General features: G+C 35.4%; 2 protein-coding genes and 1 long non-coding RNA gene across 3 annotated transcripts; all 3 read right to left on the bottom strand.

The window, feature by feature from the left end:
- Nucleotides 1–20,948: 20,948 nt before the first annotated feature.
- Nucleotides 20,949–42,343, bottom strand: LOC125673919 (organic cation transporter protein-like). Its single transcript, XM_048910879.2, has 10 exons — nucleotides 42,195–42,343; nucleotides 37,677–37,941; nucleotides 37,054–37,157; nucleotides 36,627–36,781; nucleotides 34,903–35,071; nucleotides 34,221–34,439; nucleotides 29,768–29,994; nucleotides 28,631–28,812; nucleotides 26,271–26,422; nucleotides 20,949–21,851 (listed from the first exon to the last, which is right to left on the bottom strand). Exons 1-10 carry the CDS (start codon nucleotides 42,335–42,337, stop codon nucleotides 21,761–21,763), a joined length of 1,707 nt encoding a protein of 568 aa, XP_048766836.2. The 5' UTR covers nucleotides 42,338–42,343; the 3' UTR covers nucleotides 20,949–21,760.
- On the bottom strand, nucleotides 39,570–41,490 carry LOC125673926 (uncharacterized). The gene is made up of 2 exons (XR_007369842.2): nucleotides 41,322–41,490; nucleotides 39,570–40,438 (listed from the first exon to the last, which is right to left on the bottom strand). It is a non-coding gene; the product is annotated as an uncharacterized LOC125673926 (long non-coding RNA).
- A 19,739-nt stretch (nucleotides 42,344–62,082) lies between the features above and the next one.
- On the bottom strand, nucleotides 62,083–64,012 carry LOC125673920 (uncharacterized). The gene is made up of 2 exons (XM_048910880.2): nucleotides 63,194–64,012; nucleotides 62,083–62,827 (listed from the first exon to the last, which is right to left on the bottom strand). The coding sequence occupies exons 1-2, from the start codon at nucleotides 63,909–63,911 to the stop codon at nucleotides 62,622–62,624; spliced, it is 924 nt and encodes a 307-aa protein (XP_048766837.1). The 5' UTR covers nucleotides 63,912–64,012; the 3' UTR covers nucleotides 62,083–62,621.
- Between the last annotated feature and the right edge of the window lie 1,217 nt (nucleotides 64,013–65,229).

The following is a 65,229-nucleotide window of genomic DNA, read 5'->3' as shown; positions in this document are numbered from 1 at the left end:
TATTCACTGGATATGATTAAAACTATGGTAAACTATTTGATACCAAAACTTTTACATTTTCTATAAAAATCCATAAAAGGTTATCAAAAGCAACAACTCTTGTGCTGGTATTTTCCCTATTGCATGCCTTTTATACAATATTTTCACTAATATCCATTAATTTATCTATATTCATGAAGTAGCAGTTTTTGACTCTGTTGAGGTTAAAGTTTTGTCATTTTGACAAGGTTTATGTCTATATTTATTATGCCGTTTAATGAAAATGTGCGATTTTCTAATATGTTTTAACCTGATTATGTATGATATTTTTAAAAGGATGGCGAAATGTATATATTTTTTTAGGTCACTGACATTTGTCGGAAACCTGCGGTTAGCCGCACATCTCATTCCTCGAGGTCGGAAACTCACGGTCGGGCGCTCGTCTTTTACCTCGAGGTGAGAGGAGTGCGACCGACCACGGGCTTCCGACGATGGCTATTGATTAAATTGAACTATATTAAATGGAAATGAAAATAGTTTTTCTACTTTGAATCGTTGGTACTGATAAGTCACATGAGGATGGAGCTGCCTTAATTAAGAATGCCGAGCGAAATAAATTCTACATTTTTATGTCAGGCAACTTCTTTGTTTAAGTTCCAATCAATCGAAAGCTGAAATGTAAGTTTATCAATGTTAATCCAAACTAATAGATTATAACCAAAGAATGTAATTTTTCCAAATAACAAAAAAACTTGTTTTCACAATTAAAACTGCGATAAAAACAAAGGACGTATACCTAAAAGTAAACTGCGAAACAAAACGAAACCCCAAAAGGAAACGAAACCTAAAAAAGGAACATAACGAAACCAACCAAGACAAAGACAGCTTAAATTGTTTGTTAAACTGAACATATCTTTACGATAAACACGAAAAATTAGAGGAATGTGTACGAGAACGGTACTCCTCATAAAGTAGAACAAATGTCATTAGTGATTTTAACAAATCAGTTTGTTTTTCAAGTCTTCTTCACGATGTTAGAGTTTAAGGGAGTGAATTTTTTTTTTAAATGATTCAAATTTCCTAACCGCGTTGTCAGCCAGTCGTCCGGTTTGATTCAAGTGATCAATTACTGAGCGACAAGTTTTCCTGTTTGAAAACCGACACGGAATTTGTTAATATGTATAAAATATCTCGGTTTAGGTGATAGTTACATCTCTCTCTCTCTCTCTCTCTCTCTCTCTCTCTCTCTCTTTAATCGTATTTTATTGAATGACCTATGGAAATCTCTTTACACTGCGTATACAAATTCGATGATAGCTTTATGACCTAAGAAGATAAGGTTTTTAGTTTATTAGATGGTTCATGAACTGTCAAAATAATCTTGACCGGTCTAACTGATTACACTTCAGGTATGCAGAGTGACGGAGTCAGTCCCCTAAAGATGTTCTTTCAGGTTTTCTCCAAGTTTTGAAATCCCAAAGCCTATAACTTGAATCCCCTTTACCCAAGGATTGATTTGATGAGTTGTACCAAGTTGGATTGAAATTGGCCCAATTAATGGTTCTGGAGAAGATGAAAATATGAAAAGTTAACGCCGACGACAACTACAGGCACCGGACAAAATTTGATCAGAAAAGGTCATTCGAGTCCTCAGTCCAGGCGAGCTAAAAAGCTTTCAAAACATGATTTTCATATTTTATACTAAGGTAGCTGATGGTTAAAGAAAGACGCGTACAGATTTAGGGGTCACGAGGTGTCGGTCACTGACTTTATCGTCTAAGTTCAGTACATTACCATTCAGACACAAAGAAGGTTTTCAATTTACAGATTTCATACTCTACAGAAAAGTAGGATTATCTAAGAATATAAATTTCATTTTTCAAAACTGAAATTTGTTTCTTTTAGCTCACCTGAGATGAAAGCTCAAGTGAGCTAACCTGATCACCGATTGTCTGTCCGTCTGTCTGTAAACTTTTCACATTTTTACTTTCTTCTCTAGAACCACTGGGTCACTTTCAGTCAAACTTGGTATACACCATCCATTGGAGATTCCAGTTATTTCAAAGGGGAGATAATAACGAAAATGAAAAATACAGTGGGGATCTTTTAAAAACCTTCTCACCCATGGTTAACATCAACACTATGTAGACTAATTGTGACGATTCTTAATTCATTGTGACGTTGCACTGATTATGACGTCATCTCATATGACATTTCCGGCAACAAGAAACCTACAACAAAATAAAGAAATACCCTCCCCCCCTAGTGAAAGCCTGGAAAAATAAGTAGCGAGGGTTCTTTGCAGAAACTACATTAATCCGAAGTCGTGGAGGGGTTGGGGTGGGGGTGGGTCGTCCTTCACTAGAGAGGTTTTGAAACTACATGTAACAAAAAGTTTGGGCGAGGGAGAGATAAATCTAATTTACTTTGCTTTGCATGTTTTAGAACAATGGAGAATAAAGGGGAAGAAATCAGAGTTTTCATTCCTTATTGCAGGCAGTAAATAAACACTCGTGAACGTGAAACAGTCGGATGTTCAAATTTCGTACAAATTATTTTTCATTTAAAGGTGCATTAGCTGTGAAAGTGATGGCAACCCTTTTTTTTTTTTTTTAAATCTCTCAATGACATAGAATATAAATCAAATTCAATGATTAATAAAAACATTTATTTTGTACAAAAGAAGGGAAACCTAATAAAACTACATTAATTAACCATTTTAAGTATAAAGAAATATATAAGAAGGAAGAATTATTGCCTTACAAGACAATAATCATTCAATCACCAAAATCACATATTCATGTGTCTGTTTTGAGGGTAAAAATAACTTAATGTTTGAAATCATTTTAAAACACTGGTGTTATTACTGAAATATAAAAGATGAGACAATTTTCATTGAATTAGATTTTTGGTAACAAAATGACATCTTATGCCCATTTAAGGATATATTTTTAAAATTAGATACTCTGCGACATTTGTACATGGATTTTCTTCAATTATAAAGCATGTGGTACAGGAGCCACACTTACAGTGTAACATTGAACGCTAAAATGGGGTATGGGGAACTTCTCCGGTGAATCGTAGTGAAATATCATTTTATTCTACCGCCTTTTGTCTCTAAAAGAAGAAAATGAAATCAGGGTTTCTTATTTATTTATCTAATTTTTATAAACATTTGGAGTAAGTCGTAACTTATTACATAGTAACAGCGTATTGAACTTGTTGTCCTTCTGGGCGCAGTTATAAATGTCATACAAGAGAGAGAGAGAGAGAGAGAGAGAGAGAGAGAGAGAGAGAGAGAGAGAGAGAGAGAGCACCATTACCTCTCTTTTATATGGTTCGATACCCCTACTTTATTTATACAAAGAAGATGCCAGAAAAACACGTTAGGAGATTAGTGGCCTTGGAATGCAACAAGAATTTGTGGGATGTATATAAATCTTATCTGAATAAATCAACACAAATGCAACAACAACCAATGCGTTCAAAGCTGACCACCCTGGGTAACCTCGGATGATTACATATACAATGCAATTAATAAGGTATGTTAAAATAACCCGATAATTTCTTCAAGGAGTCGTGATGAATTAAGATCAATTTCACAACAGTTACGAAACTGCAGTCATAATTGTTTTTATGCCTCCTCCTTACCAAAACGTAAGAACATTCCAATGTTGTTGAAAGTGTATTTATTGATCAAATACCTTTGATCAAGAATTCAACATGTATAATAGAGAGAAAAAAAATCAGATCACGTGACTTCAAATTTAACGTGTATAATAGAGACAAAATAGCAGATCACGTGACTACGAAAAATGCCACTAACTAATACCAAGTGTACTTTGGTCAACAATTCAATGGCAGGCCTGCTACTTCATAATTGTTTAAAATTACACTGAACAGTGACACATTCTCTGTCAACACATCAGCACTAGTGTACACTGACTACCCCCCCCCCCCCCTTCCCCAGAGCAAAGTAAGTATGGTTTTGTCACAAGGAATGCACATGTGAAATCACTAACCATTCATAACAGCCCAAACAAATTATAATTTAGTCAACCTCGGTTGTAATTTTTTGTACGACCAACGACGATTTTTTGCAGCAGCATTACATTTACGACTCAATGCAAAAAATCGCTTGGGTTCGAACTTGTAAATTCGCCATGTGATATCATTGTCAGTGGTTCGCTCCGAAGTAGGCAAAATAAAAACCAACCCTATTTTTCATGCAACATTGTAGCTATTGAGAGTTATGTTTATTTTTTTCGAAACATTTGAGCCCTAAATCTCGATGTTTCATCAATAAACTTTAGGACAGTTTCAATTTTTGATTTAGGATGAGATGACTTCTGTTTTCATACATACTTCAGTGGATTGCACAACTTTTTAAAATTTGTTTTAATTATTCATCTTTGGTACAAAAATTAGAGCTCAAGTAGTTTTTAGTTTGGTGTAGAGTTACATTAACATAAAATAGTTCTACATCTGGTATACATGTACATTACCTACACGTGTAAAAGTCTTAGTGTCATATACCTGTACATTACATACACGTGTAAAAGTCATAATGTCACATGTACATTACATACACGTGTAAAAGTCTTAATGTCACATGTACATCATATACACGTGTAAAAGTCTGAATGTCATATACATGTACATTACATACACGTGTAAAATTCTGAATGTCACATGTACATTACATACACGTGTAAAAGTCTTAATTTTATATACCTGTACATCACATACACGTGTAAAAGTCTTAATGTCACATGTACATCATATACACGTGTAAAAGTCTTAGTGTCATATACATGTACATTACATACACGTGTAAAAGTCTGAATGTCAAATACATGTACATTACATACACGTGTAAAAGTCTGAATGTCACATGTACATTACATACACGTGTAAAAGTCTGAATGTCACATGTACATTACATACACATGTAAAAGTCTGAATGTCATATACATGTACATTACATACGCGTGTAAAAGTCTGAATGTCACATACCTGTACATTACATAAACGTGTAAAAGTCTAAATGTCATATACATGTACATTACATACACGTGTAAAAGTCTGAATGTCACATACCTGTACATTACATACACGTGTAAAAGTCTGAATGTCATATACATGTACATTACATACACGTGTAAAAGTCTAAATGTCATATACATGGACATTACATACACGTGTAAAAGTCTGAAAGTCATATACATGTACATGTACATTACATACACGTGTAAAAGTCTGAATGTCACATACCTGTACATTACATACACGTGTCAAAGTCTGAATGTCACATGTACATTATATACACGTGTAAAAGTCTGAATGTCATATACCTGTACATTACCTACACGTGTAAAAGTCTTAGTGTCATATACATGCACATTACGCACACGTGTAAAAGTCTGAATGTCACAGATTGATAAATAGATACAGTATACAATATAGATATGTATAGAATTCACGAATTTACAGGAAACATTTAATTTCTTACTAAGTTTGTTTATCATATTAAAATGGGAAGGGGGCACGATGTAATACCTAAATTGTTCTAGGGCGGCATGGTAAGTATTTTTCTTCGATCGGAGACTCAACAAAATGGTCCATAATTAAATCATTTAAGCAAAGAATTTTTCGTAATCAAGATAAATAATTGGAGAAAATTCGGGCACATCTATGTACATGTAATTAAGACACTCAATTTGATTTGCGTCAAAATTCATGAAAACTGAATTAACATACATATATCGCTACTGTTTAGTTGCTAGAATTATACTTTTATCATGTTCCGGCCACTATTAATTAAAAATACCATGGCCAGTGTCTATTGAATTATGTATAAGTTCTCGGTATATGGATAAATATACATTTATCATTAAACCCTCAACGCATCGATTGTTGATTCTATCTTCCTTTTGATAAAGTTTACTTTGATTTTAGGCCTATCATCGTTAGTCATTATTGTACTTTACATTGATCTGTGTCGTTCGGTAAAATAAGTACTGTACCAGTGACCGTATTGTATTGTTTAGTACCAAGAATCATACAGTTCATAGGTTTAACGTTTATACATAGAATAAATAAACACGGATATAAACAAACACTATACATGAAGTGAATATAATACGGGATAGGTAAATGTAGCAATAAAAACAGCCAAGTGCGTGGAAGAATTGGCAGGGTCACACGTACCACGGCCGCTAATTGATGCCCTCATTCCACCCATAACACGCACTTGCTTTTCCATGAAAACAGCCTCTACATTACTTTTAAACAATTTTAGGTCCACAAAAAAACGAAGTAATGAAAATTTTGTCAAAGATAACTTTTTTCTAAGCCCCACCAAACTCCAGCTTTGAAGAGTTTCTGAAGTAGAAAACTTTCTACTATTTTATCAATTATCAAAATAATTTTGTCATTTTCGATTCCTGTATATAGCTTTCATTTTGATTTCTTTAATTTTGATCTGACTCTTAATGGCACCTTTCGTAGACCGGGGATGTTTGGTTGAACATTATTTTGTGGAGTTACAATATTAATTAAATGAGTCACGTGGTTATTGCTCTTTGTGCTGATTGTTACATGTTTTAAATTTACCTGAAAACCCATCGAAAAGTATCCCCAAATCGAGTCAAGTTTCCTGCAAAATATCTGTGCATGGAGCATGTAATAGATTATGTTATTTCTTTAGATAAGATTTGTTTGTTTTTCTAAGGAACATCTATGATCATCCTTTGGGTGAAATACGTATTGTACCGTGTAGCGGTCACCTAGCCAAGTGCTGATCACGATCGCCGTTGCTTAACTTGGGTGATCAAGAGAGACACTCTTTTTTTTCTCTCTCTCTTTTATTATCAAGAGAGAGATTCTCTACCACATCACCAGAAAAGCTAGCTCACTAGTGACGTAGTGTAAGTTCCCTCTTACACTGTCCGCTACAGTATATATACCGTCTCCATTATAAATGTCTTCGGACCGTGCCAAGCGAATGAATGGTGGAAACAAAACAAAACCATTCCAAGCTGCGAGTTGGGACTGTTTGAAGGTGTGTATGGACGCAAGTAGGCATATAGTGAGAAAACAAAGGTGAGTCCAGAAGAGCCCCCCACCCCCCTTTGCGGACCCCAAAATTATCTATGAGAAAACAACAATAGAGTTTATTTAAAAAAAATAGTTCTGAATGGAAAGTCTAAAGGATGAAAGATAATTAAAATTCTGATAAGTGAAGGGGTTCACCGGGAAAGGTCAGCATTATGTACATGTGTACGTGTACGTTTTTGTCTACAGTGGCTCTTTAAAAGGTGCTCCCTGTTATGTTAAAAGATAAAAGTGACCATAAATATTGTAAAGTTTTACTTTCTTATTAAGAGTTATTCAATTCTAACAAGATTTTGAGTCAAAATGATATGAATGGGGAATTTTTTCATCATTAAAATCTATGAACACCGGTAGGGCAGGTATACAATGTATCTTTAAGTATAAGACAAATAAGACGACATACTGATATATATTTTTAACGATATGTTCAACAGATCTAGATACAAGTATGGGGATTAAGTCGACTGGAACTTTGAAAGCAAATAGTAAATGGCTATATTGATAGATTACGTCAGAGACTCACGGGGCCCGGAACGAGTCTCCGTCTGGTCTATTACTAACTCGCACCCTGCATTAGGCATGTAATTATGACAAGCACAGTCTAATATCTAAAGTATACCCTTTATGCGCATTTGTTCTGTGGTATTTAAAAAAAATGACTATTCAGTCTACTTTATTAACATTCTAGAGAAAATATTCGTTGTTATCCATTTACTGCAGACTGAAGTATACACTGGGGCTAAGCCTGTTATAGGCCCGAACTCTGTGATACCAGAAATTAATGATAGAGTTCGGACCCAAAACTGTGAAATTATGTTGAAATCTGTGTCAGTTGGACGCGTCTTAGCTACACGTACATTTCATCTCAGGTTTGTACAAAGACTTATGAACACAGCTGCAAAATGACAGCAACAATCTATATTTAGTGCATCATTATATCATAAAGGTTTTGAAAGATATGCACTCCCCCAACATTTGTAAGAAGACTTGCGAAGAAATGAAACTGACCAGGTGTCAGAGCCAGTGGTGGTTTCGGGGGTCGGACCCCCACCTTGAAAACCAAAATTAATGCCCCCCCCCCCCCCCCGCCTTTCAAAAATTCCTGGACCCGCCCCTGGTCATAGCTACTATATCCTTCAAATGTCCCTTCCAGTCTAAAACCGATGCTGGTGGAGGTGATAATGCCTACGAAACTCGTCATGTATTATCAATATTAACTTCACAACTGGTAAGATTCAATTGCTGTTAGGAAGAGTTAATATCACTCATTATTAAATGTTACACGAACCATTATGTCATCTTCTGTCCTCTTTATATTTACATTGAAACTTCAATATTTCGTAGGGGAAAAAAAAAGATTATTTAAACTAAGCATTCTCAATTATAAACAGTCTCCAGATCTCCCTAAGATGTTCTGTACACAAGCATAGGGGGTGTAAATGGGGTGTGGTGGATATTGTGAAAAATACTTAAAAATCATCAAGTGCCAAACACACACACACACACACACCCTTTCACAAATTCCTGGATCCACCCATGGAAAATATGCTCTGAGTGTTTATATTAAATTTTTAAGACAGCAAAGCCAGAATATCGCGACCTCGCACAGTTATAGGGAGTGGATCTGCAGCTTTCTGGTCTGTCCCGACACTTTCACACCGATCATAGAAATCCGGCTTTCGGTGCAACCGGGCTCGGGATGAAAGAATTCTGCGGATTTTCTGCTGCATTGTGAAAGTGAAGGAATTCTCGGCGGGGAAAAACGTTTAAAAAGCAAGAAGTAATTATTTCAAATGATAAACACTTATAGCGAATCAAAACTGGGTCTAAACAAAATAAGTATGTTAAGGTTTTGGATCCGCCTTAAAAATCCATTTTCATGATCTTATCAATTAAATCTACCAATATTGGAAAACAGTTTTCTAACCACAGTCCCCATGCTTTATAATGTTCTATACTTTGTAACTACATCTCTGTATTATATCACTTGTAGAATCAATCGTCAACTGAATGGCGAAATTTTACCAACACTAATTCAAGTACATACATTTTAATTGATAATGGTTCGTTTTTCATCGGGTGAAATATATAGCAAAACAATTTTTTTTTAAATTATGTTTATAATCTACAGTCTTGAATAAAACCACTCTAGATTGTTTCTGTCCCGTTAACACAGAATGCCTTGACCGTGAATGGATTTGGCAGACGACAAGAGGATTCTTCCGGTAGTTCTAAAGTTTCTATATCATCCTCAGAATATTCTGTCACCAGTGGTGACGGGAATTTCATACTTCGCGAGTTTTTCAGAACTGCATCATAACCGGAAGAGCAGGCCGCGGTACTGCCAGTAGGGTAGGTACTTTTATTTTTCTGTGGTGGATCTTGCTGTTCACGGCGAATAGAGGGGTGCGATGAGACCGTTTGTTTCTCTCTGGTCCGCGTTTCCTCCTCTTTTACATGTACATTTAGATTCTGTGGTTGTACCGATGGACTGGTCACCAAAAACATATCAACCCCCGTGACAAGCCCCGCCTTCTTAAGCCGAGCTCTTTCTTCGGTTTGTATCCAATTCTGGTTGTGAATTTCCTGAATATTGATGGCGTGCAGGTTTAAAGCGGATTCTATATTTTCATGACTGACGTCATATCGCGGAGTGATATGATTTACATACTGTGATATCACTTCGTAAATCACGGTATATCTGCCCCTGTCTAATTCTTTGAGTTGTTCATACATCCTTTGTAGAGTCTTCTTTTTACTATTACTTAAAGACTGTAACTTTGCCTCGTCTTTCATACATGCCGCAGATGTTGTTTCAATACGTTCTCGAAGATTAGAAATTTGTGTATTTATGGACTCTAATTTGCTCGCGCCCCTAGCGGATCGTTTTCCATCGATAATTCTGCTCCTTTTGGAAACCTTTCCTTCCAACTCAATCAAAAGTGCCTTCATGTTGTCCAACGACAACTTATGATTTTTTACACCGTCTTCTAAATCACCCCTCTGTGAGTTGTACGACAGAAATTCTTCCTCTATCTCTTTTAACCGCGTCCCATCTTCCTGCCGGGTGTGTTGTAGGAATTTCTGATATGGACCATTCTTAGCCATTAGTTTATCATAGATACTTCTATGAATGTCTGCCAAGCGGTCTGTATCCCCGGACAGGGCTGAATGGAAGAAATGTAGGATCTGTCTGCCGCCAACTTCTTTGGGTATTTCATTTTGATAGCTTTCTCTCCAATTTTCAATTTCTTGAACATACGTCAACTCTGTGTGCGCACAGTTCCAAATCATTCGACCTACAGCCTCCTGAAGACGAATAGAGTCTTTGTTTTGCTTTATGCCTTCTTCTACCAAATAGAAATCTATGGTATCACCCATGGCTAACATCAACACTAGTTACACTAGCCTAGTTACTGTGACGATTCAGAACATTATGACGTTGAACCATCTATGACGTCAATGTCAGACATTTGATGTATATTCTAAATCATCAATAGAAATGAGTCTAAAAATAGCCAGAAATAAATAGATTAAAAAAAAAGAGAATTGAAGAATTCTCTAAAAACAACTTCAATGGTTTTGTGTCATGAATATGATTACGTGTCTTGAGTCAAGTTTTGCGAGGCCAGAATGGTCATATATAGTGTTAATAAAGCCCAATTAATATTACAGACTGCATGTTCATAAAGATTCGGGAAGCTTCAACCAAAATTGCTTTGTTGCCTCCCAGAGCAGGAGCTTAGACCTCAAGACAATAAACGGAGAATAGACTTAAATCAAAATAGATTAATTATTACATCTTTAGATTTAACTAGGCCTAGCATACGTTGTAAAAAAAAACAAAAAACTCCTGCTTTATATAAAAAATCTGCTAAAAACTTATTTGTATATGAAAATTATTTTAAAGTTAGCTAGATTTGAAATTAGATGCTAGTCTATTTTCAGTTTATAATCCCGGTGTTCTAGCATAGAACCCCCCCCCCCCCCCTGCATAGACTTTCCCTCCGGAAAAACGGGCCTGGTATAGACACCCCCCCCCCCCCCGGAAAGATGGATGGGCCTGGCATAAAATTTCCCCCTAGGAAGAATTAACCCGGTCCCAACCCCCAAACCCCCTAGGAAAAACCGCCCCAGTATAGAATTTCCCTCTAAATGACAGTACGCTTTTTTTTTCCTTCTTACATTTTAGCTATGTATCCGTTTCCAGTTCTATTACTAGAATTTTCTTGCTTATCTAGACCCAGGAATTCTTATATTTTTTAATTTTGAGCAGGGTCTTGTGTATCACTTTACGAAAAACCCTAATGGTATTGACCATCGTTAAAGTCTTTTGGGAAGCATATTGTATTTACTATACGCAATTAAGTTTTCAGCGTGTAAACCCAACTTCAACATCTCAAAACAAATTCCTTTATTTTATGAACATCGTAATATTAATGAGCGCATATCTATTTCATTAAACTATAATAACAATCCAACAACACATATTTGTTTCTTTTTGTAACTTTTTTTTTATAACATGTACCTCTTTATAGCGAGCGCAGCGAGCCAGCGCGCTGGCTCGTACTGCGAGCTCTAATGACTAGAGCGCGGGAAATAATCCGAGCTAAATCTCAACCTCTAACAAGAATTTTTTTTGACGCCAATCCCAGAAGTCCCTCGTACAAAATGGCGGATGGTTCGATTCGTAAAATAATAATAAAAAAAATCTTTGAAGTATTACAAACTTTTCTTATTTGAAAGGAAAGGATGACAATCATATTCTTCCCCCTTTCTTTTTATTTTTAAAATATTGTCTAAAGAAATGTAAACAGTCACGTCACAACTACCAAGCTACGTCACGACATGCAACACGCTCGTTGCATTTCCCGCTAAACTGGTTCCTACATTGGCGAGAAGAGCAATTAAGACAGTAATCCTACGTGTTGACAGTGAACCAGATCAGTTTTCCTTATTTTCAATATAAATTTTTTGAAAATGTATTCAGATATGCTGCGCTCGCCCCAACGGTCACACCGTAATCATATTAGCAATAATAACAAATATCATTGATTATCATCTTCAGTTGTATGGGTTTGCTTCATTCTAGATATATTTATTCAAAAGCTTCTACATGAGAAGAAAAAAGATTCCGGTCGATGAAATCCGGAAACAGGAGGGGGAAAATTCTATACCAGGGCGGTTTTTCCGCCATGGGGGAAATTCTATACTGACTTTGTACATATGGGGAAATTATATGCTGGGGTGCTTTTCCCCCTATGGGGGAAGATCTATCCCGGGCCCGTTTTTTCCGGGGGGGGGGGGGGGGGGGGGGGGGGGGGTTCTATGCTACAATACCGGCAATCTCTACCCAGAGTTATCGTTCCCGCTACGCTCCACTAATATGTTGTACGGTGTGACCGTTGAGACGAGCGAAGTTCATTAACATTTTGCAACACGACTTTTATCCGCCTCATCATTTAACGCGGGAAATATAACGCGCTTGGTGTAAACAGTTACAAATTGTGACGTCATATTAGCTGCAATGTTTTTTTCTTCTCTCAAACCAAAAAAAAAAAAAAAAAACAACAAAACGTTTGAAGCTTGAGAAAGTTTGTCTGTAATTTAAAAACGTTAATTATACTTTCTAAACAATCTAATTATTTTAATCACGGGATTGTTAATGAAGTATACCGCACTGACGGCGACATTTTTCCGGAGGCATTATGGGTAGTCCCCATCTATTTTTCAGCTGATGAAGAGCAAACCACGTGACTCAATTGCGTAATCATTGGAGCGAGCTCATCGCGTCGCTTCGCAACGCGAGCTTCGCTCGCTAATACCTGTCAACGTCTAAAAATTAGTCCAGAAAACAGAGACACGTGTCCTTTGTCACATGTTGTTCAAAATGGCTTACAAGCAGATCACCTTTATGTTTCTCTATGTGGGTCAAAGCTGCAACTTGTTTTTCTTTAAGAACCAAACCCTGTTGATATCTGTCGGCGATTCTTTTTAATTTTTCCGCGTCCTCCATATTTATTTACATTAGTAAGGCAATATTCTAATTTTCACATATAAACTATTTTGCAAGTTTTAAAGCTTAAAAATAAAACTGATAAATGATTTATTCATGATCCATTATGTAAATGTAAGTTTTGCCAAGAATCTTGTCATTTAGATGTTGACAGAGGTGTTGTAGCGCAGCGTAATACGCCCTCTGGTGAGAGATTGCAATACCAGATCCAGACCCCAGACCGCGGCCATATTTGTCATATACTGCCCATACTTAATATGTATACGGTGTGACCGTTGGACCGAGCGAAGCATGTATAATGGTCATTGGAGTGTCCCAAGTGGTAATCATAATTCTGTTAAGTACGGTAGATTATGATTCATTTAAAATTATATATTTTTGATGAAATTTTCCTTGCGCTAAAAACCCAGTAAGATCTCAATATTCAAGGGGTTTATATGGAGAGAACAGTTTTACAGGATCCGCCTATTCATTTAACGCGGGAAATAAAACGCAGGCGACTTCAACTGTGCATTGTGACGTCACATTTAGCCTCGACTTTTTTCTCTTTTTCAAAGCAAACAATTATAAACAACAATAATACATTCCGTATGCAATGAAAAAGGCCGTTATAAAACTAAACAAAATTAACCAATAAATTCAAAATGGTAAAAAAGTAACCGTAATTTTATCGTATATTCTTATTCAAAGAAACTCATGAACTCGTTCATCTATTTAGTCGTATTACGGTGTTATTGTTGCAGGGGTGGTGGTTTGTAATGAAGAAATAATCAACTCCTGGCTTAGGGTTCACAATACAGTCATTTATTGCATGGTAAAACGAATAAGGATGATGACGATGATTACATAATGTTGATTACAAAAATATAGCCCTAAAAGACAAAATAGTAACAATGAATATCACAGCGATTTACAATCAATAGAGAGTACATTTCAACCTTAAGAGTTATCTCCCTTAACTCAAATATAGTAAAATATACTTTACTCAAATATTTACAGTTGCATTACAAATAATGTAACACTATGAAATTACATGTTTTAAATATAATAAAAGGTAATATCTTATAATTACCTATCTATGGTACAACGCCCAATGCATGCAAACATCAAAATGCTGCCTGGATGCTTCTAATCTATTTATAACAAATATATCATTACAGTATTATATACACTATAATAACTATAGATATAATATAAGCATATACTGAGAGGAAATAACTTTAAATTGATATTTACTGTTCTTCATAATATTTAAACTTTCACTCTTCTCTCAAACAGTGATATTAGTTATATATACATATTATGAAGATAAATGTTAATAAAATTAGTACTTACTGTCAGGTCTGGATTTGAAGGTCTAATAATGTCTTTGTCAAAACCAAAATGCCAAATCAGCACAAAGATACCAAAACTGCTTAAAGCAAGCCACGACCAACCTGACCAAAAACTCTCTAGATTCTAACTGAATAAAACTCAGTTCTACAGCCAATGAAATAGCAAGACCTGTGAACCTTTTCACTCACCTATTACACTAAGTAAATAAAGGGGTGGATCTGGGAATTTGACTTAAATCATAAAATGCGCTTTTAATTCATATGCACTATTCATGTTTATTAAAATATGGTATCATATAATATATACAAGGTAAAACACACTGCTACATTACTTGTAATTATTTGCTAAAACCTGTTATAATGATAATTATACCGAGCGAAGCTCGGACGGTCCGAAGGCCCGTCCGCGAAGCAAGGCTCTAAAGGTAACACGTATGTAAAAGAAAAAAGTCAAAATCAGCAAAAGAAAAAGAGATAATCTCTATATACGTTCACTGAAATTTTCGTGATCCATATGGGCGCCGCCATTAATTTTTTCATTACCTGCTTCAACAGTTATTCGTGTTTTATTTTGAATGCCAATAATAGAAAACTCTAATGTGCAATTCGTAATTTAAACACTCAGTTTGTTTCAAAGTGAATAGTATAATTATCATTGTAACAGGTTTTAGCAAATAAATACATATAAAACCGTAATACGACTGAATAGATGAACGAGTTCATGAGTTTCTTTGAATAAGAATATACGATAAAAATACGGTTACTTTTTTAACATTTTGAAGTTATTGGTTAATTTTGCTTAGTTTTAACGGCCTTTTTCATTGCATACGGAATGTATTATTGTTGTTTATAATTGTTTGCTTTGAAAAGAGAAAAACAATCGAGACTAAATATGACGTCACAATGCACAATTTACGTCGCCTTGCGTTTTATTTCCCGCGTTCAATGAATAGGCGGCTCGTGTAAAACTGTTGTCCCCATATAAACTCCTTTAATATTGAGATGTTACGGGGGTTTAGCGCAAGCAAATTTCATTCAATATATATATTTTTAAATGAATAATATTCTACCGTACTTAACGGAAATATGATTACCACTCGGGACACGGAGTTACGTGTATGCTTCGCTCGGCCCAACGGTCACACCGTATACATATTACTATTCATTTTGAACAAATTGGGTGTTTAAATTACGAATTGCACGTCAGAGTCTTCTATTATTGACATTCAAAATAAAACACGAATAACTGTTGAAGCAGGTAATGAAAAAATAAATGGCGGCGCCCATATGGATCACGAAAATTTAAGTGAACGTATATAGAGATTATCTCTTTTTCTTTTGCTGAATTTGACTTTTTTTTTCTTTTACATACGTGTTACCTTTAGAGCCTTGCTTCGCGGACGGGCCTTGGGCCCGTCCGAGCTTCGCTTGGTATTACTTACATGTTTATAAATCGTCTTTACTTCGTCTAATTTTTACTACTGAATGTAAACTGGGTGCATTTTTGAAAAAAGATCATAGAGCTTCTTTTGACATTTCAGGGGTCAAAATAGTCAGTAATATTGCCAATGCCTGAAATATTTTCTTTCAACCTAATTAGAATTAGATTCTTTTTTAATTAGATTCTTTTTAAATTAGATTCTTTGGTCCCCTCACGCACTGTCGCTGATTGATATTCTTTAATACATGTACTTCTAGTACTGAATTACATTCACAGTTAGACCAATCATCAACCAAATACCATACATGAATAAAGCATGAGCTGGGAGGAATCTTTACTCGGACTCGGGGTTCGGTTTTGCGGTCTCATCCGAAGACTGCTCTATATAGTCGACTCTTACGACAAGCCGGATCCCAACGGAACTGTGTCACGTGGTCCCGCCATAGATAATCTATACTCAAATTCCGGATATAGTTACATGTAATAGGCTAGGACAAACTTCGAGTTTAAGATCAGAAGGTCAAAGGTCATGATATGAATATAAGAGGTTTTGTCATAAGAAATCAAGATAAGAGAGATCTACATTCAGAAGGTCAGATTTTCATTAAAAGTAGATCAAACTTTCAGGTCAAGGTCACAAGATCACACATATACAGTACAACTGTCATGACAGGTCTTGCCGTAAAACAAATGTATATACAAAATATGAAAGCTTTAGTTCTAGAGATATTCTAGAAGATTTTTTTATATATGTATCAGCATATAAATCCTTGATCTCCACTGTGGCCCAACCTTACCCCCAGGGACCATGATGTGAACAAACTTATATCTACTCAATGTCAGGAATTTCTTATATCTGACCCAGTAGTTATTTGGAAGAATATTGTTTAATTTTCTCCCAATATATCTGAATTTAAGAATATTATCCCCTATTGTGGCCTCACTCTATCCCGGGTACCATGATTTGCACAAACTTGGATCTACTCTACATCCCCTATTGCGGCCCCATCCTACTCCCAGGGCATGATTTTAACAAACTTGAATTTGCAGCATGTCAAAAAGCTTTCCTGTAAATTTTAACTTTTCTGTCCCGGTGGTTCTCGAGAAGATTTTTTATTTTTTTTATTTTCGTGATTATCTCCCCTTTTAAGGGGACCCCTTCATTTGAATAAACTTTGATTTCCTTCAATCAGGAATAATTTGTACCAAGTTTGATTGAAATTAGCTTAGTGGTTCTGGAGAAGAATATGAAAATGGGAAAAGTTTACAGAAAGATGGACGGACAGACAAAAGGTGATCAGATTAGTTCACTTGAGCTTTCAGTTCAGGTGAGCTAAAAAGGACGGAGAGAGAGAGAGAGAGAGAGAGAGAGAGAGAGAGAGAGAGAGAGACTGAAGGTCTGGTTTTAATAAGACTTTAAGAATGTCATGAAACGGTTTCTTCTCACCTTGCACGATTTGTTAACAAAATGTGTATTTCGACGTGGGAAATTCGACATACAAGTGATATAAAAGTAGTTATTGGTTTTGTACTGATTTGAATGGGTATTTAATGGGTATTAAATGGAAATATATTTACTACTCAAATGATTCTCGTTTTCTCTTCAACCGCTACGATCAACGCAAATTGCGTCACGATGGCGAATTTGTTAGCATCTTTCAACTGATATTTTAACCCCTCTTCCATCGTCGCCCGGGATGAAACTAAGAAGAATTGTATGTTATTTAGTAAATTTTTAATCCATATAAAAATTATTCCGGGTGACGAGGGAAGGTGTTCAATTTCACAAGTTTATCAACACAAAAACCATGAAAACACCACAAATAGCCTGAAAGCCCTTACTTTATTTGATTATGTACTACGCATGCGCGTAGATGAGTTGATTTCATATGCTTTTGAGAGTTACTATAAGTTACTCTTTTAGGAATTTGACAGGAAAATATCTGCAACACAAAATAATTTTCCTCCATAAACGCCGGGCAGAATTTGGCCAAAACCGTACCTACTCCTTAGTAAAAATCTAATTCCAAAAAACTTCTAAAATCCGCGCCGTATATTCTTATACACAGTATAAAGCGCGGTTCTAAGAATATTCTTGCATAAATTCCACAACGTGGTTCTAAGAATATTTTCGTGCACATTAGATGGTTTCAAGAATAATTCAACGCAGATTATATGGCTCGGTTCAAAGAATACTCTTGCGCAGAGTATATGACATGGTTCTAAGAATATTCTTACACAGAGTATATGGTACGGTTTTAAAGATATTCTTACACAGAATACACGGCATTGTTCTAAGAATATTTTCATGCAATGTATTTGGCGCAGTTTTAAGGATATTCTTACGCTGAGCATACGATCCGGTTCTAAGAATATTCTTACGCAAAGTATTCTGCGTGATTCTGGGAAGTCTCATTCTTACTAGATTGTAAATTTGTACACACTACGTCCGGAGGTCCGTCTTTAGTAGGGTAGTTCACGGGTCATTTGTTGTAGTCTTTAAATTGGAGCAGATTATAACCCTAAGATTACCAGAGTCTGATATCGTATTTACGTTTTTTATTGTTGGTGTTAATTTCATGACATTTTAATAAGTGTGTTAAAAACCATCACTGCATATAATAAGTGATTTGAATACAAAAATTTGTTAATAATAAAGGAAATCATGTATAAAAAGGTGAAGATAACGAATATGGACTATGGAGTAATTAATCTCAAATCCTGCAAAGAATATGAAATTAAGAGTAGGGTAAACATGGAGCCCCGGAAATACTAGAGGATGGATCTGGTGCCTAGGAGTGAGCATTCACAATTGACCGGTCACACCCGCCGTTAGCCAGGTAAACGGAGTAATCCGTAGTCAAAATCAGTGTGTACAAAACGGACTAACAATTGGTATAAACACTTAAAAAAGAATTCAACTTAATGACAGATTGTATATCTATTTGCAAATTATATCATTATAACGACCATAGGATTTGCGAAATACTAAATTTAAACCAGTTTGATTAATCCCATGTAACAAACACTTATTTATAAGTAGCCTGCCTCGGTTTGAAAATTCATCACACGCAGAACATGTTGTCCAATATTGAATCAGTTAAGATACAAAAAACCCAAACACTATACAGTCTCTGTATGCAGGTGATGATGGAATATTGCTACATACACATGTAATTGTGGGAAGTTCAAGATGAAGAATCTGAAGTCATTCTGTTTGTCCCGAAGTTCAATAGATAGTTTGTCGTTAACTTTTATGTTCAATAATGTATCCAAATATGAAACAGACGGAGAAGACTCTGTGGTGTCTTTTAATTCGAGTTCACTTGGATATTGCGAATCGTCCTATGAATGTAAATGATTATTGTTAATAGATAAAACGTCGTCATTAGTTCTGAATGTCAGGTTGAAGGCCTCAGCATAACAAAGGATTTGTTTCTGATGTGGAAGCTTTTGAATGGTATAGATTTATCTTCACACCCTGCGAGATGTTGTAGGGAATGTGACAGATAACACATGAAGTTTGTCAGGGCCCCATCCCTAGCAGGTGCCCTGTTGAGAAATAGTTTTGTTACAGGATCTTGCGGGATGAAATGACCTCATCTTTAACGCAAGTCATTACAACAATGTACTAGTAATACGTTTGTAAAGATATAATTGCTATCGGGTTCAATTATCCTTGGCGGACAGGTTTAATTCAAGATACGAAAAAAAGTCTGTATAGGCAGTGCCTGCTCCTTCGATATTTCATTAGAAACAAAATCTTAAATATGACGAGACCTAAAGTCTAAGATCTCATATCACAAAGAACTTTCACTGTGTCAGCCTCTAGCGTCATGTGGCTGTCAAAAATTGCGTTGCATGAAAAGTTGCAGTTCATGATATCTTCAGACAACTGAGGGGGGGGGGGGGGGGGGTCTCAGACGGACGTAAAGCAACAAATCAACACAAAATCGACGAACAACACATCTTCTTGGCACACTGATTTTGACTACGGATAGCTCCATTTACCTGATCAAGATATAGGGTTCACGGTGGGTGTGACCAGTCGACAGGGGATGTTTACTCCTCCTACGCACCTGATCCCACCCCTGGTGTGTCCAGGGTCCGTGTTTGCCCAACTCCCTATTTTTTATTGCTTATAGGAGTTATGAGATTGATCACTGTCCGTTATCTTCACCTTTATAGGAGTTATGAGATTGATCTCTGTTCGTGATCTTCACCTTGATAGGAGTTATGAGATTGATCTCTGTTCGTTATCTTCACCTTTATAGGAATTATGAGATTGATCTCTGTTCGTTATCTTCACCTTTATAGGAGTTATGAGATTGATCACTGTTCGTTATCTTCACCTTTATAGGAGTTATGAGATTGATCACTGTTCGTTATCTTCACCTTTATAGGAGTTATGAGATTGATCACTGTTCGTTACCTTCACCTTTATAAGAGTTATGAGATTGATCACTGTTCGTTACCTTCACCTTTATAAGAGTTATGAGATTGATCACTGTTCGTTACCTTCACCTTTATAAGAGTTATGAGATTGATCACTGTTCGTTACCTTCACCTTTATAAGAGTTATGAGATTGATCACTGTTCGTTACCTTCACCTTTATAAGAGTTATGAGATTGATCACTGTTCGTTACCTTCACCTTTATAAGAGTTATGAGATTGATCACTGTTCGTTACCTTCACCTTTATAAGAGTTATGAGATTGATCACTGTTCGTTACCTTCACCTTTATAGGAGTTATGAGATTGATCACTGTTCGTTACCTTCACCTTTATAGGAGTTATGAGATTGATCACTGTTCGTTACCTTCACCTTTCATCTATTGATCACAACAATCACCTGCACCCTACTGGCAACAGGCTTTAAACTCAAAGCTTAGATCCTTTGATCCGCTCACGTATATTGCTACATATTACCACTTGAGCGGATCTAATGTTTGTTAGATTGAACTCAATTTAGACTCTACGTAAACTCAATGTAAACCGAAGCTGGGATTGCTACGAGTTCATCAGGGTTATAATCCCGGTGTACTATCACACACTATTGAAATTGTTCTGAGTTTATTTAAAAGATGAACGACCTATATATTTGTAAAACTATACAAAATAGATTTAACAAAACAAACATGAAATGTAAAAAACAATTATATGCTTTGAAAATAAAACTAATACATTCATTTAAAAAACATAAGGCATTGCACTGTATGCGGTCCGAAGTATTAAATACTCCGGAGTACAAAACACAAGTTCAATAGGTTATAGTTCATTATCATTACATGTGTAAGAATTGACAAATCTTTATTGCACTACAGATCAACCCGAGACTCAAATGTCAGGTTAGACAAGGGGTGCGATGCTGACATTGGCGTGTATTGTTGTTTTGATTTGAAAATGTTGTCCACAATTCAAAAGAATTGTATGCATCTATAATTACTGAACACATCTTTTATTGAATATCTCTTTGTCATTATTATATCCAAAAAGTAATACTTCTACATTTCTCTTTCAACTCCTGTTTCTAATCTCTAACTAACATTCCTTTCTCCATTGTTTTGTTTCCAAATGGGAAAAATCCATTGTACTACGAATGAAAAATACAGAGCTCTGAGAGGTGTTCCACAAAGGTATAATAGATTAATATACTGGGTGATGATACAGGATGTGTAATAAATCGCACGTGCCTGTTTTCGTAAATTATATAACAAACAGAAAAACGCATCTAATATGTAAAGATAAACCTTCCATTTACAAAAGATTCAATAAATACTGACTGGACAGAAAATAATTTATTGTGATCTCTCTCTCTCTCTCTCTCTCTCTCATACATCACCACATGAAGCTTGTAATCTGGAACTCCAGTTGTCACATGACATTATTGTCTTCGTTCATTGGTTCATTTAAAGGCTGGCTAGCGACTATATCTAATTCAATGTTGTCTTTGATTGGATTGGATCTGGAGATAGATAACGGAAATGAATCTTTGATACAATTATAAATGTGTGGGATTGATCTTGACTGTTGACTGAGATTCGGCTCGGCTGAATATTTGGGACTGACGCCTTCATCGAATCTCGGTGCAGTCCTTCATTCATTTCTGGGAATATACTTTCAGCTTCCGCCGATTCTTGCAATTAATGTGCACTTAGGTGACACTACTGTTCGCTTCAGATAAGTTAGTTGACTATCAAACCAACTCTATATTACTATTAATGCTGCATTGCTTACCATCTAAGTATGTAAATTCATCACTAAATTTTCTGTTAAAATTATGTCTTCCATGGCACAATAATTTATCTCCCAAGATTAAAGAATCCTATAGGGTTTTTTTTTATAATAGCGATGTACAGATAGGTATATGGAGATAAAAATGTATTGGGAATGTGACTATAGGAACTCTTTAATTTCAGGAGATAAAATATTGTGCCATGGAAGTCTTTATTTGAACGGAAAATTTAGTGAATCTTTTCATTTTATAGAGAAAATCAAACATATTTGTAGACATCTGATCTCAAGATAGAAAAGATTTTTCTTTTATGGTAATTGTTGGTTGTAGATTAAAATTAGAAGGTATGATCACACCATGGCAACAATGAAAATCAATCCCCACAGAAATCAAGGATTTTACAGTAAATAGGAAAATCAATCCCCACAGAAATCAAGGATTTTACAGTAAATAGGAAAATCAATCCCCACAGAAATCAAGGATTTTACAGTAAATAGAAAAATCAATCCCCACAGAAATCAAGGATTTTACAGTAAATAGGAAAATCAATCCCCACAGAAATCAAGGATTTTACAGTAAATAGGAAAATCAATCCCCACAGAAATCAAGGATTTTACAGTAAATAGGAAAATCAATCCCCACAGAAACCAAGGATTTTACAGTAAATAGGAAAATCAATCCCCACAGAAATCAAGGATTTTACAGTAAATAGGAAAATCAATCCCCACAGAAATCAAGGATTTTACAGTAAATAGGAAAATCAATCCCCACAGAAATCAAGGATTTTACAGTAAATAGGAAAATCAATCCCCACAGAAATCAAGGATTTTAAAGTAAATAGTTTGTCTTGTGACCACATATGAAAGTAGTATCTTCAATGACACAACGGGTTTTCATGTAAAATATAAAGATCTAGTAAATAATTTTTCTTTAGCAGTTGTGCAGAAAACATTCCTCTAATCGAGACACTCAAATTACATCAGTCCGTCAAAAGTCACAAAATTAAGATTTTACATGTAGCTATAATCAAGGTAACGAACGAATGAATTGTTACCAAAGCCCTGTAGCATTATTTGTGATAGAGAGTTAATTTAACTGTCAAATCACTTATTTGAAGCGAACAATAGTGTCACCTAAGTGCACATTAATTGCTAGAACCGACCGAAGCTGAAAAAAAATTTCCAGACCTGAATTATGAAAGACTGCTCCGAGATTCGGTGAAGGCGTCAGTCCAAATATTCAGCCAAGCCGAATCTCAGCCGAGATTAGTGTAGGATGGGTAACTTAGAGTAATGACAAGCGTTCCGCACAAAGAAATTCCTAGAAAATACAGGTTTAATGTGTACATATCAAATGTTTCATAAAAAGTTCACACAATCAGTTATGAAAAGAAAGAAAAGAAGAAAGAACTGCATAACTGCGTGAACTCCACATTTTTGAATTAATTGAAGCTGGAGTCCAGACAACAATGACTTGAAAGAAATCACCTCACTGAAGGATCACATAACACGAAGTACGACATTTATTATGGATCCAGTATAAATGTCTATTGTTTCAAATTCTCTTACCAGGATATGGTCGGACAAGAAGTCTATGCTTTCTCGCAGTGTCCTTGACATTACTTGATCGATCTTGATTTATGACTACAAGCGGCCTTATCATAAAGTATAATCTCGTAAGATCAAAGATATAATTTAAAAAAAATGCTTTTAAAATCATTCTTCTCCTAGTGACCTTGAACGAAAAATTTAGTGACTCTTTTCATTTTTGGATTTTCATACCTAGACAGTATGCAATGCTAATAGTGATATCTAGAGTTAGTTTAACTGTCAAATCACTTATTTACGAAAGCCGATTAGTTATCTCATAATTAAGAGATCTTTTCTCGTAATTACGAGATAATGAAATATGACTTTACTTTTTACATGGCACTAAGGCTTTCGTACTTATTTGAACCTATGTGTACATTAATTGCTAGAACCAACCGGAGCTGAATGTAAAGTTCCGGGTATGAATTTATAAGAAGTACTGCTCCAAATTGTTTGTATTTACACTCGCCTAGTAAATTCAATAACTCAAATATTAATATGCTTAATAAGAGATTACGCCTTTCCTTCCAGTAACACGTCGCCCTTGTCTAGAAGACCTTGGCTGGGATTCATGACACTTGTTATTGTATGGGATAATCGCGTGATGTGCAAACATATGCTTATTTCTTACAAAAAATACAGAAATGTGATATAATTTGTATAGACATTTACCCCAACCTTGCACTATTTCTAACTTTCATTATGATGATTGTTGAATTGCCGATCTACATCAGATACGAGGAGGAATGCTGCTCAGACAGTTCGCAACTAATAAAACATACATTTCCTAGATCATCATCCCGTGATAATTTCTGTAGATACGCAATATATCAATATCCTTGATAAATTAACCAGTAACGTCATGTAGCTTTCTTAGTGAAAGGGAGATAAGTAAGGGTTAATGTACGAGTACATTGACCCACTTAAAATCCTCCTTTGCTGGGCCCCTTGCTACTAAACTTTGTGCATTTTAATCATGTATTACGTTTTTCATTCTTTTGTTGCATGCATTTATATCTACTTGTATAAAGGTTGACCTACTTTCCGAACACTTCATTCCTGAAAAATAATGGAGTGTTCGAACAAAAGAATGACGTCATACGTGGATTTTAATTCAAATTATTCATCACCTCCGCCTCTCTCTCTCTTGTACATATTGCTGTGGGGTTTTAAAAAGTCCTTTTGTAAATCATAATTCCCGTATTTATGTTACATGTATAGCTCCGAGTACGAACATGGTTGGGAAATTAATATTTCTATAAATTTTATTTATTGCTACATTTTGTAAATCATATCAAATTTTCCCGCAGAATCAAACAGTGGGCGAACTTGTTTCCTCAACCGGGTGACAAGCCGATTGATACTTCTGGAATCGGGTAAGTAACTTGTTTTAAGTATTTTTAAGCCGCAGATTGTCCGGAAAGTAGTCCGGATAGCCCGATGAATCTAGAGCGGGCAAATAGAAAACAATATGGCGGAAAACGGCGATAAACATTTTCTTGCTCGTGATTTATCCATTTTCATTCAATAAAGGGTTTAATTTTCAATGAGCACAAAGTAGTACGGTAAAAGGTACGTTTTCTGACATTTTTTTGTTTTCGTATGCACGATGATACGACCAACACTGCTTCCCTGTGGAAGTTCTAATTCAGTCTGCATTTTTTTTTTTTTTTTTTTGTGAACAAAATATTAAATAGAAAACTGATTATCAATTATCATTTATAAATTGACATGGGGTACATTTTATGAAATCTGTTTCGCAAATGTTTTTTTAAACCCATAATGTTTGGTTTTACATTTCGATAGAAATTCGGTTGATTTCCCACTCGAGTCAGTTGATAAAGGTGAACTGGGTCGTCGCCCGGATGTCGGAAACAAGCGCGGCCACTGATTCTACATATTGATTTCTTTTGAAATTCAATTGAAAAACATTCTGATTATAAATTTGAGCACTTACCAAACCCCACCCCTACCCAACTTCCCTATAAATATCCATCGAATTGATAGATTTCATGTATTAGTGATAGGGTTACATTGTGGGAAATCCTACATGTATTCGTGTTCTGTGGTGTCTGCACCAATATCATGTCGGATAATCATATCACGGGATAAGTAGAAAACGAGATCAACGTGGGTATCCGACGACGCAACACGTGGGTATCCGACGACGCAGCACGTGGGTATCTGACGATGCCACAATATTTAAAATTTCATACACCTTTGTATACATGTACAATCGTTACATCGATTTTCGGATCATCGATCTTTTGGTGCCGATTGATTAAGTCAACACAGCTAACAACTGATCCCGTGGGGATCCGGATTAGAATAGACCCTCAGTACCCCTTGCTTGTTGTGAGAGGCGACTAAATGGGGCGGTCCTTCGGATGAGACCGTAAAAACCGAGGCCCCGTATCACAGCAGATGTGGCACGATAAAGCTCCCTCCTTGCTTAAAGGCCATAGCGCCGAGCATTGGCCTAAATGTTCAGCTCTTCACCGGCAATGTTGACGTCTCCATATGAGTGAAAAATCAACGGATGTGACTGTTTTAAACTTACCGATCAAAGGCGACTGCATCTTCTATCGTTTCCGGCAATTTTCGGTTGAGGGTTTCCGGTAAGGTAATGGACATCAAACCAACGACAACTGCCGAGACTCCGAATACAGACATCGGGAGTACTCGTCCAACATCACCCTCGACAATCTGACCCTGATATTTATGATAAATTATAGACATATAACACAGTTTACATACATGTATTCTAAAGCTACATATTTCTTGTAACTCTGAAAAATATCGATACAGTGTAGTTCTCGATCCGACTCAAGCTGTATCTATATTAAAAAATCTCCGGGCTGAAATATAATGTTCGTATAAACCTTTGAATTTGTCCAAGAACAAAAATTGAAGAGTTGTCAATGGCCTGCCGGATATCAAACATAGCACAACTGAGGTCTTTTGAAAAGAATATAACTCGAGCGAGAACAATTTACAATCAAAATAATCTGGTTCATGTTACATCTCATGAATATTCAAATGAAGACGATACACGCACAATTGGTAAAGGAAATGTATATTACCATAAACAAAGAGAGAATTATGTAAATCTGGGGCTGTCTTCCTTCGGTAAACCTCGGTCTTTATTATATATATCATCTCTCGGTAAATCTCGGCCTTTATTATATATATCATCCCTCGGTAAACCTCGGTCTTTATTATATATCTTTGTCTTTACCTCTCTATTAAACCTTGTAGGCAATACTTAGCAAAGTCTCGCTGGAATAAAGAAAATGTATAAATACGAGTTGAAAATGACTTGCAAATCCCCACAGACAGGGTACGTAATTATATCAATGCAGCTCTTCTGATCTGTAAAACCTGTAATAAGCAATAAGCAATACGTTTAACAAAAAAACAAGAACGTATCACAAAGATAAAGGCATATGAAACTGAATTATGACAGTAAATTTGATGCTATGAAACCTTAAATTTTGGTTGATTTTTAGGGACAATGCTTATAAACAAACAAACAAAAAACAAAAAACAAAACACGCTTGCTTGAATGCACTGAACAACATTGTCCTCTCAATTAAAGGGGTGGATATTAGGATGAACGATAGGTTCCGTCGTCAAGCGCTTGCCATTAGAAACGCATTCGCGGATCCAAAAATTGTTTCAAGGGGGTGGGGCAGTTTTACGAGAGGGGGTTCTGGCCAATGATTTTTGGTATTGATTTACTACTAAGTTTCAGATGAATATGCATTTTATTTAATATTCCAGGGGAGGTGTCACCCCTCCCCTCTAGATCCGCACATGAAATTGTAAAGCGTACTTCCGTTGAGAATGTGAGATATGAGACTAAGTTGTGAGGTCGATGAATAACTTTGAGTCTATTGAGTAATACGAAAATGAGAATGGACTGGACCCAAATGAACACATAATGTCAAATTGGAAACTTAAAGAAGTAATATATTCTCAGGGAAACACCAAGCAACGAGCTATCTGCAGAATTGAATGATTAACAAACAGAAAAGAGAGATCATTATACATGTACATGTATGCATACTTTACGAAATTACTTAATGAAATGTATGTTTGTAGAATATATGACACATATGTACATTAGTGACCGGTTGGGAGGGCTTTTGGGGTAAAGTGGGTAAAGTGTTCACTTCATGACGACGAGGGCGTGCGTTCATCTGATACATCGGCTGCATCAAACCTATGACGTAAGATTAGGTAGTAGCTGTTTCTTTGCCAAACAATTGAGGCATTTAGAAGAGAGAGTCGTGGGTCTTTCGGGCGGTACCTTAACACTGAGGTCCTATGTCAAGACGGGCTTTGACACGATAAAGATACCTCATTGGCAGGGCCCTGAGCGCTAAACACACATTTAGGTCTACTTTTGTGTCCGTTCTCTTACAGCTGGTGACCTTTCGGTATGTGCATGTGAAACATTCTGAAAGAGATGCAAAAATTAAACATCTTGATGTATGTTGTTTTACGCTCCTTTCGGAAATATTTCGTTCACAGAGAGCATTGTTATGGGTAATAACCAGAGAGCCGCGGCTTTCATTCTTTAGATTGGACTCTTAGCAAAGGAACAATCACTACCTATATCTAACAGTTTAAGCCTGACACGACGATGGAGTCGAGGATGGAACCCGTGATTTTCCCGTTTACGAATCAAGCACTCCTAGATTAACGAACCAAGCGCCCCATAGACTAACGAATCAAGCACCTCCTAGACTAACGAAACAAGCGCCTCCAAAACTACGAATCCGGTCATGAAATAGACAAAACGAATAAATACATGTATTAACAAACCAAAGTGCTGATATCATCATATATTGTAAAGCATATAGTTGAGAGTGAATACATTATTACATCTATATCTAAAATTTCAAAAAGGTTTACCAAATCCACGACGTACGGAGCCAACATTCCGCCACAACGTGCGCTGAAGCTCGCGACTCCAAGTGCCGAATTCCTGATCACTGTCGGGAAATATTCGGCAGAGTAAAGGAAGATGGTCCCAAAAGAAGCCGCTGCTCCAATCTTGCCTATTAGGGACAGGCCCACAGTCACCCATTGCAGATCTGTGAAGATGATGGAAATGTTGTTCAAAGTATTCGATTAATATAATATATATGTATATTGTAATAAGCTGAGATGGAATTCTTCAGCCTTTACCGTAGTCCAATGTTTACATGGTCGTGACCATCTATAAAGACGCCATTATTTGGACGAAGATGCTTCGTTGCTGTTGTCGCACGTGCGACCACTGATGTCGTTAATGAAGTCGCTCCAACTGACAGATCTCATCCTCGACAGATCCGAGACGGACGTGTTTTAGCTGTCGGTAAGCTATGCCCCATAAATTACTCCCAGTCCAAAGGAGATGTACCAGTCCATCGCAACTTGTTTTTTAATCGTCTTCATTTTCACTTTCGTTTTAACTATTTCTGTTTTGGACTACATAATTCTCCATCTTGTCTTAAAATAGCACGTTTTCATTGTAAATATCATTTCTATGCTACAGAAATCGTAATAATATTTGATCAACATTTATACCGCCTTGTCTTATTTACTTGAAATTCACTCGCTACCAGAGTTTTATAACTAGATTCAATATAAGAATGGTATGCTACTCGCTACCAGAGTCTGGGATTTGTTTACCCTGACGACCACGTTACAATATGAAATTCATTTACTGAAATGGTTTGTATCTGGTAGATGATTGGCTGAATCTACACAGCAATGACAGAGACAATTCGAGACTTCAGCGGAAGTATCAGTCGAATGCACGTGTATAATATATAGAGAGATAATATTTTGTCTAAGACATGTCAATCAAGCTTGAGGTAGACTAAAACAATGAAAATTTAATTCTATAATCCTGACTTAGAGACAGGTCTTGTATTTACAACAAAGCGTGTCAAATTGTATGTAAAACTAGCCCAAGGACATTTTTAAAGAACTACGCTATATACTTGAAGACCATTCCTATTCACTGCAGAAGTTGGGGAAAGTTGTGAACTGGTTTTCAGTTACCTTGTGATCCATACAAAATGGGGAATGTGGTCAGCACCAGAGCCATGCCCCCGAACAAGAGGGAGGAAATGTAGACTGGCTTCCTCCCCACCCGGTTCAACAGAGGGATGCAGATTACAAAGCCTAAAATCTCCGCCAGGCTTGTCAGGAAAAAGTTAAGGTATACATCACCGCTCAAATTGCTGACGTTCAACGACAGTCCGCTAAACTCCATGGCAACGACCAACCTGTAAGAATCTTTGTCATCATCATCATCATCATCATCATCATCATCATCATCAATTCTTTATAATCACAGAGCGGATCTACTGGAGTGGGTGCGGGGACACTTCTACATCTATTCTAAATGCGACTGAATTAACGAAGATATACAAAGGCCGTCCCAGAATTCCTTTTTTTCAGAAATGTTGCGTCCATCAATCCATGAGCTTTTGAATTGCTCCAGTGGGTTAAAAAGAAATCTGTCGGTGAAGACACACTATACACTGTAGAATTATACAAATAGAAAATTGATAATGTGGTAGAAATAACAAAATTCCATTTTGTGAAATAAAACGGGTTTAAAAATACATTTGTGGTAAAAGGTTGAGATGTTTGAAGCTCTTTTGTGTAGGAGATACATATAGTTTACGTAATTTGTTGACGGTGTTACTGTTAGAGCGAGCGCGGGTACATATTACATACACGAGAGGACACAAAACTCGTTCCCAAGAGAGGAGTTCTACCCCACGTAATTTTTTTTCTAAGGGATCCAATTTTTATTCAGGACTAACACTTAGTTTTTCACGACAAAAATATTAATGCCCAGGGAAGCCGTAAACAGGATAGGACTCTCGCTCTACGCGAGCTATATGCGCACCTGATATAATCTCTACCAATGGATTGAACATGTTTAATAGACAAAAAATAACACCCTTACCTCTTTTAATCAATCAGTAGTAATGCCTTGACCCCCTTTCAAACCCTATGTTTAATCAAGCGTATCGTGACCATCTGATGTCATGCTTACACTTACATCTTTTCATAAACTTAAGTCAAGTGTATTTTCTCTGTCATAGTAAACAAACGGACACGGTTCTAAACTAACCCTAGGACAGTGATGTAGGGGTGTGGGTGGAAATGTCAATATATCATGCATGATCAGAATTATTAAGGAGTTAAAAATAGAAACGTAATTATCTTCAGATGCGGAAAAATCAGAACGTTGTATTTTCTGCTGCCCAAAACAGTTTCCTCATTTGGATCTAAAAATGCATTATTTCAAACAATTTTGTATTATGAAATCAAATCGTTTCTCGTAATGTCACGGCTATCATCTTGCTCCGGATTACATCTTGTTATACTAGTGTGGCACACTGCATTCTGTATGCTATCACGTGACCAAAGATCAAATCGAGGTAAACCACGTAGGTTCATTATCTCAAGTCAACGAGATGTGACTTTGTAATATCAAAAATTGAAGGTCGTTAAGGTTTTGTTGACGTCAAAAAATGCATTGGATATAAATGTATGGTAATTTTTTTCTGTATAAATGTTTAAAGCTCGTTATAGGAGTCGATGTTAGAATTGATTTTTATATCGGTAAATGTTTAAAGCTCGCTATAGGAGTCGATGTTAGAATTGATTTTTATATCGGTAAATGTTTAAAGCTCGTTATAGGAGTCGATGTTAGAATTGATTTTTATATCGGTAAATGTTTAAAGCTCGTTATAGGAGTCGATGTTAGAATTGATTTTTATATCGGTAAATTCCAAGACCTGTAACACAATGCAGATATAAATTCATTAAACGTCAGCACTTTATTTACACACACCAAGAAAAACGAGTTTCATTAACTTTGCATACTGTACTTGTAGTGGTTGTTGCAATTGTTTACAACACATGAACTCATGACCTCGCACTTGTCACATGCACAACACAAACGTTCAGGTGCAATAAGAACAAATGAAGATAAGGAACAATGATCAATCTCACAAATCCCATACCAACGAAAAATTAAGATAAGGGCAAACACTAATCCCTGGACATACCACAGAGGTGGGGGTGAGGTGCTTAGGTGGAATAACCACCCCTCTTTGACCGGTCACACCCGCTGTGAGCCCAATATATTAATCAGGTAAACGGAATAACCTGTAGTTAAAATCAATAAGTAAAGAACGGCCTAACAATTTGTTTGAAATATAAAATATATTGCCCCCTTTAACAATATTCTAATGGTCGCACATAGAGGTAGTTTCTCGAGATGCTGATATTTAATCAACGTCGCAAATAATGCCTATTGTCTCCATGTAGTCTACGTCATATGCCGTGGCTGTATGATTAAAAAAAATCCCCGACTTCATGAATCGATGTTCATTAGTCAACCAATCGGTGAGCTTACATGAATTTTCTTTGGTAGAAAGAAAATCATTCGGAGATCATTGTGTGCTCGTAGCGGAATGATCCGAGGATTGCCGATTGAGAACTGGAGTCGTTTTAGGTGTGCTTCTTTGTTCACTTCACTGGTGTAATAAACCATATAATATGCGTAACCACGCTGCTCTTTTTAGATCAGCGCTAGTGTTTCAGATTTCAACACATCCACTTTACCCCGAATTTCCTCATCAAGTTTGAGAATACAATTAAGTTTATTAAAACAGAATTTACAAGCGTAACCACCACTGTTAATGCAAATTTAATTTAATATCGAGCGAAACTTGTGTCGCGAAGCGACGCGACAACTTCGCTCCAATGATTATACAATTGAGTCACATGATTTGCTCTTCATCAGCTGAAAAATCACGAGGACTACCCATAATGCTTCCGGAAAATGTCACCGCCACTGCGGTATACTTCATTGACAACTCCGTAAATAAAGCAAATAAAGAGTTTGGAAAATACCGTAGATGATTTTAGATTTCAGACAAGCTTTCCCATGTCTTCGTACGTTTTGTTGTGAATAATTTCTTTGATTTGAAAGAGAAAATATCGAAGCTAATGATGACGTCACAATGCACTGTTGACATTAATCGCGTTATATTTCCTACCTTAGATGATGACAAAAGTCGTGTTGCAAGATGTGAAGGGTCTTCGCTTGTCTCAACGGTCACACCGCAAAATATACTATTCATAAACTTCACTTGCTTCAGTAGACAGCGATCCGCTATCATTTGTAAACAAATATCGCACGTTTTAGTTGTGGGTGGAGTCATTAAAATATCGGAAATCTGTTATTGTGAATGTGATTGGTCAAAAAAAAATTATCGTGTCTTTTCATAAATATTCATGAAAATCGAGGTTTCACTGATCATGCAGGCACGGTTTGAGGTATTGTAGGCATTACCGCACTCAGTAACCGTGGCTAGCGACGATGATGTTGAATGCAGTAGGTACCATATAACTTGATAGAGCTTCTCAGATTAACAAATGTAAATGTACTCGTAAATGTTGATAGCTGACGTCACTATGTAGTGATATGTATCACGACAGTCTCCGTATTTGAAATTATCCTCATTGTTCCCGATTACAATGGTTAATGTTGCATAACATTACGCTTGTGTAATAACATATCTATCAGGTAAAGTGTAGATGTCATGGCTTGCCTTTCTATGACCATTACGACAAACTTTTTAACAACAGACATTAATTCTAGGTCAGTGATATCTATACACGACAGACATTTAATCAATATAATTCTAGGTCAGTGATATCTATACACGACAGACATTTAATCAATATAATTCTAGGTCAGTGATATCTATACACGACAGACATTTAATCAGTATAATTCTAGGTTAGTGATATCTATACACGACAGACATTTAATCAATATAATTCTAGGTTATTGATATCTAAACACGACAGACATTTAATCAATATAATTCTAGGTCAGTGATATCTAAACACGACAGACATTTAATCAGTATAATTCTAGGTCAGTGATATATATACACGACAGACATTTAATCAGTATAATTCTAGGTCAGTGATATCTAAACACGACAGACATTTAATCAGTATAATTCTAGGTCAGTGATATCTAAACACGACAGACATTTAATCAGTATAATTCTAGGTCAGTGATATCTAAACACGACAGACATTTAATCAATATAATTCTAGGTCAGTGATATCTATACACGACAGACATTTAATCAATATAATTCTAGGTCAGTGATATCTATACACGACAGACATTTAATCAGTATAATTCTAGGTCAGTGATATCTATACACGACAGACATTTAATCAGTATAATTCTAGGTCAGTGATATCTAAACACGACAGACATTTAATCAATATAATTCCAGGTCAGTGATATCTATACACGACATACATTTAATCAGTATAATTCTAGGTCAGTGATATCTATACACGACAGACATTTAATCAATATAATTCTAGGTTAGTGATATCTAAACATGACAGACATTTAATCAATATAATTCTAGATCAGTGATATCTAAACACATACCAGTTCAAGCATATAAAGATAAACCTGAAGATCAAACATGGATACGTCAACACCTTGCGGATGGAAACATGCCGTCTAACGGTAGCCTCGTTTTCTTCCACTGTCAGAATTCGATCAGGACATCGCCGTTTGTTTACTTTGGCAGCGTGTCGAAATATTATCTCTGCTTCTTTGTGCCTCCCACGGACTACTAGCCAACGAGTAGACTCTGGGACCAACCTAAAGAAAAAACGAAATCAAGTCAGCCCAACGTAAACGGAAGACGAAATCCAGACATCTCAACCTAACGAAAGGCGAAATCAGGTCAGTTCAACCTAAAGCAAGACGAAATCAAGACATCCCAACCTAACAAAAGACGACATCAAGACATCCCAACCTAACAAAAGACGAAATCAAGACATCCCAACCTAACAAAAGACAAAATCAAGTCAGGTCAACCTGACGAAAGACGAAGTCAAGAGTAACTCATCGTATCATCCTACTAGGTGACTATGACGACATATCCCCCTAACTGTGTAACTCTGACGAGATAAAAGTATGTCATTTTATCCTAACATACACGAGATTAAGACTAGCTTATTTAATCCTAATTTTGGCAAGATAAAGATTTACTTATTTGTCTGAAAACAAATCGCTGTTTGATTTCACCATTGTTGGTCTGGGAATGCAGTTTTACCCTTACCACTGATAAGAAATAAACAGAACAGTTGGCAGTGACATAGCCAGATTGAGGTATCGCCAGTCCCTGATGAGGTAGGCCGTCGCCGCTAACAGGAGCACACCCAGTCCCCAGAACAACTGGAAAAACATCCCAGCCCACATCCGCATGCTCGGTCCAACCAACTCGAGGTCTGCAAGGGAAAATGAAAGGTGAAGATAACGAACAGTGATCAAGTTATAGTTATAGAGTGTCATAAATGCATGTTATTGGATGTCACCTCGATAATATTTAATCTTTTTCAAGACCTACTGCTCAAACAGAAGAAATACTGGTGATCGTAAAATATGGCGTCATTACGATACAGTCTTCTTAAAACAAATTTTCATCTTTTTCTTTCGGCAGACATAGATCAAATTGAAGAATGTGATTCATATTGTGATTATATGCACTTGATTTTTGTTAATCCTTTATAAAGTTAAAATGAAGGCAGGGTAATAGTCTTATTATTAACGCCAAAAGGACAAGAAAGAATCGTCAATTTTATCATTGTTTTGTCTCATAAGAATTGAGGAATCAAAGTCTAATGAAATTATGTCGTCAGTCTTGAATTTTTCATTTGAATGGTGAAGATAACGAAGAGTGCTCAATCTCATAACTCCTATAAGCAATACAAAATAGATAGTTGGGTAAATGCAGACCCCTGGACACACCGGAGGTGGAATCAGGTACCTAGGAGGAGTAAGCATCCCCTGTCGACCGGTCACACCCGCCGTGAGCCCTATATTTTGATCAGGTAAACGGAGTTATCGGTATTCAAAATCAGTATGCCAAGAATGGACTAACAATCGGTATGAAACACGGCAGACAGTGTTTCACCCAATGATAGGTTGTATTGGCAAACTAGATCGTTATAATGACCATAGAATTTGCGAAATGCTCAATTCTAACAAGACTGTTGAAACCCCTGTATCATCAACTTGTTTGTCAGTAGCCTGCCTCAATTTAAAAACTGACCATACGCAGAACAAGCAGAACAATATATGGATATCCAAAATTTCTAGAGGTCAAATTGGGTGTTCAGACTCGTTTTGAGGTTTCATGTTAAAACGTTACAAAATAATAGGGAGGCTGTGATTGGCTATTTGACTCCTTTCACTACGTGTTCAGACTGACCTCATTCTATACGAGAAGATACTTATCAATGCATGCGTCGAAAATGACCCTAAAACATCGGTTTTAACTACTCTCTTTACACATATGTCTTGTATCTCCCTTTGCAAAGGATGTGGGAAGGGTTGGCGCAATGGAACAACGCATATTTATGCTTGTCTACTGAATAAGAATTCTCGTAGTATTATTTTGTATGTCAACAAAATTGAATCGAACATATTTTGAAAAGTTTGCTTAAGAAAATGTAAACATAATTTAATCTAATGACAATAAAAATACATAAAAAGTTTTGAATGCTTTATCAATCCTGGTCTTTATTTTAGATGATGACATCCTAACCGAATGGGGATAGTCTGATACCTTAAATTCCTTTTTATGTTAGCATTGGGTAAAACGTTTCAAAAAATATTCCCATTGATATTCAAACCATAAAATACGCCTTTTTTCTGGATACCGGTATTTGTACAGCTGTCGATACCTCGGGCAATGTTCTGAGATAACAGAAGTAGTAGTCACCTTGAGATTTAGGTAAAGGATTCGAACAATCACATCTTTAAAACCAGTGCCTTACTTACCCATTACATATGTTGTGCTTACAAGGCCACCGACGGAAACTCCCGAGAAGAACCGAAGCGTCGAGAAGACCCAGAAATCGGTAACGAAGGAAACGGCGATATTTGACACAATATGGAGAATGATACTCGTCATCAGCGCGTGCTTTCTGCCAAACCTACAAAGTAATGAAATCGTGAAGTAATCGTGGAAGCATGTCATTCTGCACATCTTCCTAACTTCACTACATCAATACACACGTGCATAATGCATGTAGATATCCTTACGTAAATTCTGCGGTACTGCTGAATCTGAGAGCGTTGAGTAAAATCATGGACGTTTACAAGCTGAATTGGATCCCAATCTTGCTTTACACATTTCCTCAAATACATATGCAACTTTAATAGGAGAAGACGTCTGAAATAATCAGAGCAGACTGAGGCGACTTACGTGTCGGACAGGACGCCGATTCCGAGTGACCCAACCGTGAAGCCAGCCATAAAGGCCATTGTGGCGTGTGTTCGATGTAGTTTCTTTGTACACACCAAGTTATCCTTCAAATAAAGCAAAACAGTGAGCACAATTCAATCACTGATGAGTATGATGTGCAGAGTCTATCATGACGTCAGGACAAGGTCGAGAGTTAAAATTATGTCACCGCAAGATTATCCCAGTGAGCTGTTAAGCTTTACGAAATTGATCCTTTTCGGACATCAAAATCAAGGAAAATATGAAATTGAGAAAATAAGAGTCGGAATGCCTAGGTGTCTGGTTAAACATTTTTCACTGTATTCATTATAATACTAAACATTCGTAATAACGAAAGTACAAGACACAGAAAGACAGTACAATCCCAGAAAACAGAAATCTCTGTAATTAATTTCTTGTCATGAAACACGACCAAATTCATAAAGTTGTGGGATTTGAAAATAACTAAAAGGGTGTGATAATTGAGTGTACAACCTGGGATTTTTATGATTTATGATTTGCATGCAATCATTCTGTGACATTCACGTTAAATAATATTCGCTGATATTTATGAATGTGTGCACTTCGTGAATGGCACTCCGTACCTCGGTAGCGAACGTGCTCTCAAAATCTGTTTTGTCGAACACCCAGCGCCGACATTCGTTCGAATACATGGAGATATTGTCTGAGGCGGATCGTACAGGGGTGGAGTTCAAATTTCTATGGAAGACATGGCACCGAGAGTAACGTATGCCCTCGCCGATGCTGGAGTGAATGTTCATGTCCAGCGGGATCGTCTGGTTGACCACTCGCTCGTGATCTGGGCCCTGGATTGCGAACGTGTCGTTATGGAGATGGGGTAAGGAGCACCTACAGTTAAACAATATAAGTGAATGAATAAATAAAATCAAGATTGATATTTTGTCACTAAATTTTCTGTTTTTGTACCAAGTGCCCGGTTTTTGATGCCCTGATATTCTTTAGAATTCTTTATCATTCTATATAAATGTCTGCACTCAAGAGAAGATTGTTATCAAACAAGAAAGAGCTGGAGTAAAGATTCAATTAAAGATCAATACTCTATTCAGTACAGGTCAATACTATAAATAGTACCAGTCGATACCACAGTCAGTAAAACAAAAGTAAGGTAAGAAAAGTGTTTTACAACACTGTATAATGCATTCTTTATGCTGACCGATTATGAGCTGCCAGTCATACCCTCATCAGTCATCACAGCCCCCTATCATTAATATATATTGACTCTCATCAGTCATCACAGCCCCCTATCATTAATATCTATTGACTCTCATCAGTCATCACAGCCCCCTATCATTAATATCTATTGACTCATCAGTCATCACAGCCCCTATCATTAATATCTATTGACTCTCATGAGTCAGCACAGCCCCCTATCATTAATATCTATTGTCTCTCATCAGTCATCACAGCCCCTATCATTAATATCTATTGACTCTCATCAGTCATCACAGCCCCTATCATTAATATCTATTGACTCTCATCAGTCATCACAGTCCCCTATCATTAATATCTATTGGCTCTCATCAGTCATCACAGCCCCCTATCATTAATATCTATAGGGGCTAACTACACGTCCGAAAAACCAACTCTTATTAGTAAATCAGAGAACGCTGTGTACCACAACCATTTGTTATGTTCCTGTTTAACAAGTTGGCATGCATTGTCAATGCAGTGGTTCAAGTGTCGATGGAGAACAAGTTGTATAAAGTAACCAGGTAACTGCAAGTATACCTTCATCTTCATGAATAATTATTCGATAATTACGCAATTCATTTATACTTTTAATTAAACATACTTCTCTTTACTAGGCATATTATTGTTAATGATTGACATACAAATGTGCAATGTAACTGAGGTAGATAATTTTGTGATGTTGCTAAAATTGGGGGGGGGGGGGGGCGGTATGGTTATATTATGGCCTATTACTTCACTGGGTTTTGGTATTATTAAGAGAACTTTATTATCTATGGCTTGATTAAGTTTGTATATATTTGGCAAGAAATTACAGGGGGGGGGGGGGGGGGGGGGGCAGTTCTTGTCTAAAGATATCAGGAGGCAAACGCCGGAGAGAGTAATTTCAGTGGCTGGTTCCAATAATGTGGTAGAAAATTTGTAGAATGTATATCTTCAGTATAATTAATGCCTGTTTACAGCCAGAAAGAAAAAAAAAGTTAAATTGTAAGCATCAGAAAATTCTTGAATTAATTTCTGAGGTCACAACTATTTTCTTTGTAATATTATTTCTCATGTACGCTTCACTGTACATTATATATAAACTTTTTATTACATTTAGAATACAGGAAGAGTATTTACTCCCTCAAGTCCAGACATCCTTGCTATTATCAGATACAGGGCCAGCTTTTGTGCAATATGAATTATTCCGTTTCGATTGTTTGGACTATAGCCGACTGCATGCAAAATTATCCGGATCATCAAGGACTCTTAGTGGACAAAGAGCATTGCAAAGTGATAGAATTTTATTACTGCAACTTAATTATTCGGACAACAGCTGACTGTAGAATTTTCCCGGATCATAAAGGACTCTGAATGGACACAACATTAAGTCATTAACAGAATTATTCTTTTAATATTTCCATTCCTGAATGAATTCAAAATCAACATGTATTGATAAAACATACTTAGTAAAACAATAACAATCAATAGTGCATTTTTTATTTATACTAAACTATTTAACACACGAGTTTTATTTTAATCATACAAGATTTGCAAATAATAATAATAAATGAAGAAAACGATATTAAAATCCCCCCCCCAAAAAAAAACTCCGAGTGCTTAATTCCTGAAGATGTGAACATGTAGAGCATTGTACTTAACAGTCACTCCAGAAAATGTTTTAAAAATATTACGGTTGAATAAACAGTTATTAGAATTTAATATACTGTTTAATGCATCCCATGCACATATTTATCTTGGTTAATATTGGCTCGCAGACTGCTGGCATGTGAATTTTATCCTTTCGTTAGCCCTCTAGACGTAAATACTCTCCTGGCTAATATGTAACACAGTTCAACTTTTTTATAAGCCAACTGTCCTCTCAAGGATAAAAAGCGGGAATGTTCAAGGACACATTGTTTTAATTGATCACAGATGGTTTTCCAGCTTTGGGTTTTGCTGGAACTTTTCTGTGGAGTACATGTTGATCCCAATACTCAAAGTTGAAAAATGAGTGATTGCACCATTCGGTGTTACACAAGTCACTGCTTTGACGGTATGTCAGCACTTACAGGAACTGTATGTCATGGCCTGGGTATCAAGGTGTCCGGGAATATTTCAAGAGAGTAGTCTCAATGGGATCGATCCATCTAACCTAAATAAAAAATTGGAAGAAAAATCATTTTCATGCAATACATTTCTCTTCATCTGAAGGAAGTTATTGTAAGTCTTAAGTAAAAGCCATATTCTTGAATTTAGTAAAACTAATAATTTTCTATACACAAACTGTATTTATACAATCTGAAACTGGTTTAGGGAGAGAGGATAGAAAAATTCAATGCGGGTGGAGAAGGTTTGTTTAATAATAATATTCCCAGTAAACCATCAATACTGTTGTATCATGTTATCAATTTATACCCCCCTCCCATCCACCAAGTGCCAATCGAATCTCAATAAATCCACTTTCTAAAACATTTATTGTTTTATAATATCAAATACTATCACTTGTTTTTGAAAATTGTGTAAATATTACATTTATCAAGGTTAAGCTGCTATAATGTAGCCCTCTCCGAGATTTTTTACTCTGACCCCCCCCCCCTTTTTTTTTTAAAAGAAAGAGTTACATTATTACAGCTAAAGAAGGTCATACACGCGCGACGCCAATAAGAAATCAATGATGAAGTTTTGTTGTATATGGCATGGAAAGAGCTATTTAGCAGTACTACAGCTGCCGTGTCTAGGGATGTTTTTTGTAAAAATTCTCTCTATAGATCGTAAAATCATACTCCTCCCTCTATAAACATTTGATTTATACAATTTCAAGCTTGGCTGCATGTGGTGTATAACTGTGTACATCTTGACTTGTGGATTGTAAATAAATAAATGTAAATCTATTTAGTTATACTTGGGCGTATATGTAACTAAAGACTGATGATCGGTATGAAGGCCCTACAGATGTGGTGACAAACAAAACCAAGATATTTATCATTTAATGGAAATCAAGTTTACTACCGGTATTAGAATGCATTTATACTGACCTGCACAACTTTCCCCATAACGTCCACTTCTTTGCATCGACCAAAAACAACGATAAAAACTGCAGGATATTTCCAACTGGTATGATTTCATGCAAACCGTAAAGGTTTGTTTGTCACCGGAAGTACTCAAATCTCGCGTCATCTCGTTTGCGAGCTTACAGCCCCTATTGGCTCTCATCATTCATCACAGCCCCCTATCATTAATATCTATTGACTCTCATCAGTCATCATAGCCCCCTATCATTAATATCTATTGACTCACATCAGTCATCACAGCCCCTATCGATATCTGTTGACACCCTTCAGTCATCACAGCCCCCTATCGATATCTATTGACTCCCATAAGTCATCACAGCTCCTACCAATAACTATTGCATCCCATCAGTCATCACAGCCCTACCGATATATATTGACTCCCATCAATCACCACAGCCCCCCCCCCCCCCCCCCCAGCGATATCTCCATGTATATATTAGTATCTGTCATTACTTCAATATATACACATGACAGATATTATGTTGATATATTTCATTTACACTATAAGCTCTCAGACTCCTTCGGAAGTTCCCTTTACAATATATAAAAAAAATTTTACCTTAGTAAACGAAACTTACATAACGCGCCCTCTGGTGAGAAAAAATGTCGGAATGTGGGTACATGGAAGTGACTATAAATCCGTCAAGTTCAGTGGCGTAGCTTCCATTGAGGCAACCGAGGCAGCTGCCTCGGTAAAAAAAAAAAAACCCACCTTTTACGTTGTTAAAATGTCGATAGCTTCTGGGGGGCGCAGCCCCCCAGACCCCCTGCCTCGGTAATATTCGAACCCAAGCTACGCCTATGCAAGTTGCGTTGACTGGTCATTAGATTACTTACCTGTGGTCAGGTGCGAAGAGAATGAAGACGGAAAGGCAGGTCTGTATGGCGGTGAAAACCACGGGAAGGGTGTATAACACGTACAACCTCTTCTGGTAGAGCCCAAAGGAACCAATCACCTCAAACACGTCATCGTACGCCATGTCCACCACCGCTTCCAATTCCTTGGAATTTATTTTCACAAAGCGATTGGTTATAGATTTAATGTATTTCGTTTATTGCTCATCTCACATCTGTGACTTAGAGTTGCCGTACTTGAATGGGCGATGTCAGCTAATCTACATCTAGAGTTACCGTCCTTGAATGAGTATTGGCAATTAATCTATCTTTAACACAGTCCATATAGACAGTATTTTTCAAGAATAGCACAACAAACCGTGTAACATAAAACAAACTAAAATTCAGTCAGATGCTTACAATCCATGTTTCTCTACACATCAACGCAACAATTAAATTTTAGCTTTTGTGTCGATAGTTCTAGGGGCATGGCCACACTTTAAAGGAACCAGGACCATTGCGTCTAATGAAATCCTTATAGATGGTCAGGATTTAGGGTCGGGTCGATGTGTAGGCGTGGAAGGTGTATTCAAATAAATATCGCGAGTATCAGATATAGTGATACGTAACCAGTGACGTCATCCATGGATTTTAAGAGCGCTAGATTGCTTCCTTTGATCGTTGATCTGGAAAGAAGGAAAACATGTTCATACTAGTGTTTGCAAGAAATCTAAGTCCGTCTGTATAGTGTACAGTATGCTTAGTTTTATCACTGAATACCAGTAGAAAATTGTGATTATCTGATGTAAAAAGAAACTGTGACGCTATGTGATATAACATCGTTTAGTTTATGGCTTTTCTAGTCAGGGAAACCCTCGATTACCCTTACCAAAATGTAAAGTTTGCTGCAAATTTGCCGCAAGTTTGCTGCAAGTTTGCGGCAAACAAATCAGTGTGCCAGAGCTGTTTGCCAGAAGTGTGCAGCTAATGCCGCTAGCGGCATACAGTGTGCCACTAGCAGCACACAGTGTGCCACTAGTGGCACAGTGTGCCAGAAGTGCACCACAACATTTCCTAAACGATACAGTGTGCCAGAAGTGCACCACAACTTTTTCTTTGGTATTCAGAATCAAAACTGTGTGCCAGAAGTGCACCACAACTTTTTCTTTGGTATTCAGAATCGTGTGCCAGAAGTTCACAACTTTTTTCTTAAAATTTTAGAACTGAAACAGCAAGGGCACCAAAGTTCACGACTTTTCTTGAATATTTATAATAAAAGAGCCATTTCAATATACCATCACAACATTTTCTATAATAGAACATATATGCAACATTTCTCTTCTTGTCTTAATGGGAATTAGCGGTCATTTCGTCACCAAATATTGAATTCAATGAAAGTTGCCCTATAATAGTTATTATATATTAAAGTAATAATTACACTTGTATTTAATTATTCCAAACACCTTTCAACCTCTTGAAAATGAATATGTGATTTTGGGGATTGAATATTATTGTCTTGCAAGACAGTATAATTATTCTCTAGTTACCTTTGCATGCTGTCAGCAAAATGTAAATGCTGTTTTTGTTTTTATTTGAGAAATGATTTGATTTGGGTACAGTGAATACTTCTTCCGTATATATTTCTTTACATTAAAAGCGGTTATCTAACGTTGTTTTATTAGGGTTAATTCTCTTGTTTTTGTACATAATAAGAAATAAATGTTTTTATTAGTCATCAATATGTATTTCAATATCATCGAGAGATTTTGAGGGGGAAAAAAAGAAAATGGTTGTCATCACTTTCACAGCTAATGCCCCTTTAAAATAAGATGTAAGTGCACAGGTATCTGAATTTTAATCTAATTAGAAAAAAAAAAGTGAAGAAAAAATATCTATATCTAAATAAATGGAGAGAGAGAGAGAGAGAGAGAGAGAGAGAGAGAGAGAGAGAGAGAGGTTTCTTTTCTTTTCTTTATTTACATGTATATCTGTTGATTACAATTCAGATACTGGGTTTGTGAGTTGAAATTAATCAAATGAGAGTGGTAAAAATTCACCTTTATATCGTATAATTTACATATCAGGATTTTATCCAGGTACGTTATTCTGGTTTGTGGAATGCTAATTGATACTAAGTTAGAATAATCTAAGCTGTATACCAAAGTAGGTCTTCATGGGGCTTTACGGCTCTATGCATCGCAAATAGAGATCGGGTTCAATGCGTCTGGTGTGGAATTCACCCAATATTATATGCTGAGCGCGAAAGTTGATATCAACAGACGCCATGATGTGATACCGGTAAACATCTTGAACATGAATCGAGAACAGGAGTTGATGCAGATATTCTGAGGAGAATCTTCCAATCATTGAGTAAGTGATTTACTGTGTATCTTATAGTTATAAACTCTCTAATATATTGTTCAAAACGAAACTGACCATCGCTCATTGTATGTTGTTGCGTCAAATCTTGCAAGTCAGTGTTTACGTTTATAAATTTACATGCTTCATTCAATTCTTTGAAATTATGTGGAATTTATTTTTTTTAAATTTCCTTTGTATGAGATTAGACTCCTTCTAGTTGCATTATCGTAGCCATCGCGGATTTTTTCTTCTTATAAAAAACAAACAAATAATTAGGCCTATTTCCGTAATAATTATGCCATTTTTTGTTTACTTTCTACTCGGGTTATATTTGCAAAACTGAATAGTTTACAGGGTTCGAAATTAACTTTTTCAAGCACTAGTCCGTACGGACTAGTCAGTATTGATGTTCACTGGTCCGCAAAGCATTCCACTAGTCCGTCCAGTATACCATATGAAATGATCTTCATTTTATTCAATAGTATTTAATGAAACCAAACACATCACAGTTGCAAGCAATTCAGTTTCTGACACCTACAGAATAAAAAGACCACAATACTTTATTTTGCATTCAAGATCTTCAGAAGCATACAGTAACCTCCGAGTTAATCCTTTATAAACGTCCATAAGTGCGTTCGATATCGACGTTCGAGGACCGTTGTTTTCGTGCTCAGTTCTTAGAGTCACAGGAGTCGAAATTTTATCAATAAAGTCAATAGAATTCACTCAATTGACCGAGCCATGAGCTATAGTGTTACGAACTCCTGTGTTAGAGTCGCGAATGATGAGAACATGTGCGCAAAAACGTGCTTATTCTTGGATCACACTACTTGCAGTTCTTGCACCTCGAACCCGTTCTCGTGATTCGTACTCGGAATTCGATATCGGCAAGATTTTGTGCTCGTTCGAAGAACGGCGGTCTCGAACACACTCCATGTGTTTGAAAGATCAGGATGTCATAGTCACACAAACACTTAACCATGCAGGTAATCGACCACAAGTTTAAACATCTAAGAGACTCAGACAAATCTTGCTAAAACCTTAACCAATTCAAGATTGATTTCCGGATTTTCACTAGTCCATACGGACTAGTGCTATAGAGAGTTTACTAGTCCGACACGTTTTTTACTAGTCTCGGACTTACGGACGTGAGGTAATTTCGAACCCTGGTTTATTCAGTAAATGGTGTTTTTTAATGAATGGTTGATTATTTTTTTTATTCAAATGCTTATGATTTGAACCCAGATGTCCAGTTAGAAAAGTTAAACTGCATTATGATCAGGGATGTGACCTCTAGAATCTCAATTTTGTCACTCCCATCAATGCATATACGTTATTAAAATGGATTGAAGATCTTGTCTTGGCAATAAAGTTAATTTGTACGTAAAGTCTGGTCAGCATGATATTAACAGTTGTACATCAAATATTGCATTTATTAGCCCAATGGGTTATAACGCAACATTGATTATTTCTCGGCTTTGCAAATCGGTGGCCCCAGGTGTCAGGCGACGGTAATTACATGTACACACCCCTGAATGATTCCTCCTATGTTAGACGCCTTGCAAACTTGTGTATAGGACGGCCAATGGTATCTCGTAATTATTTACAATATTATATCTTTTTCAGAATATATTTCATGATAGTCGTGAAGATACAGAAGTTGTGATGTTGTGTTGATAGGCTGTCTTCAACTTGCCATATCTGAGAGTTCCAACATGCAGGCCTGGATTAATGTGTATAAATCACTAATGAAGTTACTTAGTGTTATTTAGTTTTAAAAAAAGAATGACATTTCAATTTATACACACTTGCCAAGTGAATCTGATGAGACTGCTACATGTATTTGTGAGTAAAGGCACTCTGTCTTAACCGAAAAACTATTTACAGTTTATCACAACAAATGGATGGGACAGTAGAGTTGTTGCGGACAATATGTGATTGTGATGACCAAGTACTGAACAAGTGGAAGATTAGAAGAAGGTCCAGAATTCAATCATGTTTTTGATTCTAAGACGCAGACAGCATGGAGATAGTCCTATTATTCTCCCATTCATCTATGATGGAGAAACTTGTGTAAATGTTTACAGTGTTCTCCCTAATAAGTGCCCACAAGTCTGTATTAATTTATCAGAATATAAAGTCCTTCACAGTACTGACTTTAAAATTCATGTAGATTGTCTCCAGATTTTTCTGAGGAAAAGTGCATAGTTTACATGTGTGAATTTTGAATATATTTCATGCTTGTCTGCAAATGTTGCCGAAACCTGTTATTGATGCACAATGCACATAGTCATGTTATGCAAATGATAGACCTCATTTTTAATTACATGTCCTTAAGATCATGTCAACTCCTTTGTTTTAATTGTATATACAATTCTAGCATTTATAGCATCATTTGTATAGCACTTGCTAGTTTAATAAGGATTTTATTTTTTAAAAACTTTCATTTGACATGATTGATCTAAAACGGCCAAAATTCACAAATCTATTTAAATCACAACCTGACCTTAGGCCAGAAAAGTGCCACAGTGGGTTGATATTTTTCTCTTGGATCTTGAAAGAAATTCTTTATGCAGCAGTTTCCAAATAAAATGTACTCTCATGGCCAGGGTGGAACTTCACCGAGAACTTTTTAACATTGCAGAATGCAATATTTGTGGATTAGAAGCTGTTGCAGTTTCTTTAAGTTTTCTCTCACATCTTGTTATAATTATATTTTATATTTTTGGGCGGGTTGCACAATGTGCAAACAGTTTATAAAATGATGAATGACTGGTGGGCAAGCGACAATAGCGTCCCTGTAATAGTACCTACTTTGTGTAATCAACTCCTTTCACACCTCTCACTTGATGTTCCTCAAACTTTGTACAGTTGTTAGGGATACATTGAAGATGTGCGTGTACCTTTTTGAAAGTGATCAGACATTTTTTGAAAAATTTACATGTAGTTAAACTTCGTCATTTTTTAAGCATTTCTTTAATCGACAGTACCTATTTTGTGTAATCAACTCCTCGTATACCTCTAATTTGACATTCCTCAAACTGTGTACAGTTGTTATGAATACATTGAAGATGTGCATATGTGTTTTTGAAAGTGATCAGACATTTAAAAAAAAAAATGTACATGTAGTTGAACTTAAGTCATTTTAAAGCATTTCTTGAATAGATGGTATTAACTATTTTGTGTAATCAAATCCTCATGCACCTCTAACTTGACATTCCTTAACTTTGTAGTTGTTATGAACACATTGAAGATGTGCATGCGTCTTTTTGAAAATGATTAGACTTTTTTTTTTTTTAAATTATGTGTAGTTGAACTTGGTCATTTTTTATGCATTTCTTGAATAGATGGTACCTATTTTGTGTGATCAACTCGTGCACATCTGAATTGATATTCCTCAAACTTTGTACAGTAGTTATGGACACATTGAAGATGTGCATGTGTCTTTTTGAAAGTGATCAGACTTTTTTCAAAAAAATTACATTTAGTTGAACTTTGTCATTTTTTTAAAAGCATTTCCTGAATAGATGGTACCTATTTTTTGTAATCAACTCCTCTTACAGCATTTATTTGACATTCTTCAGACCTTGAACAGCTGTTATGGAAGATTGGAAATGTGCATGTCTTTTCGGAAGTGATCAGGCATTCTTTGAAAAATTTACATGTGCATGGTGAAGTTGAACTTAGTCATTTTTTAAGCATGGTACTTTAAGTAACCAACTCAGCTTTTACTTAAACATTTTCCAGACCCTGTACATTATAGATGTTATAAAAACATTGAAGATACATGTTAACATTTTAAAAATGCTTCTCTTTTTTTTTTTGTTGTTGAAAAATTGTACCTTTAATTTGTCATTTTTCCAGTATGTTTCTACTGTTGTTCCTGTGATAGATAACATATTTTACAAGAACCTGGTCATTTCTGTTTTTGAATCTCTTTTTTAATTAGTATTTTTGAATATATGTTAATTACTTGATATGTCATTGTTCTTGAAATTATATTAATTGAATTATTATTGTGTTTTTGTTTTGTAATATGACAGTTTATATAGGATCCCTTAATTTCGAGCAGACAGTGTCAGAAGTGTGCCGCAAGTTTGCTGCAAACTGTGTGCCAGAAGTGTGCAGCAAGAGTGTGCCGCAAGTTTGCCGCAAACTGTGTGCCAGAGGAAACATTTGCATACGAAAAGTATACTTGCGGCAAATATGCCGCACACTGTGTGCCAGAAGTGTGCAGCAAGTGTGTGCCGCAAGTTTGCTGCAAACTGTGTGCCAGAGGAAAAATTTGCATACGAAAAGTATACTTGCGGTAAATATGCCGCACACTGTGCCAGAAGTGTGCAGCAAGTGTGTGCCGCAACTGTGCCACAAACTGTGTGCCAGAGGAAAAATTTGCATACGAAAAGTATACTTGCGACAAATGTGCCGCAACTAGTTGCGGCAAACTTGCCGCAAATGCGCTGCAAATTTGCAGCAACTGTGTGCCAGAGGGCTTATATTTTGGTAAGGGTACTTAACTAGCTGCCGTAACGTGAGGGTAATCATCGATGAGGGACATTTAGTCATGTAGTATGAATTCTTGGATCCGTGCCTTCATCTCTAATACAAAGATCTTTATTGAATTTACTTTATATTCTGTGATAAATTTCTCCTGTAAAAATAAAAATGGCATCGAGTAACTCGGGTTTTTTTTCCCCATTATGTCGTTGAGTATTATTGCCTTTTTTTCTAGGAATAACTCACGCCTTGTACAGATTTACTCCGCTTATAATATTGAGGTTTCTTATATTGAACTATCTGTTATACTGAGGTAAAAGATTTATCAAATATCATTTCAATATCGGTTATATTAAACTTTTGATGTAATGAGCAATTCAGGTTGGTCTCCTGAAAGTGTAGACTGTATTTCAAAGCAACGAAGACAATTAATATCCAATTAATACCAACTTCGACATATCTTTACAGTATCGGCATTTTTTATACATGCTTCAAGTGTTTTAGAAAGTCAACGACCAAATCAGGTCTTTATCGTGCATAGTCGTTTACCCAAATTAAATGAGTTTCACATGCATGTAGTTTTATGTAGTTTTTCCTTCAAAAATCAGTTTATGATAAACTAAATAGTAAGTTCCCTATTAAGACGAGATATCGAACACTTAAGGAAAGTAAGATATTTCTTGGAGGAGTGGCGGATCTAAAGAGAGGGGTTTACAGTAGTTGCAACCCCTCAAGGTTGAATACATATTTCATTTTAAAAGTCGTCTTGAGGGGACCCGGGTTATAATAGATCGTCAGTACCTCTTGCTTGTCGTATTCCACTGTATTGTTTATTGGCTTTAAGCCTTACGGCTCATCAGCATAATACATATTCAATTACAAAGTATAAACAAAAAAAGATGTATACAGTATGAAAAGTGGAGTGAATATTAGAGGATGGACATACATGAAGAGAGTTATAAGTCACGTTTACATAAAAAAGAAACCAAAAACCAGCATATACATTAGCCGATAGTTTGGCTAGATCGTAAGAGTAAAGCACTTTTTAAAAATTTACCCAGATTACAGAGATGTTTTCTATTATGAATTGACATCAATTGTACCAGTTTAAACATAGAAGCATGCGACCAATAATACTTTTTTATATGTGCAGTTCTGAGGTTTTTGTACAAAGGACATATTAAAATAAAATGATATTCGTCCTCAACTTCGTTCAAATTACAAAATTCACACAATCGATTTTGTCTTGCTGTGCCATTATATCTACCTTGTTCAATTCTAAGCTGGTGTGCAGACAATCTAAATTTTGCTAAAAGACTAATAAGATTTTCCGGAATAGATTTTGTCAAGTAAAATTGAATGGTAACATTATCAATAAGGTGTCGATACAGAATACATTTGGGTGAATTATCAAAAAATCCATCTCGTGACTGCATGAAGTTGTCAGTTAAACGCTATTTGAGACATTCTAGAAATAAAACTTCATTATTAACATAGTGGTGAAACCATACATCACCAAATCCTTTCGATGATAATAAATGCTTAACTTGGTAGCGCCAATTACAGTTCTTGTGATTGCAAATCAACATGTCATCATATATAGATTGAAGAATACAATTATCGGTTTTGATAACTTTCAACCAATATTTAACAATTTTTATCATACGTAAATTATACATTGGCACACGACCAAGTTCCCCGTAAACCATGCAATTTGGAGTGCACTTCTTTTACATGTAAAATTCGCTTACAGAAGTCCACATGTACTTTTTCAACATCGTTACCTGAGTTAAACAAACCCCCAAATTTCACTACCATAATTCAAAACACTTGAAACATAACGGTATCAAATACATGAAGTTTTGTTACAATATTCAGTGACAGATTATCACAAATTCGAAGAATATGGTACATACATTTTCTACCCTGCTCGGCGATAATACACTGAGACTTTAGAAATTTACCATTAAAATTTAAAGTAAGACCAAGATAATTAAAGCTGTCAATAACTTCTAGTTCGCTACCATTGTAAAACCATTTGCTGGTGGTATTTATTTTCCCTCCGTTACGAAAAACAAGAACTTTTGTTTTTTTAATGTTAACCTTTAGGTCCCATTCGTTACAATAAACTGATAAAGTATTTAACATGTTTTGTAATCCTGTGGTTGATTAGCAAAAACAGTTATATATCTTTAAAGTCAATTCCATCACATAAGCTATTAATAAATGCATTCTCAAAATCATTCACATATATAGAGAGAAAACAAAAGGGGGAACAACCCCTCACCTTGCATTAATCCCTTTGTACATGAGAAGAAGTTCGATAATTCGGATTGAAATCTTACACAGGATTTTAAGTTAATGTATAGTGATTTGATAATTGTAAGTAGTTTACCAGTGATGCCACAGCGTGATAATTTAAAAAATAATTTGTTTCGATTGACATTATCGAAAGCTTTTTGATAATCAACAAAACAGCAAAATAACTTATTTTTGTGTGATAACGTTCTACTAATGACACTTTGTAATGCAAATATAGCGCCTGTGGTGCTAAAACCCGGTTTGAAACCAAACTGAGCATCTGACACAGAGTTATTCCCGTAAGACAACTGTAACAACCTGTCGTAAGAGGTGACTAAATGGGGCGGTCCTTCGAATGAGACTGCACAAACCGAGGTCCCGTGTCACAGCAGGTGTGGCACGATAAAGACCCCTCCCTGCATATTGATATTATCCAAAACTACTGTGTTTCAAAAGGGTGGTATTTTCATCCATGTTCATAAAATATTCCTTATGAAAAGGAGCGCTGTGCATTTCCTACTTTCCTAATATTATAAACAATTGTACATGTAATTATGTATTGATTGTTTCTTGTATTGACTTACGTTATTAAAATATCGGGTTGATGTATAAATGTTTTTTTCTGGAATGTTTTTGAATCCACGGACCTTCTTAACTGTATACATAATGTAACATTTCACGTACAGCTCACTGGATTCTATTTCTTCTCTACAGAACTGTTTGGGAGACCATGCCATGTCTGTTTTAGAGCTTCAAATCCAGCTTTTTTGACAGTTCCTGGTTGTTGCAAGAAAACTGTGAAGTCATCTCTAATGTATTATAGTGATTTGTATAAATGAACATTACGATAGCAAATATTGGAGAGAGAAATTTTGGAACAATCGGGTATCGAACCGAACACCAATTCATTAGTATTTTGGTGATCTAACCGCTGAGCCACTAGGTTGTCATACTAATATTGTGATATGGGTATGCACAGGGTAAACAAAACAACATCACCTATGTTGGCAATTATTTCCCATTCTTTTATGTATTTGTTCAACAGCCAGAGTAACTTTTCCCTCTATCTTCTTACTCTTTACTTCTATCTTTGGTATGAAAGCCTATCATTAGTATGAAAGTGAGTGTTTGTGTAAATAGCATTGAGTCCCCATACCCGCTGGTCAGGTTGGGATGTAGGGGCAGTTGTTTAAAAATCCTGACTAAAAGAATTGAATAAATGTGTTGAACCAAAAAAAAAAAAAATAAAAAAAAAAAAAAAAAATTGTGATATGGTACTTCTCTGAGCTACAATAAGACATTAAAGAAGTTAAAAACATGTTGTTTGTATCATAGAGAATGTGTTATTTCTTTTTTCGTGTACTCTAACTTTTTAAATGTTTCGTTTAATGAACGAGTTTAAGATAATCATGCATGTGAGGGTAAACAGATAAAATTTGAAGAACAAAATACAGAAATATTCACTCTAAAATTCTATTTTTCATACTTGTAAGTATATTGTCAGTGTATTCAGTCTAACCTAAGTTTTACTGATATACATGATAAGTGTTGATATAGATAAGTATTAATATAGATAAGTATCAATATAGATAAGTGTTGACATAGACAAGTATTAATATAGATAAGTATTAATATAGATAAGTGTTGATATAGATAAGTATTAATATAGATAAGTATTAATATAGATAAGTGTTGATATAGATAAGTATTAATATAGATAAGTATTAATATAGATAAGTATTGCTATAGATAAGTATTAATATAGATAATTATTAATATAGATAAGTATTAATATAGATAAGTATTGATATAGATAAGTATTAATATAGATAAGTATTGATATAGATAAGTATTAATATAGATAAGTATTGATATAGATAAGTATTAATATAGATAAGTATTGATATAGATAAGTATTGATATAGATAAGTATTAATATAGATAAGTATTAATATAGATAAGTATTAATATAGATAAGTATTAATATAGATAAGTGTTGATATAGATAAGTATTAATATAGATAAGTATTAATATAGATAAGTATTGATATAGATAAGTATTAATATAGATAAGTATTAATATAGATAAGTATTGATATAGATAAGTATTAATATAGATAAGTATTGATATAGATAAGTATTAATATAGATAAGTATTAATATAGATAAGTATTAATATAGATAAGTATTGATATAGATAAGTATTAATATAGATAAGTATTAATATAGATAAGTATTAATATAGATAAGTATTGATATAGATAAGTATTAATATAGATAAGTATTAATATAGATAAGTATTAATATAGATAAGTATTGCTATAGATAAGTATTAATATAGATAAGTATTAATATAGATAAGTATTGATATAGATAAGTATTAATATAGATAAGTATTAATATAGATAAGTATTGATATAGATAAGTATTAATATAGATAAGTATTAATATAGATAAGTATTAATATAGATAAGTATTAATATAGATAAGTATTAATATAGATAAGTATTAATATAGATAAGTGTTGATATAGATAAGTATTAATATAGACAAGTATTAATATAGATAAGTGTTAATATAGATAAGTATTAATATAGACAAGTATTAATATAGATAAGTATTGATATAGATAAGTATTAATATAGATAAGTATTGATATAGATAAGTATTAATATAGATAAGTATTAATATAGATAAGTATTAATATAGATAAGTATTGATATAGATAAGTATTAATATAGATAAGTATTAATATAGATAAGTATTGATATAGATAAGTATTAATATAGATAAGTATCAATATAGATAAGTATTAATATAGATAAGTATTGCTATAGATAAGTATTAATATAGATAAGTATTAATATAGATAAGTATTGATATAGATAAGTATTAATATAGATAAGTATTAATATAGATAAGTATTGATATAGATAAGTATTAATATAGATAAGTATTAATATAGATAAGTATTAATATAGATAAGTATTAATATAGATAAGTATTGCTATAGATAAGTATTAATATAGATAAGTATTAATATAGATAAGTGTTAATATAGACAAGTATTAATATAGACAAGTATTAATATAGATAAGTGTTAATATAGATAAGTATTAATATAGATAAGTATTAATATAGATAAGTATTAATATAGATAAGTATTAATATAGACAAGTATTAATATAGACAAGTATTAATATAGATAAGTATTAATATAGATAGGTATTAATATAGATAAGTATTGATATAGATAAGTATTGCTGTAGATGATAATCATTCATTAAGAGGCTATGTCCATCAATCTTTTCTCCTTGTATTTGTAACACATGAATTGACACCCAGCAGTCAGACTTGTAACCATGCAGGATTTCCCGTCAGAATAAAACACAACACGTGAAATAAAAGGGAGATAAACTCAATGAACTAGAAACATAAATCAGTAACGCGGACAATGAATTGGCACTTAAAAAAATCAAAAAATAAATAACATCCGGGAATCTACCAAGTTATATTGATATTCAAACAAAATATCAGTTACACGTTTATAATGCTAGCAAGCAAGTTACCTATTGCCTAGACTACATTCAGAGAAGCTATGAGAAAAGGAGCATTAGTAATGTTGACGTATTTGATGTAGCACTGGACGGATATTGGGCAAATTTCAAATCAAACTCTAATGGGTTTTTTTTTTTTAAAGAGACATTAATTAGCTGTGAAAGTGATGGTAACCTTTTTGCTCAAAATATCTCAATGGCATAGAAATGTATATCACTGACTACATGTAATAAAAACATTTATTTTGTACAAAAACAAGAAAACCCCGATAAACGTATGTTAGATAACTGCTTTTAGTGTAAAGAAATATATAAAGAAGAATGATTGTGTTACAAGACAATAATTATTTAATCACCAAAATTACATATTCATGTGTCTGCTTTGATTGAAATAATCAAATATTGGTCCTATTCTGGGGATTCAGTCCTCGTGGTCGACTGTGATAGTGCAAGTACGAGAGGGTAACGTGGCTACCCACCCACTCAAGTTTCTACGAGGGGGATCTTGTTTCCTCCCACACGATTGAACCTTGCGCACCAATATTCACGTAATGGCGAAATTCATCCAAAATAATTTACGGGAATTCATTTGATAATCACCTTAAAATAGAATAATATTTAAACTTTTCTTAGATATCAGTGGTATATCATTAAAACACAACACCTACCCCTCTATGTATCTCCCTCGGCTTTGTCAGTAACAGAAACGACATCCGGTTAACTTCCATGCTATATCCGGTCATTGTACATACGTCTGAATGACTTTTCATTAATGTGAATTACGTGTATACAACAAGTTGATTCAGGACTTTATAACAGCAAGGTGCAATCATCAAAAAATAACAATTTAGTGCACAAGACCAACAAAATTTCAGGCAGATCTAATCTAAAGGGAATTTAAGAGGGTTGCAACCCATCTTTGGTTGATTTTTATTGAAAAAGTCACTGTTTGTCATTTTGGGGTCCCTTTCATGGGCGGAAAAGCAAAACCAGGGGCGGATCCAGGAATTGCGGTTAGGGGGCAACTTTATGAGGCAGGAGGTATGGGGTCGCCTTGAGGCCCCCAGTGGGCCCAGGGAACGAAGCGCTTCCCCCGGAAACTCCTGCATTTTACAGATTTTATAGAGCTTGAAATATGTCTCCTATGTCGTAATCTTTACTATTTTCTGTCATTTCTAATAAGGTGAAATCAATAAAATGACGCAAAGTTGAAGGGTTTTTGGAAAATATGTAAGTTCTCCCAATAAAAGTAATTCAATAAATGAAGAGATTTTGTCATTTATTTCTCCGAAAGTGGAAGAAAGTATTGCTACTTTTATCCTTTACATTTTTCTAAACAAGAAATCTCAATTTGCCTTCAATTTGAAAATTTTAGGGGGAGGGGGGGGGGGCGTCGGCTGCGTCCCCCCTTAAATCCGCCACTGAAAACAACTTTCTTTACAAATAGAATTACCCCATATTTGAAGCGATATTTCATGTGTAAAAAATGTTTAGAATAATTTTAGGATATATGTCAAATGTAGTGTCAAGTGCTTTATAAAAATGTTGATATACAACATGTAAGTGTCACCATGATTCCTAGCATATAGATGGGTGCAAATACGAAACGTCAGAATGAATAGCTGTGGACTTCGAATTTTTTCATAGCGAGAAACACGCTTTATTTTGGGAAAGTTTTTTCCCCATATAGTTGGTCTTAATGAGGAATACATAATTATATATGTCTATCAGAAAATTTAAAAAAAATGTAGAGTTCACCAACTCAATGTCGAAAAATAATAATGTTATGCGTTTTCACGCATTTTGATGATTTTATTGGTATATGGGTATTTATATGCTTTTAATGATATGTATACATTTTTAATATTTTATGGTTATCCTGATAAATCAATAGTAGATATTTTTAGTTATATATGTATACACTGTACGTTACCCCTTTCCTTTCATTTATTATTATTTCTTAATTGTGCTATTCATGTAAATGTTGTGGTATGTCAGTGATGTTTATTTAACTTTGTAAACTAAATAAACCTATCTAAATGTCACAGCCTCTCCTTAAATTATCTAAACTTGTTTTCGAGTTGAGTTTTTGACATGTTTAAAGTTGATTAAATCATTTAAAGATGAAATATTGCAGATTTCTGAGTAACAACCTATGGCGAAGAATCGTCCATGCCTAGTCACGTGTCCGTGGGATCGTGATGTACACTAGTGTACATGCAATATTCCACACATGAACACGTCAAGGGTTTGTAATTAATTCCACTGATCTAATAAAGAAATTAGCAAATATAACGAGTAATAATGATTGGTGAACGCCAAGGATACTGTATATTACATCACATCCGGGTCACAAGGAGGTATGAAAGAAGTAACTAGCAACCGAGACGGATATGTGCACGTGATCGCACGATATGTATAATTGATAATACTGCGGGTGAGTATCACTGAACTTCGTCTTCCCGGGGAGTAGCCAGAGAGCTTTGATGTGGACTCTCTAAAGATCCCCGGTGGAGGCTTGTGAATGTTCTGCGTCTTGCGGTGACAATTAGTATCGTCTGGAGGACGTGACATTCTTTCAAGATGCCTTGCAATTCATGATATTAAAAGAAAATGAAGTAAGAAATAAAAATTTGAATAATATTGACACAGTGTTGTTGAATTTCCTTGATAGTTTCTGCGAATACTGAGAAAAGACAAGCAATGTTAATATCGAGAAAAAAAAATCTGTCAATAGAAAATTCTCTCTTATTTCTGTTTATTCTAAATTCAAAAGCAACATGGTTGCTTGGAAGTATGAGCGAACGTTTGAATCCGCTCCTGCGACTTAAAGTTATAATGGCTCTCAATCTGAAAATCTTATTTGTTATAAAGATGTGCACGTGCTATTACGATGGTTATGTATGTAACTTTTGAAACCCTAGTCATTGGTAAAATCAAATTAAGATTAAGATTTTATCAAAATAAAGATTTCGGTTCAATTGAATATTTAACTTTTATAGAAATCAAGTTTGTACGGTAAGGCAAAAATGCAATTGTACATCATTCAAAGCCTCGGGATAGGTTTTTAACAAATATTAATGACACAAGTTTATAAACCTTATTTTTCTGTCATTGAAATAGTAATTCAGTTTTGCAACAAAAATTTTCGACACCAAAAATGAGAGCTAGTATAACTTTTGTCTTTCAATCAGTGATTATTTCTCTAGAATTATTCCGCTTCATTTTCTGTTTATGTGCTTTCGCTATTACCTATGTCAGGAACTGATGATGAAAGCATCAATTAATTCCTACAGTCAGTGGAGTCAAATAAGCAAAAAATGTCTCATTCTAACATCGTCTGTACATTTCTAATAACGCTACTTGGATTTTTTCGGTTTCTATGGTTGTCTTTGTATTTCATTTTATTCATAGGCAGATTGAAAGGAATGTCCCCAATAGCTATTACAATCTTACACTCCGGCTAAATTCGATGGGCTTTGGACAATTATTATTCACTGTACATATATCCATTTATGGATCCAGAGAGGATACATGGGGAGGTGTCCAACTATTGCCGGAAACCAACACCCTTTTCTGAAATTTAAAAACTACATGGCCTGCATCTGTTAATAGACAAATTCATACCTTTGCTCTGTATATAATTAATACGCTTAAAGATTACGAATATTTTATTCGATGTATTGGGTGTTGCTGTTCAATAAGTAGGTTACGATGTTTGACGCACGTGTTGCGCTTTGTTGTGCGGCCTAATGGAATTAGATATTATCTCATGAAGTGATTTTATCTCTATTCAATTCTTCACAATAATACTCAAATCTCATTATCTTATCAGACAGGTTAGTTGGGATATCTACACTGCAGGGTTTTATACGTCTAGCCAGGTCTGGTGTGTAAATCAAATATTCAGAATGCACAAATATCTTAAGCACTTACAATTCCCCTCCTTCTATTTTTTTTTCATGAATGGAAAACGTGCACCCCCTTCCCCGCCTCCAACACTCACGCCTTAGGTTGGAAGCGGTGACTGGATCGGACTAATAGGCCATAAACTTAGATAAACCCGCTTTTGATTTGAAAATGAATGTGTAGCGGGAAAGTGGGACTGGGGACCACAATGTTTTATGTCTCCGGAGCCTGATCAGGTTTCCCTGTTCCAATGAGGGTGTCCTGTAAACTCCTGTAATAATAAAATATAGATACAGATGTGTGTGTCTGTCTGTGAGTGTTTGTGCGTGCGTGTGTCTGTCTGTCTGTGTGTGCATTCGAAAACGTCGCTACATGTATGTATTCTACTGTGTACTGTGTACTGTCTACTGTGTACTGTATACTGTCTACTGTGTACTGTCTACTGTGTACTGTCTAATGTGTACTTTCTACTGTCTACTGTGTACTGTCTACTGTCTACTGTGTACTGTCTACTGTGTACTGTCTACTGTGTACTGCGAATACAGCAATCAAATTAATCCAATTAGTCTTATTTTTCTGTTTATTTGTTTCTTAAAATATTTTTGTTTTGTTTGAACAATGAAACATGATGTGTAGAAATTACCAATTTATTCACATTTTTAAATGTTTATCTGCATTAACAATCGTAAGTAAGTAAGACTCTGAGAACGCATGTGCAGTGTCGGATCATTTTTGTCATTATCAATTGGTAAATCAAGTTATGAAAATATTAATGGATTCTGTTGATGTCGCATAATACATAGATGAACACGTGACGATAACGAACAGTGATCAATCTCAGAAATGTTATAAAGAATACAGAATTAAGAGTAGGGTAAATACCGTCCCCTGAACCCCGTGTTCATCCATCCATCAAAATGATACGTTGACTGTGTTACTATTAACATAAGAGCAACACACAGGGGAAAATAAACATGAACAAATGAAGATAACAGTGATCGATAATCTCAGAATTTCTATGAATATTTCAAAATTAAGATTAGCTCTGAACACACCAAAGGTGGGATCAGGGGTATAGGATGAGTAGCATCCCCTGTTTACCGGTCACATCCGCCGTGAGTCCTTTATCTTGATCAGATAAACAGTGCGATCCGCTGTTTTACTTATATCAGAAATATGTATATGGGAATTAAATCAATGGTTAAGATAAATGGCATGTTAACTGACTTTTTCACATGTAATGTTGGGGTAAGACAGGGCGAAAATTTATTCCCATTTCTGTTTGCCTTGTATATTAACGATCTTGAATATTTTTTACAAGAGAAAGACATTATTGGCCTACAAAGTGTTACTAATTCAATTGAAGAGGAACTTATGTTGTACTTGAAACTTTTAATTCTGCTATATGCAGATGATACAGTTATTATGGCTGAATCTGCTGATGATTTACAATGTGCGTTGAATGAATTCCTATATACTGTACTCAGTGGAAATTGAATGTTAATGTCGATAAAACAAAATTTTTGATATTCTCAAAGGGTCCATTGATGTAAAGGCAATTCTACTATAATGGGGGTGTTATAGAAAATGTAAAATAATTCAAATATCTCGGTATTATATTTTCTAGATCAGGGTCTTTTTGTAGAGCTAAGAAACATTTATGTGAACAAACCCAGAGAGCTATGTATGGAATTATAAGGTAAATTAGATTGTTTGATTTACCAATTAGTTGTAAATTTGACCTGTTTGACAAAGTAGTTTTACCAGTTTTAATTTATGGATGTGAAATATGGGGGTATGAAAATTTACAAGTTGTAGAGCGCATTCACTTAAATTTTCTGAAACACATTTTTCAGATGAAAAGCTCTACGCCCTCATTTATGGTATATGGTGAAACAGGTCGTTTCCCAATCTATATTAATGTGTATAGCAGAATGATTTCATACTGGGCTACATTATTGCAAGGTTGTGACTTTAAAATTGTTAATGTACTTTATAAATTTTTGCATACACAATATCTTAACGGTACTGTTAAAAACCCCTGGTTTGAATGTATTCATCGAATTTTAAACATGTGTGGTCTTTCAAATATATGGAATCAACAAAAGAACATAAATGGAAAATGGATAATAAATACTGTCAAACAAAGACTTAAGGATCAATTCATTCAAACATGGTCGAGCGATATGTTCAATGCATCTAAAGGTAAAATATACAGAACTTTTAAGATAGTTTTGGACCAGAAAAATATTTAGAAAACTTGTCAAAAAAATTCAGAACTATTTTTCTTAAATTTCGCACCACAAATCACCGCCTCCCTATAGAGACTGGTAGGTGGATTGGTATTCCATATAATGAAAGATTTTGTGTTTTGTGTAACGAATCGAAAATTGCAGACGAATCCCATTATATATTAGAATGCAATGCTTTGTCAAATATTAGAAAAGAATACCTACACAGTAGGTATTACACAAGACCTAATGTTATTAAATTTCATGAAATCATGTCAACCAGTAAGGTTAAAACACTTTAAAAACTCTGTATGTTTATCTCAAAAATCTATGAGTTAGTCTGTCCTCCTTAATATATTTTGTAAATACTTTTTCAATATATGTATATTGTATATTAGTACATACTCTGACCTTATTCTTACTCAAATGTATGTTTACTTAATGCACCTCATGTACCATGTATAATGTGGTTTGAGTGCAAGGTGAAGATAACGAACAGTGATCAATCTCATAACTCCTACAAGCAATACAAAATAGATAGTTGGGCAAACACGGACCCCTGTACACACCAGAGGTGGGGTCAGGTGCCTAGGAGGTGTAAGCATCCCCTGTTGACCGGTCACACCCGCCGTGAGCCCCATAACCTGATCAGGTAAACGGAGTTATCCGCAGTCAAAATTAGTGTGCCAAGAACGGCTTAACAATCGGTATGAAACACGTCAGACAGCATTTGACCCAATGCGAGGTTGTATTGACGAACTAGATCGTTATAACGACCATAGAATTTGCGAAATGCTGACTTCAATCGAGACCGTTGAAATCCCTGTACCATTAACTTGTTTGTCAGTAGCTTACCTCGATTTAAAAACTGACTATACCCAGAACAAGCTCTTGCATATCGAATCAGTTGAGATATATAAACACCATATGCAGCTGATAATGGAATAGTGAATGGATAGTGAATAAAATGAACTTGAACTTGTTGTCAAAATTAGCAGGTAAAGAGCGACTAAAGAATTGGTATGAAACACGTCAGACAGCATTTGACACAATGCCATGTTGTATTGACAAAATAGATCATTATAACGACCATAGAATTTACGAACACGTGACTTTGAACGAGACTGTTGACATCCCTGTAACATCAACTTCTTTGTCAGTATACATGGATATGTACTTCATACAACATTACATATTGCACTGATTGGATAACACGCTTGTAATTATGTCCAAGGTGTAGTAATGCGTCTGTCAAAACCTAAAATCATGGCAGACAATAACAGGTGCCCGTCCATCTTGACTGTCCGAGCAGGCGGGGAGTTCCGGACATGCCCAGTATGGGGAGGGGACGTCATTACACCGGCTCCGATTCGGATACGAGATCAAGAGTGACTTCAACTTCTTCCATATGCTGCACCAGGGCCTTCATGTTGAACCTTGTCTTTCTAGGGGTTTAAGGTTCAAAAGGAGACTATCATACAGATACATGTATATGCTACATTTTCTCGTGTTGCACTGGGGACGAAACATTGTCCATTGAATTTTTAAGGTTCAAAACGGTTTGTGTAACGACTTCAAAGCCCCATCTGCTGCACAAGGGCCTCAATGTTGGGCATTTCTTCTCTGAGTTTTGTCCACTGAGGCTTGGTCAGGGCTACACCTTTCGTTGACCGCTGGAAAGTCCGACCCTCCGAGTACTCACGGATGTCTACGATGACCTCCTCCTGATATTGATAAACACTCACTCGCCGTTTCCATGACAACGAAAATAAAATCTGCCCTACAATAAAAAGACATTTGGCCTTTACGTGTAGAATCTTTGGATATGTAAAAGTAATTTTAACATTAAATGTACGAGTCAGTGCCATTGGTCAAGATAATGTACTAGCTAGTCTACTAGTCTGTTTGATTGGTCAGGATAATATAATAGTCTGTTTGATTGGTCAAGATAATGTATTAATCTCTTTTATTGGTCAAAGTGATGTATTAATCTGTTTGATTGGTCGAGGTAATATTTTAGTCTCTGTGAATGATCAAGATATAGTGTATTAGTCTGTTTGTGATGTGCCAGTCTCCGCCTACCCTGCATGAGTTTGTATTTATTCGCCACCTTTCCTTGTAATTTTACCGTGCTAACATGTCTTACCCGGGCCTTCGTCTTCTTCATCTGTTTCATCCTCTCTACTTTTCTTTTCCTTCTGTCCTTTCCCTTTCGACTCTTTAGATTTTGATTCTCTGGCGGCCATGATTTTAGTCGCCGCCTCAATGCCATTTTCAATAGAACAGAGCTCTCGCCATTGTAGTTTATTTAGCGAAATACCTCGCTTTGAGGGCTTTGCAATGTTGGACCCTTTCAGCAGAAAAAATTCGCGTATACTCACAAGAACATTAGTCTGGTGTTTATAAACAGTAGCACACACTAAATCTGTCAAATCGAACACATTTTCATTCACTTCGTAATCCCCGCCCTCCACACTCCCAACATCCCTTCCAGCAATGATGCTGCCCTCTGGTGTCTTATTAGAACGTCTGTGCGTGGAGATTGGTGGGCTGCTGGCTTCGTTTTGGAAGTTGAATTTGTCTGCTTTTGATAGTCCGTTTATTCCAAACACAATTTCATTGAGAGTTTCTGGATCGACACCTCGAAGGTGATTTTTGTACACACAAAGCGTCCAGAAGCACTTATAATGGAACCAACTGGTCACGCACCTCACCCGCTTGTCTGGTCCTTGATCCGCCACGTATCCAAGGACAAGCGAACCCGATCCTATTTTAGATTTACATCCTTTACATTTCGAATCTGAATCGTCCATATATTTTATGACAAAGGGCTTGACTATGAAGGGCATTTCTATTTCCTTCATTCACATAAATTCAGTCCTTATCGAATCTAAACATGTTGACATGCCAATCTCGCCCAACATTCTGATAATAAAACGTTTTGTTTGTCAAGCTTTAAATGTCCTCAAATAAACGCTTTGGGGAGGTAGATTTACACTAAATCGCCTTTACTACTACCCAGTTCTTATCGATGATTGATCAGTGGTATTTAAAGAACATTCTATTTACCTTTGACAAAGACTAACTCCCTGCACCAATTAGTTACTTAGGCCGATATCTGTCGTGCATAGATAATGAAGACACTTTATAAAATCGAACATGTCTGTCTGAAAATACTTCTTTTTCCCTTTTTTAACATTGACTATTCCCAGGAAGAATGAAAAAGTATTTAAAGGCTTAAAATATCCCATGCACAATTCTAATTGCTTTAATTTTCGCAAAAGGTTTTTCGTTAGAGATTTTGAACATATCCAATATTATAGATTTACTTAGGGAAAATAAAATTCTCCGACTTTCAAGGTAGTACCAAACTCCTGTGAAATTAATGTTCGCTTATATCTTCTTACATTCTTAAATGCAATAAATGAAATCTCCATGATACTAATATTCAATGTTGTTTTGAACAAATTAATATAATCCTTGACATGTATTTGGCATATTCTACAAAATATGGGCAACATCCAATATATTGGAGGTCTGGATGTTTAAAAATTCTTCATACATTTTATTTCGTCTTTGTGATACTTACATGTAACTATCTACGATAAAGTAATGGATAACCCGTTGTGTATCCAGTAGAGACTTGATATTTTGACACATTAGCCTTAAAGTGTAATGAAGGTCAAGGTCATATCTCAAGGGTAAAGGTCATACATGATGACGTCAATTGCCGATAAAATTTTCTAAAACGTCCAAAATATCAGAAATTCTATAATTTCCTTGATTTTAAAATATGTCAATTTCTGTATAAATAAATCAGCTTGATAAAATGATTTTTAATTTTCATAATATCTCTATAGATAAATTTTGCATATAAGGTGCATTCCTATCACGAAAGTTCAATTTCACATTCTTGTAACTGGGGTCTGAGACTCTATATAATGATCATGCACAATACATTAGAACAAAATATCAAAGTTTCAAATCTTAATTGAGTTTGAGGAAATAATTTACGTACCTGTTTGATACTACTATGACATCTCATTCACACCACTAGTTTTTTTAAAGATTATTTTTAAACAAAAACTTTATTTTCACTATTTTAAAGGAGTTTTAGATTAAACATTTGATTAGAAAAAAGAGCCGTAAATTCTATTCCAGATCTAAATCCAATGTCTTCAT

Source organism: Ostrea edulis, chromosome 3 (genome assembly GCF_947568905.1).
Source record: "Ostrea edulis chromosome 3, xbOstEdul1.1, whole genome shotgun sequence".
Classification (NCBI taxonomy): domain Eukaryota; kingdom Metazoa; phylum Mollusca; class Bivalvia; order Ostreida; family Ostreidae; genus Ostrea; species Ostrea edulis.
This window is presented reverse-complemented; position numbering and strand designations above follow the sequence as displayed.

Excerpts from the sequence above, each read along its gene's own strand:
- LOC125673919 (XM_048910879.2), bottom strand. The coding sequence starts at position 42,337 with ATGGCGTACGATGACGTGTTTGAGGTGATTGGTTCCTTTGGGCTCTAC. Across the intron at positions 36,782-37,053 it reads ATCGGCGTCCTGTCCGACAC|GTTTGGCAGAAAGCACGCGC; the intron begins GTAAGTCGCCTC and ends ATTACTTTGTAG. Across the intron at positions 21,852-26,270 it reads GATGCAGTCGCCTTTGATCG|ATCCAATCCAATCAAAGACA; the intron begins GTAAGTTTAAAA and ends ATCTATCTCCAG.
- LOC125673920 (XM_048910880.2), bottom strand. The coding sequence starts at position 63,911 with ATGAAGGAAATAGAAATGCCCTTCATAGTCAAGCCCTTTGTCATAAAA. Across the intron at positions 62,828-63,193 it reads TGAAGAAGACGAAGGCCCGG|GGCAGATTTTATTTTCGTTG; the intron begins GTAAGACATGTT and ends TTTTTATTGTAG.